The 71,826-nt window shown below is 44.5% G+C and overlaps 2 protein-coding genes and 1 long non-coding RNA gene across 15 annotated transcripts in view; 2 read left to right on the top strand and 1 right to left on the bottom strand.

The window, feature by feature from the left end:
• Reps1 (RALBP1 associated Eps domain containing 1) overlaps positions 1 to 1,177 on the bottom strand; it is a 75,151-nt gene extending 73,974 nt beyond the window's left edge. For 3 of the 12 annotated variants that reach the window (XM_076552705.1, XM_076552701.1, XM_076552700.1), the window contains exon 1: positions 654 to 1,176. In XM_076552705.1, coding sequence (XP_076408820.1) covers positions 654 to 845 — 192 coding nt within the window. In that variant the 5' untranslated portion in view covers positions 846 to 1,176. Of the gene's footprint in view, positions 1 to 653 lie in introns of all 12 variants that reach the window. The other 9 variants (XM_076552704.1, XM_042262248.2, XM_006986087.3 and 6 more) reach the window with 4 other exon arrangements.
• Positions 1,178 to 4,526: 3,349 nt separating this feature from the next.
• LOC121823205 (uncharacterized) lies at positions 4,527 to 13,192 on the top strand. The gene is made up of 3 exons (XR_006064585.2): positions 4,527 to 6,777; positions 7,312 to 7,424; positions 8,105 to 13,192. It is a non-coding gene; the product is annotated as an uncharacterized LOC121823205 (long non-coding RNA).
• Positions 13,193 to 33,900: 20,708 nt separating this feature from the next.
• On the top strand, positions 33,901 to 46,891 carry Abracl (ABRA C-terminal like). 2 transcript variants are annotated; one of them, XM_006986083.4, is made up of 3 exons: positions 33,901 to 34,106; positions 39,693 to 39,759; positions 46,331 to 46,891. In XM_006986083.4, exons 2-3 carry the CDS (start codon positions 39,699 to 39,701, stop codon positions 46,513 to 46,515), a joined length of 246 nt encoding a protein of 81 aa, XP_006986145.1. In that variant the 5' UTR covers positions 33,901 to 34,106; positions 39,693 to 39,698; the 3' UTR covers positions 46,516 to 46,891. The 2 variants fall into 2 exon arrangements, with proteins under 2 accessions (XP_006986145.1, XP_042118183.1); XM_042262249.2 differs by lacking the exon at positions 33,901 to 34,106 and adding an exon at positions 34,351 to 34,502.
• Positions 46,892 to 71,826: the final 24,935 nt, after the last annotated feature.

The raw sequence follows: 71,826 nt of genomic DNA on the forward strand, positions 1-71,826 counted from the left end.
ACACACACATACACACACAAAAATCAACCTGCTTCTTGGATACCTTTATGTCTTTAAAAAAAAACAAAAACAAAAACCACTCACTTCATCGGGTCTGTTCGGCTCACTCAAGAACCCAAATGGCATCTTGCCTGCCTAGACTCCCAACTTTACTATTGTGCAGGATCCGAAAAGCTGTGTGCATATGGGAATACATAACCAGGAGGAGCTCTCGGCGCCCCACACATTTACAACCCGAGAGCCTTGCTGGGAAGTTGCTCTACCCGTGCACGGGCTGACCACTGTGTGTGTGTGGTGGTGGTGGTGGTGGTGGTGGGGTGAGATGCAGGCTCAGGCTCCCGCAGACACCCCCCCCCCGCACCCCTACCCTCACCCCGATCGAGAGACCCCCCTCCCCCTCCAGGAGTCCCCGCGCTCCCGCTCGCACCCGCACCTGCGGCCTCGGCCCGCAGCGGGCGAGCCTCCCGGGGCAGGGGGTGGGTGGTGGTGGTGGTGGTGGTGGTGGTGGAGGAAACCTGCCCTTCTGGAAACATCGCCCGCTCTTGCTCCCGCTGCCCGAGGCCCGCGCCACCCGGGGGGGGGGAGGTTGGGGAAGGTTGGGGAGGGTGAAGGGGGGGTGGGGGGTGGTGGAGGAGGACGCGGCGCTAAGGTACCTGGAGGACCACGTCGTTGGGCAGCTGCGCGGCCCGGAACAGCTCGAGCACCCTCCCGTTGACCACCACCTTCTTGGTGCTCTCGATGTCGCAGTAGGAGAAGAGATCCGAGTAGTATTTCTGCTCGGCGTCGCTCAGCGTCAAGCCTTCCATCTTCGCCTCGGCCGGCCCGGCGACCGCCCCGCCCCGCATGCACCAACCACCCGGGGCGCCGGCCCCGCAACCCCGGGGCGCCCGGCGGGGGGGAAAGGGGTGGGGTGGAAGGGGTGGGGGAGAGACGGGCGACGACGACTTCGGGCGCGCGGCGCGGCGCGGCACGGCCTCCTCCTCCTCCTCCTCGGAGCAGCCGCGAGCTCGCGGGGCCCGGCCCCGGCCCCGGCCCGGAGGCCGGCGGGCGGCGCTCGGCGGCGGGTGCTCGGCGGCTGGGCTCGGCCGCAGGCTCGGCGTGGGGAAAGGAGGCGGCGGCGGCGGCTGCAGCGGCGGCGGCGGCCGCGGGGCTCGGCCGCGTCCCTCGGGCTTCCCGCCTCGGCTTCCCCTTCCGCCCACGCCCCCCTTCTTCTTCTTCTTTTTTTTTTTCTCCCCCCCTCCACCCACCCGGCCCTGCAGCGAAGTTGTGGGGCTTCGGAAGTCTTAAAGTTTCGGGAGCCCCGGGCTGCGCGTGGCCGCCGCTCCGCCTCCCTCGGCCGCCATTGACGGCGCCCCGGGCCCGGCACTGACAGCGGCGGCGGCCGCGCTCCAGACCCGGATGTGAGGCCCGGGAGGAGAGAGCGCGAGAGGGAGAGCGGAGAGCGAGCGAGCGAGCGAGCAAGAGAGAGAGAGAGAGGAGAGAGAGAGAGAAACACCCACCGGGCTGGCTCGGCCGCTCCCGGGAGAACGGGCCGCAGCGACCCCTGCTGGCCGGAGCCCCGCGGCGCGGGCGCGCTGAGGACGCTCCCCCCCCCCCCTCCACTCCCTTCGCCTAGGGGGCACCTGGGGACCCGCTTGGGCTTCCCTGCGGCAGGAGGATTCCCAGTGGGCGGATGCGGGCTCCTGGCAGCCCCCGAGCGAGCGTTTCCTACCCGTTTGCAACCTGGCTGGAGAAAGGGGAATGCATCGCTCTTCTGGCCGCCGGGTCTTTGGTGTGGACCGCCTGCTTACACCTGGCGGCTGGACTGACTCCCGCTCTGGCCCCAGGCTGTGTCTTCTCTGAACCCCAAGTTTGCAATGTCCACCCTCTCAGAGAACTGTTCCTCCAGCATCTGACGTATTCTTCTGTGCTCCTCTTAGCTGAATTCTTTTTCCTTGTTGCATTTTCTACCTGACATTCAAGGATGAATCTCTGTATGTATTTAAATAGTTGATAATTACTGACCAGTCATTTTTCTAAAAGTTTATACTAATGACCACGTTGATGACGACAACCCTATGAAATAAGCGTTAAAAGTATTTTTCTCCTTCAAAAATATTTAGGAAATTGAGACCAAAAAAAAAAAAAAATGGTTTTAGTAACGTCTAAGTTGCACTGATACTAGATGTCTGGATCTAGGATTGGAAACCTACTCAACTCTAAAATCGGTACCCATTTTTTAAGTCCCCTAAGCCGCTAGCTCTGTATTCAATAGAAAGTGTTTCTTCATCACCACGCTCCCTAGGCCAGTACCTCAGTCATGAGTGATCAAATGAAGTTCATCATTAATGCGATGAACGGCCAGTTCTCTAATCTCCTGCTTCCACATCCTTAACTTCTGTAACCTCCAGCTCCGTGCCTGGCTTACAACCCAAAGTAATTGCAAGATGGCTTCATGTGTAAGTGCTAGGTTCTGAAATGTCCTGTCTTTCTACCCTCCCCTGCCATGCCTCAACTAAGCCTGCTGCTTACAGCCTTCAGAGTCTCGAAGGTCCAACATAGTTAGTGTATTCAAAATTATACCTTGGAGAACCGGAGAGATGGCAGTTAAGAAGAGCATTTGCTGTGCTTGCAGAGGTCCCGGGTTCCATTCCCAGAACCTCTAGCCTCCACAGAAACCTACACTCTGATGCATGTATCCACACAGACATATACACACATACATGTAATTTAAAAATAAATCTAAAAATAAAAACAGTCCCAATACCATGAATTTCAAAGAGAAGCAACAAAGTTGGCCCCCTCTTTTTACTAAGAAGCATCTGAAAGCTTCACTTGCCCACAACTGTGGCCTTTGGCATGAAGACCCATCTCTAGGATGCAATGGACAACACTGATCTGTAAGGTATTGTTGTGGAATGTTAGTTGAAGATGTGCTACATTCGTTTATGCTGTGGAATATTTGTTTAATGATGCAAAGATGTGTTGTATTCTTTTATGTTATATTTGTTTAACTCTGTGAAGCTGTGTTACTGTGCCTGTCTAAAGCACCTGATTGGTCTAATAGCATGGGTCTGGCACACAGAGAGAATATATAGGAGAAATCAAGGCTTGAGAGAAGAACAGGGAGGAGGGAGAAAAGGAGGAGAAGGAGGAGAGGAGGACACCAGAGGTCAGCCACCCAGTCATATACCAACCATGGAGTAAGAAGGAAAGAAAGGTAAAAAAAAAAAAAAAAAAAAAAAAAAACCAGAGGCAAAATGTAGTTAAAGAGAAATGGGATAATTTAAGTTAGAAAAACTGGCAGAGGCAGGCGGATCTCTACAAGTTCGAGGCCAGCCTGGTCTACAGAGTGAGTTCCAGGAAAGGCACAAAGCTACACAGAGAAACCCTGTCTCGAAAAACCAAAAACAAACAAACAAACAAACAAAAAAACTGGCTAGAAACAAGCCAAGCTAAGGCCGGGCATTCATAAGTAGGAATAAGTCTCTGTGTATTTATTTGGGAGCTGGGTGGTGGGCCCCTCAAAGAAAAAACAAAAACAAAACAAAAATCTCAACCAACTACAAGGTCCACTGTGATGGAGTGAGAAGGGGTCCACAGGAGGATGAGGAAATCATCTTCAGGAAAACCTGCTTCTCCCCCTCCCCCTCCATGAATCCCCAGTGGGCTGGGTGATGGAAGGCTTAGCAGTTTCAGAACTAAGTGGGGGGTTTTCTCTGTACCCTTCACTTAAATGGTATTTCAAGGTGTGAAGAGAAAGAAATACAATTTATACAGTTTACCATGTGAGCCCTTTGAAGTCCAGTCCAGCTTTTTTCCCATGCATTTCTAGGCATATCAATTTTTAGTGACATCATCAGAAAGCTATTTTAAACAGATGGTCTATATTATGTCCAAACTGATTTTTAAATACTGGTTTTGGAGTAAGATCAAACAGTTGGTTCCTGCTAGAAAATGTTTAGCCTCTTTTTAAACTGGAAATCTCTAATCATTTTTTTTTTCTGGTATTCTTTTTCAATGAAATATCTGAGTAGGGTTGTGTACATTTACAAAGAATTTCCCAGTGGTGTTCGGAAACAGTAATATTATTTTGCATTCCCACTAAAAAAATGTATATAAAATTACAGTATTTTTCTTACATCCTTGTGACTAATTCTAAAGCCAGTCTAATGGGTGAATGGTGGTGTCTCACTGTGATTCAAACCTGTACTTTTCTAAGGATGCTAGGCAAATTCTCACATATTTGCTTACCACGAGGGTATTTATTTTGGCTATGGTGAAAGCCAATGTTTAAAAAGTTTCCATTTGTATGTTGAACTGTTTTATTTGTTTATGTTTATGTGTGTACAGTTGAGTGCAGGTGCCTATATGGAGACCAGAGGAGGGAATCTGATCTGATCCACTAAGCTGTTGTTACACGGAATTACAAGCTGCCAGTTGTAAGTACTGGGATCTGAACTCTGGTCCTTCGCAAGAGTAGTACACATTCTTTTTATTTGTTTAGTTTTTCTTTCTTTCTTTCTTTCTTTTGAGACAGGGTTTCTCTGTGTAGTCCTGGGCAAGAGTAGTGTGCACTCTTATCTGCTAAGCTATCTCTCCAGCCCCTTGAACTGGTTCTTAGTGTTGATTTTTGAAACTCTTTTATTCTTGATGTAAGTTCATCATCAAGCACACGATTCACAAGTTACAGTCCATGAATTGTGTTCTTTCCTCCTCCCACCTCCAGTGTGTGTGTGTGTGTGTGTGTGTGTGTGTGTGTGTGTGTGTATTGAAACAGCAGGGTCTCCTACAGTTGAAGATGACCTTCCCGCTCCTCCGGCCTCTGCCTCCAAGTGCTAGGGTTGTTCCAGATGGAGGCTACCAGGCCTGACATCTCATGGCTTGTCTTTTTACTCATTTAGGAATAGCCTTTGCAGAACAGAATTGTATTCATTACTTTCACAGTCCTGTGACCAAAGCCCTGACAAACAGTCTTGAGAGAATAATGGTGGATTTGGGCACCATTCAGGTGATACGGTCCTTCGTGGTTGGGAAGGGGTGCATGTGGTGGGCAGCTCCGGCAGTGGGAAGCGAACAGAGTGGCTTACTCACTTACCTCAGCAGCTGACCTCAGCAGAGATAGAAGGAAGAACTCGAAGTGAGGCTAGCTTTTGCCCTCAGGGCCTGCCTCTCTCTAACCCACTTCCTCCCTACCTAGAGATTTCATGACCTCCCCAAACAGCGCCCTGTGAGGGAAACTTACTACATTAAAATCGAAACAAGAATGAATTTTGAGTTAAGCCCCAATCAAGGGCAACCTTAAGGCATTTGATGACTGGAACTCTATTGGAGAAGAGTTCAGGCTCATGTACCTGGTCTTTTGCTTTGTGTGAGAGAAGTAGATTCAAGTTGATAATGAACATTAAACCCATGGGCAATGATGTCGGTCTGGTGGGGAGGCCGTGACCTTGGAAGGAGACCGTTTAAAAGATTGGGAAGAGGGAGGCTGTGGAAAGCACATGATGAAGCCTATGGGAAGGATTATTATGTGTGAATACCTACCAGGAAACACCCACTGTGAGTTAGGCACCAGATGATCAAATAAACAAAGGGACCCAGTCTGCTGATAGGAGAGACAGCATTCCAACCAGCAACCAGGGTGTGGTACCCTGCCTTAAGGAACCACGTGGCCATTGTGACTGTAATAGGCCCATACCATGTGCTTCCATTTAACAAGTCCAGCTCTCTAACCTGACAGCCACAGAAATTTGGGGTGAGCTCCTGCTGATAGAGCATCCGTCAGGCGCTGGGATAACGAAAGTGATTCATCTTACTACAACCAAACCTGTTATGGGTGGACATTTGCTTTCTTGCCCACAGAGCCTCAGCAGCATCAATATCTGAGGGCTCGTAGTCTCCAACCTGGAATAACCTCACTGCAGAAAAAGAGACTTGTCTTACTGGACCCCTCCGAAGCCACACCTCCAGAAGCTGTTGACTCGAGAGTAATAAGATGGCCTTGGAAAGAACAGACATGTATCAACTTGTACATGATATCTTGCACAGAATGGTCTCCACGTTGCAGAACGGGGGTTATACCCTAAGTTAATGACCAGATATGTTACCATGACTCCCCCATCCTATCCCACCCCCACACACAGCTGTAAAACCTACCCTATGAGAAGAAGAAGCAGCTCCGAATGGAAGCTTGGTCCTCACTCCCCCCCACCCCCCTGCCCCTCGCCAGCCTCCCACTTCTCGTCCCCAGTTATAGCAATGGGAGGTTATTTGAAAGGGGAGTGTGTTATTAGCCCCGCTGCATTTCCAGCTCTAAATGCTGTGCAAGTTACTTAGGGTTCCTTTTGCTGACAGGAGAACAAAAGAATCAGCATCCTGAAGGGGAACTGAACTTACTCACCAGGAGGAAATAGCACTTACTTTTCACAGCTGAGCAGGAAGCAATGGGTTCACCACCAAGCGTCTTTGAGGGCCCTGATAATGACTTTTCGCTTGGTCAAACTTGGTCCATCTCCTAATCCGTCCCCTAGAAAATCCAGTCTTTGCAAAGAGCTCTGCCAAGTCAATTTAGCAAGAACCCCCTTGCCTACAACATCTGGGTACTTTGCATCTCTGATGTAGTTCTTTTTCTTCCACTATCTTTTAGGTGATGTCTAATCTCTACCCACTGTTTTCAACGAGAATCCTGGTGGGTTGATCTAGCCATAAGAGCCCCACTAAGCCGAATGCTTTCTAAGTAATTCTTCCATCTACTAACCCTACCTGACTCCTATCAGTTCTCACTTGCCCATGATCTAGGTAGGAGTTGATGCCATCTAATGCTCCCTCTCTCTCTTCCTCTGTAAAATCCCTTTGCAGAAATCTCCTGTGGCCATCATGATAGTCCTGAATATAGTCTACCTTACTGTCTCCCAACAAGCATCACTGGGGAATATTTTCTTTAATGCCCTTGTTCCGTTATTTTGTCTGTCTGTTGAGAGAGGTTCTTGCTGGTATGCAGTTTATGCTCTTCCTTCCTCCCCCTGCCTAGTGTAGGGATGAGAGGCATGACCTGCCAAGCTCAGCCCATTATCGCTGGTAATGATAAAGCGACAGACATAACTACTCTGATCTGGAAGGAGAGGGTGACAACAGATCGCTGGGAGATGAGATTCTGGGCTGCCCTGAGATGTTAGCAACCTGGAGCACAGAGGTGTGGGTTGAGGACATGGGCAGTCTAAAGTCAGATAGATGCAAGGTGCCCTATCTGACTGAGACAGTGAGTGACAGAAATGGCCTTGAGATATGCTGTGATGCTGGCAATAAACGATCACTACCTTTCCTTTTGTCAAGTTTCCCAGGAACCGAACGAAGCCAGTCCGAATCCTAGGAGACTGTAGCTCAGTGGGGGAGCACTCGCCTGCTAAGCATGAAGCCCCAGGTTTCATCCTCAGCACTGGATGGAGGTAAGAGAGGAGGAGATTGGGATGGGTATCTCTAGCCAGGCATTGTGGCACATGGCAGTCATCCCAGCATTTGAGAGATGAAGTAGAAGGACTGAGTTGTTTAAGGGCGGCCTAGGACTGTGTAAGGAGACAGTACGACAAGAAGAAGGAAGAAGAGGAGGAAGAGGAGGAGGAGGGGGAACTGAAAGCTAGTGATAAGGAAAAAAAGAAAGATTAACGGAACCCAAGGAGTTGTCCTCATAGCAAATAAATGTATGGAACAAGTGACTCTGATTGACATAATCAAGTGTGTTATGACTGCTGGGACGTGGTACTCCTATTACCTGGTTCCCGGCAGTGATGGGGCAGCAGGCACCCCCATGCCTTCAGCTTCTGGGAGGACAAGGCTCAGCTCAGGGTTGACTTGTCCAGGAATTCTCCAGAAATTACCCTTGGCAGAAGGAAGTTGCCTCACTCATGTCACAAACCTGAGGATAGCTGACTTTAATAACCACTCAGAGGGTTCAGGAGCTTAACAGTCCCTGAATTTTCATGGGATGTTGGTGTTGATTGATCGATTGATTGAAATGGTTGATATTGATTGATGCAGGACGTCTCTAGGTAGCAATGGTTGAACTAGAACTTGTTCTGTAGACAAGACTCACCTCATATTCAAAGATCTGCCTGCCTCTGCCTCGCAGGTGCTGGGATTCAAGATGTGCGCCACTGGGACCATCACATTTAGGAATTTCTAAGTGCCATCTCGACTCCGGAGATTTCAGGATTGGTGGAGACATCTGCAGGTTCTGCATCACAGCTCTCCCCAGTCCAGTTCTGCTCTTTCTTGACTTCCTATGGCTGTCGTTCCTGATGATCCGGGAACTTCCCATGTCCAAGACGGCCATTTCAGGATTTGTTTCCTAGGAACCTGCCCTATGCCCTATGTTACCTAAACACTTCTGCTTTTCCGAGTTGAGTTCCCGCTACCAACCACTTAGACGTATTACTGTAATCATTATGACAGCATGGCAGAGCTGAATCTTACATAAACAATTTAATTAATCTGGCTCTGCTGGAGAGGCTGCTGCTACTGCTGCTGCTGCTGAGTCAGACTTAATGCTGGGTTATGGGTTTGCGCGCAAAGCAGCAGAACTGAGTCCAGCTGCTCAGGTGAAAGGGCAGGATCAGGTCAGGACAGTGAGTAGACAAGTGGATGACATGTCCAGAAGGGTAAACAGGATAGGCAGGTAGCGAGTAAACAGGCAACATCAACAGCAGACACTGAGCTAAAGTCACTGCGGCAGTTGGTCCCTACACACACACACACACACACACACACACACACACACACACACACACACACCAGATGGTATAGACAACGGGTTGGTGGGGCCATCACCATGATGGTGAGATAGGTAGGTGCATAAGCAGTTAGGCACAGGCCCCAGCAAGACCAAAAGCTCTTTGGACAACACTCATGATATTAGTTGATGCTCCACAGGTCGAAGGCCATCTGCCCCATGACCTTCAGGGAACTGCATGAACATGAGAGCGCTTCAGAGCTGGCGGGAAGAAATCAGTCCCCTTGTGCACCAGGAGGAACGAAGTTAGCCTTTCCCCGCCACGGTTCTCTTTGTGCCGTAGCCATTTATTATTTTTAAAATCACATTTATTGGGGGGGGGTGTCATATCACAGGGCATGTTGTGTGACACTGTTCCTGGGAAGAAACATCTTCTCTCCCTAGACGGGGAAATGACGGCCGAAGGAGGTAACAGTACTACCCCAATGCAACTAAGTGATCCGCTGAGTGTGATTGGGGTTCCTTACGGCACTGTGGGTGAGGGGGTTCCTTACGGGAACAGAAATGACTCAGCGATGGAAACCCTGGACACACCACACAGCTTGCAGGGAGCTCCATCGGTTGGAGACTGTCCTTTGGCTGGACAGCTCTGTTGGCCGGAGTCCGTTTTCAAGCAGCCTGGCTGGTTTCTGCTGCTTCTAGGTAGCTCAGCTTATCTGAGAGTCTGTCTCAGCTGTCTTTACTGCTTTATCCATGCTTGGGGGAGAGAAGGGCCTAGAGGAGGAGTTCTCAACCTATGGGTTGCAATCCCTTCACGGGTCAAACGACCCTTTCACAGGGGTCACCAGAGACCATCAGAAAACACAGGTATTTCCATTATGATTCACAACAGTAGCAACATTACAGTTATGAAGTTGCAATGAAGATAATTTTATGGTTGGAGGTCACCACAGCATGAGGAACTGCCTTAAAGGGTCTCAGCATTAGGAAGGTTGAGAACCACTGCCCTAGAGAATCTGGTCAGTTTCAGAAACTTCCTGAAACCAGGAGTTGCTTACCCCATGAGCTTAGCAAGTTTCCCTGTAAACATCCTGTGTGTTAGGGAGCTCCCCCTTAGAGCATCCTATTTTACCTCCTTTTAAAAATCTTGTCTTAATGCCTTTAATCCCAGCACTCAGGAGGCAGAGCCAGGCGGATCTCTGAGTTCGAGGCCAGCCTGGTCTACAGAGGGAGTTCCAGGATAGGCACCAAAACTACAAAGAGAAACCCTGTCTCGAATAAACAACAAAAATCCTGTCTTAAAATATCCTATTTTACACACACACACACACACACACACACACACACACACACACACACACACACACACACACATACACTGTCTTGACATCCCTCCAAGATGGAAGGTTTCTTTTGTTGTTGTTTTGTTTTTGTTTGTTTGCTTGCCTTTTAGATGGAAGGTTTCTATCTCAGGAGAAACTGCTATCTAATAGCGCATGTGGAGGTCAAAGAACAATGTGTAAGAGTCAGTTCCCTTTCTGCTACTCGGGTTTCAGGTGGTCAGGCTTGGTGGCGAGCACGTTCATTGGCTGAGCCATCTTGCTCACTCCTGTTATTAAAGGTGTACAGGCTTTGCTGCTTGGAAGGAATCTGGCTGAACTCTCTCTCTCTCTCTCTCTCTCTCTCTCTCTCTCTCTCTCTCTCTCTCTCTCTCTCTCTCTCTGGAGTCCGCAGGCTTCATCCCTCATTGTCCATTAGACATGCTATTGGGGTCACAAACTAGAACTATTACATTAGGGTGTCCACTGTTTGAGCAGGTGCAGGAGAGGGAGTCACATCCTATTCTCTGTCCAGTGTGTCTGGTACTGAGGCCCGGCTTTTTGTTTTTTCTTTTTTTCTGATACAAGTTTATGTGCTCCTATAGCCCCAATTTGCCCTAATAAATTTATAGGGACTAGTCATTTATCAGTCTGTGCCCCAGGAGTGGTGCCAGACCGATGGTGTGATCACAGGTCCACCCAGGTGCAGGGTCATCCTGCATCCTCAAAGGAGAGGCAAGAGCTGCTTGGGAAACAGTCTCTCAAGGCAAGGCACAGTGTGAAAAATGAGTTTCACATGATATGGAGTACCTTAGGGCAGGGCACAGCCTGATCTCAACAAGTTGCTGTTAACTTAGTCATGGGTTTATGAAGAGAGAGCAGGAGTTTGGAAAAATACCATGGTATCCATATATTGGGCACATAATATATTCAATGGATAGTTCCTGTTTGATGTAAAGTTTGAAATAGAATATAGTTGGCTGGTTGTTATACAGATGTGTGGTTTTTATTTTTGAAAAATTTTTTACAAAAATATACTCACTTATGAAAACTCAGAATGATTCAGACATGAATAAACAGAAAGAAATCAAGTTATCTAGAATCCTGCAATTTACAGACACCTTTTATTAACACTTCAGTGAATATTCTTGGCAAGATTTGCTTAAAGTACACAAAATATATTAAGCATATAATATCAGATAAGTAGCCGGGCGTGGTGGCGCACGCCTTTAATCCCAGCACTCGGGAGGCAGAGCCAGGCGGATCTTTGTGAGTTCGAGGCCAGCCTGGGCTACCAAGTGAGCTCCAGGAAAGGCGCAAAGCTACACAGAGAAACCCTGTCTCGAAAAAACAAAAAAAAAATAATAATAATAATAATATCAGATAAGTAAATCCATTATATCTGTATGGACTTATAGATGTACATATCACTATGTGTTACATAATCAGATCAAATAAATGGATGTATTATATATAACTAGATGGAGTAACGGAACAGAATATTACATAATGAATTCATTTATTTGATACATGCTTATTTCTTTCTAATCTCTTTTGTCTTATTTGATCAACTCTAGATTTTAAGTGTAAAGTCTGTTTTTAAACTTAATATGAATTTATTAATATGAAATCATTTATTTCCTTCTTTTTAAGCCATCCATATAAATGATATAATTAGAATAACAAAAACCTTGTATCCACCAGAAGATATGAGGTGGCCTTATACTGCCAATTGGATTTAATTTCAATTTACTTAACTGGGAATAATCATGAAATTATTATATCTTGGCTATTGCAGCTGTGAGTCTGTGAGATTAAAGCTGTCAGGTAAACTTAGGATCTCATATTCGCATTGGGTTCATCAGGAACAAAGGCACAGAAACCTCCACACAGTTATTAGCAGAAAAAAATAAATCAACTCTGTTGGAAACAGAACTCTAGTAAGGTTAACCAATTGTTTTTTTAATCCTTAAAAGACAAACTGACACACATCTATTGCTTGCCTACTCTGCACAAGGCAGTTTTTCAGTTTCTTTTGGGGGAAGTTTGAATTTTTGGCATGGAGAAAAGGTCATTTCTTTTCTCTGTCCTACAGAGAAAAAGTACCTTTTTGGTACTCAAGGGTGTTTTTGTGGAGCTTGTTTTCAGGCTTTACTCCTGTCAATATTGCCTTTTCTGTGGGTGCTCAGGGTTTGTTTCTGTGCAAGTTCAAGGACGAAATACACAGGAATTAAAAGGCGTATACATCTTTGTGTCTATAGCAACAGAAAACAGCAAGTCAAAATGAAAACACAACAATCTTCCTAGGAAGTCATCACCATCTGGACTTGAAGCTCAGTTCTGGGAGTTATTAACCAAGTAGTCCAGTGTAATTTTAGCCTCTCTCAGCCTCACTGTCGTCCATCATAAAATGGGATACTGCGTTTGGTCTAAGAATTAAAGCTGATGCATGCCACAGGTGGTTATATAAATGGTGTTTATATGGCAGCTTTATCAAAGACAAATATGATCAATTGTCTTCATACTTGCTTTTTGTTCAAATAATTCAAACAACCAGGAAAGAGATCCGTTATTAAAACACAAATAATAGTTTACAGTATGTCATCATCACCTATAATATCTATTTCTCCCACACCACTAAGTTATTGCTATTCTGTAAACCCACTGATTAAATAAAACTGGACCATATCTAGTAAATTGGAAACTATGCACTAGCATTCTAGCCAGGAAACATTCATTAATTAAAATCACCTATTTTAATATTATTATTGTTCCTATTGTTCTGATCTATTTGCATAATATAGTAGAATCCAATGTTTTATATCATCTATGTATTTATTTTTTATTTTTGATAAATGTTGAGGGGGGAGCAAGAGAGAGGTACATAGGTAGATGCAGCCACAGCACGTGTTTGGAATTAGAGTTGGTTCTGTCCTTGTACTATGTGGGCTCAGGGATTGAACTCAACATCAGGTTTGGATGCAAGTACTTCCACCCACTGAGTTGTCTTGCCAGCCCCCAATCAGACATTTTAATACTGTATGTAGCTTTGAGGTTTTCCCCTGGTGACTATTATTTTCTCAGTTGTAGCATAGGAGCTGAACTTCTTTTTTATCAGCCATGTCTCAAGAGCTTTCTGCTAAAGTGTAATTATTAAAGTCATTCAGTTTCTTGCATTATAGTCTCAGCCTTTCATATTTCTTCTTCTCTTCCTTGTTCATCCTGGCAACATGCGGGGCAAGAGTGGGCAGAAATGAGTTTATGTGATTTCTAAGGTATGAAGAAAAGGGACCTCAGATCCACAGGCAAGAAGAGTTCTTGTGCTGCCTCTGGCTCCAGGGCAGAGTGGCTGGTGTAACCTGTTTCCCAAGCTTATGGTGAAGTGGCCCAGAGTTGGCTGGTCCAATCTGGCTTTTGGGAACATCGTGTTGGCTGATATCAACAAAGGACTAGCAGACTGACCTCCAAATGAAGTCTGTACTGAGCAGCCTTTTTGATCTGCCAGCCTTACCATCGTTAGTTTGATTGGCCTGTGTAGGAACTTAGGAAGGTGATTTCTTCCAGTTAAGAGTGTCATCGAAGCAGGGCATCTGGTTAGCTATTGCTATATGGCAAATACCTCCAAATTCCAGAGCATAAACCACGATTCTTTGGGCCAGAGGCTTGAGAAGAGCTTGTCTCAGTAGTTATCCTTTGCAGTGTCTCCGTGTGGTTACCCCAAGGCTCATGTGGGGGAACATTAAGGATGGCTGGCTCCCACGAGTGGCAGCAGCTGATGTTGGCTGTGATCCCGGAGCTCACCTGGAGTGCCTCGTTCCTGTCCAAGTGCTTGGGCTTCTTAGAGCTTAGTTGGTGGGGTTTAAAGAGAAAGTTATCTGAAGATCAAGTTTCTAAGAGATCCAGGCAGGCTGCGGCCTCCATCTTGTCACATTCCATCCATTAGGTGAGTCATGAAGACCAGCCTAGATTTAATTAGAGGAAAATCATGTATCACTCTTAATGGGAGGGGCCACTGTTTTTATTGTGACGTGTATGTCAAGTAAGATAATTTGTCCTCCGAAGTCATTTATACCATAACTAACTCCCCACCTGATTACCCAGGTATGCACCTCCCACAAACTTTAGTGATCTAGAATGTCCATACACCCAAGAGAAAGGGGCACAGCTCTCAGCAGGGGAGAAGAGGAAGGACATTTGTAATGAGATGAACCAAAGATGTTAGCGTCAAACCTGTCTGGGCTGAGATAATAGCTGACCTCCCTATTACCTGCCTTCCCCAGAATCTTTTCATCTGTGCTTGCCACACATCTGAAGCCATCCACACCTCTTTAGTTCCCACAGCAAGATGTGTTGGCATTCTGGCCTGCCCCTGCATCCTGACATACAGCCCTTTTTCAGAGGAAAAAACCGTCCCCACCTCCTTCTTCCTCTTCCTCTTTCCTTCTCTCTTCTCCACGAGGCTGCGCACACCTCACCTCTGTTTCTCTCTGTCTCTGTCTGTCTCTCTCTCTTCCTGTATTCTCTCTCTCCCCCTCATAAAACTTTCCATGTGGATGCAGGACTGCATGGTGTGAGCGACTTTCCACCAAGCCACGCCGCTGCCTGCCGTCTGCATGGCATGCCTGTGGGCACTGTGGGGCACCTTGGTCCAAACCCGCCAAGGCCCCTCTGGAGCCGTATCATAACAAGACATCACATGATGTTCTTGAAACCTTCAGAAATGCCATTGCTGTCTCTCGTATTCGCCACTCTTCTACTGAGTTTCATTCTGCGTGTATTCTGCTTTTTTTTGGAATTTTCCCTTAGCACTGGATCCCTACTTAATGTTCTACCCTTCTTATCCTTTGAGGCTTGGCCATCCTGCCTGATGACTTCTGCTCCTGCAGCCTCAGTATCTCCTGCTCTATGTGAAGGTCCAGCCTAACTCCTGCCTCTGTGGGTAGCACTCTGATTAAGCTACCTTCCTGCACCAAAGGGAAGAGGGAGAGTCGGACTTCGTCTCTGAGTTTCAATACAAAGTCTATGTCTTCAGACTGTTTTTTTTTTTTTTTAAACTGCCTACTAACCAGTTCAGTCTAGTGTGGAGTCTACCTGTCAAGTCCCTTTAAGTCACCATGCAGATTAGTTTACTGAACCACACTAGTTTCCTGGAAACTTCAGAGAATAAGCAAGTTGATGTGCTCTCCTCTGAAGGCAGTGAACAGTCTCTGAGTAGGCACTGTGGCAGGGAACAGTGAGAGTTCAGAAGTATGGGTGTAAGACACACCCTTCCTTACCTGTTATCTTAAGCACCTAACATGGATTAGAAGAGTCTCCCTTTTACAGGTCCTGAGATGTCAGCCAATAGAAAACCCCGAGAACGTGTCTGTATATACCCACACAAAATCAACTTACATATTAATTATGATGTAGCAAAATCAGAAGTTCCTGGGACAGCATATATCTCCTCCTTGATCCCTACAAGATGCAAGTCATCACAAAGAGACACCACACCAACTTTGTTATCTTGGACATAGGTTGCAACACATCCATACTATCACTGATCTCAGAAGTGCTGGCCTGGCTTCACACTAGATGAAATGACTCCCAAGGCCTGGACATACAGCTCCATCATTTAGCCACAGAGTGCAGAATAATAATGGTTACTGTCCACTGAATATTGCTTTGAAGGGCTAGGTGTGTTTAAGCCTTACAATTAGTCTGTACAGAAGGTGGTGTTATTCTTACTTCATGTATGAGGCATCCAAGTCTTGGAGAAATTGAACCCAAGCACACACACACTAAGTGGTAAAACCAGGATTCTCTTCACTGCTTTTGGGGGGACCCAGTAATGAGATTTAACACTTCCACCAGTGTTGGGTAAGGGCAGCAACTTCATTGGACCCATTTTGCCAGTTAAAAAAGGACTTCTTGTAAGCAAAATTTTGGAAATAATAAACAAAATGAAACAAAACAATCAAACAACAACAAACTACCCTATACCAGCCTTCAAACTTGAAGGATTTAATTTACTTTATAGCAGGAACAGGCATGCAAATTTACTTATCTTAAAACAATCCTCTAATACCACAAACTGGCACTGTGAGTTATTATACTTAGAATGGTAAATGCTACTTCCGTAGTACAGTATTCCCTTGGAATATAGCTTCCCTGGGGAAGCCTATAATGAGTCAAACACTGCTGTTCAGCAAATTTGAAGTGTTTTGTTTTATGTCGCTTTGAATGGTCTGTAAGAAAATGATGGGCCCCCAATCAAACAGATACAAATACATAGCGATGCTGTCAATAACGATGTCATTAGCTAAATGTCATTAATCATAAACGTATGTTTAAATAATATACTTACATGTTTAGGATTACCCAAAAGCTGACTAATAGTAATGGAAAATAGCAACTATCACAGGATAATATTGATACCTATGTCATAACAGAATGGTCTTCCTGATGCGGCAGAATTCCAGCCCTGCCTGTGGAAATGCGTGTGGGTGCTTTGAATCCCAGCACTACTCTTAGTACAATGCCTTACTTCTTCCCAGTCTTGCCACAATGATGGCTGCTTACCATACTTGTATGGAAGTCCTCTCCGCCAGTCTGAGTTTCCTGTTGCTGTGATAAACCACTCTGATGAAAGCATCTTGGGAAAAGGGTGTAGCTAGAGTTTCCTAGTCCTGCCTCCACCAATGTCAGGACAAATCTCTCTCACCCGCCAGTCCCGCAGCTGCTCAGACCCAACCAAGTAAACACACAGAGACTGATATTAAACTCTTTGGCCTAATGGCTCAGGCGTCTTGCTAACTGTTCTTATATCTTAAATTAACCCATTTCTATTAATCTGTAAGTTGCCACATGGCTCGTGGCTTACCGGTATCTTAACATCTTCTCATGGCAGCTGCTGGCATTGTCTCTCTCCTCTGCCTTCCACTTCCCAGACTTCTCCTCTCTCCTTGTCCCGCCTATACTTCCTGCCTGGCTACTGGCCCATCAGTGTTTCATTTATTAACCAATCAGAGCAACACATGTAACATACAGAACATCCCACAGCAAGGGTTTATTTGGATTACCATTCCATGTCTCAGGCCATCACTGTGGATCAAACAGGCATGACCTTGAAGTAGCTCGCCCCCACAGTCAAGAGCAAAGAGACTGAAGCATGGCATGCTTGCCAACACTCAGCTGGCTCCCCCCATCTTTATTCAGCCTTGGGCCTCCTGCCTAGGGAATGGTGCCTCCCACTTTTAAACTGGGTCTTCCACATCGATTAATATAATTAAAACGATCACACAGACCCGCGGACACACATACCTGCAGGCCAACCTCATCCCGAGCTGACCTATAGCTCATCCTCACTACTCTCTTCTCCTCAGGCGATTCTAGATTTTTGTCAATGAAAATTTTTGTCAATGAAAATTAACCATTAAACTGCCCTGAAGTGGTCTGAAGATAAGCCGAGATTTAGCTGGCTATCAGAGGCCTGCTGCTTTTGGAGACAGAACAATAGTTACACAATGGGGCTTCCGAAAACCACCTTAAATGATTGAAAAGGGCCGTGTTAATTTCCTTTCTGTTGCTGTGATAAAAACATCATGACCAACGCAATTTACAGAAGGAGGAGTTAACTCTGGGCTTACAGTTCCAGAGTGCTAAGCCCTCGGTGGTGGCAGAGCACAGGTAGCATGCGGCAGGTGACTGGAGCAGCAGCTGAGAGGAAGCAGAGTGCGCACAGGAAGCAGCACATGGCTTTGGAAACCCCAAAGCCCACCCCCCAGTGACACACTTCCTCCAGCAAGGCCACACCTCCTAAGCCTCCCCAACAGGGCTACCAGCTTGCAACCAAGTAGTCACATCCTCCATACTTAGGAGGAACGCCTCCTTCAAACCATCCCAGAGACCGTCCTCGTTGGCTCTCTGCTGCTGTGATAAGACACTGACCAAAACAACTTGGGGAAAAGGAGTTTATTTTCACTTACAGGTTACGGTCCGTCATCAAGCAAAGCCAAGACAGAAACTCAAGGCAGGAACTGAAACGGAGACCGTGGAGGAATGCTATTTACTGACTTGCTTGGCTATGATTCTTATTCAGCCTTGCCCACTGGTCCAGTAGTGGCACTACGCACAGTGGACTAGGCTCTCCTACATTAATTGACCATCAAGAAAATGTCCCCACAAGGGTTCCGAAAGGGCAGGCTGATGGAGGCAGTTCCTCAGTTGAGATTGCTTCTTCCACTGGGTCAAAGCTAAGGTCCAGCTCTACTTGGTAGCTAATTCCCCAGCAGAGGGAACAACTCTGTAGTCCAGACTGTAAACCCCAGCTGGCTCTCCCCATCTTTATTCAGAAGAAGGAAAGGTAGAGCGTATGAAGTTCGTAGCGGGGAACCAGTAAATATTTGTTCCATAAGTACTAGTTTTATGGCTATGATTATGACTGATAAATACAATTATTTGAAATGACCAAGCAGTAGCATTAACTCTTGGCCTTATTCTAACAGCCTATTCATCTTCTTTCTCCTCTGGCATAAGTTTTGAGCCTTATTTATGTGCCAGCAGCTAGATCACTGCAAGGAAAATTGTACATCATTTTGTCTTGAGCTCCGTGATTGTTAAATCCACTTCTGTGAAACCAGCCCGATTTTACACATGCAGCAACGCTGTCTGTAAATCACAGGTGTGCCCACAAGGACAGCCCATCAAATTTTTCTTCTAGTTGAATTTCTTTTTTTCTTTCATTGACTTTTTTTTTGAAAAACTTTTTCTGACAGGATCTTTTGTGGCCCAGGCTGGCTGAAAACTAGGCTGACCTTGAACTCCTGATCCTCCTGACCCAACCTCCCAAATGCTGGGATTACAGGTGTGCTCCAGCTTCTTGCCGAGTTTACGGTTGTATTTTCGACTGTATACTGATACAGAGGCTTTAGAAACAATCTTCTACATGGTTGGTTAACATGACCCAGAATCATAGCTAAAAGAGCAGCCTGAAGCCACCTGACTTCTCAAAAGAGAAACCTACCTAGAAAGATCGGGAGGTTTGCATTTTAAAAACATCATTGAGTGCACAATATAGTAGGACGCTTATATTTTAAAACTCTAAATATTTCAGCGAAGCTAGGTGTGGTAGCACATGCTTATAATCCCAGCTATTCAGAAGGTTGAAGCAGGAGGACGGAGAATGTGAGGCTAGCCTGAGCTACATAGTGAGTTCAAAACCCGCCTAGGAAATTGAGTGATCTCTCTCAATACAAAAATTGCAAAAGGCTGCAGAAATATAGCTCAATGTAAAGTGCTTGCCTCGTGTTTGCAAGAACCCTGGAAACAATCTCCAGCACCACTTGAGAAGTCTCAGTGTTTAAACCTGCCAAATTCAACTGACTTCAGAACCCCAAGGAAGAGAGAGAACTATTTTAGGGTAAGTTTGGCAACAAAACCATGTTCTCTTTTTTTGTTTGTTTTTGTTTTTTCAAGAAAGGGTTTCTCTGTAACAGCCTTGGCTGTTCTGGAACTCACTCTGTAGACCAGGCTGCCCTCAAACTCACAGAGATCCCAAGTGCTGGGATTAAAGGCGGGTACCACCACCACCATCACTGCCAGGCCAAAACCATGTTCTTAAGAAACCAGTGAATGGATCTTAGGTAATCTCAGATCAGCGGAGGCTGGGACAGGATAATTGGGAATTCCAAACCATTCTGGGACATATAGCAAAGTTTTGGGACAACCTGAACTGAGTGAGACCTTCTCTAAAAATCAGAAACGGACAGCCAGGCAGTGGTAGCACAAGCCATTAATCCCAGCACTCAAGAGGCAGAGACAGTCAGATCTCTGTGAGTTTGAGGACAGCCTGATCTACAGAGCAAGTTCTAGGACAGTCAAGACTACACAAAGAAACCCTGTCTTGAAAAACTGTACTAAACCAACCAACCAAACAATAAAATTAGGGAATAGGCTGGGATTATTTCTGGAAGAAACAGTCTGGAATTCTTATGACTTGAACAATTTTAATCAACACTGCTAAGGCTAAGAGAAAAAATATGTCCGGGCTGTTTATCTGAGGCTTGAACTGTCTGTACAGCCCATCCTGGCCTTGGACTTCCTCACATATTTTTGTGTTTTCAGTCTTTAATCATAGGGGAGAAAATAGCTTTAAAGACTGTATTCACTGCCATGGATAGACCTTTAAAAATCTATATTAAGAAAAAAAAATATCAAGCTGTATTTTTGCCATTTCTTTTCTCTAAAGGTTCTCTCAGGAGAAGTGAAGAAGTTGATATGTATGTTTTATGAATACTTATTAATAACTGAGAGTTCAATGTCAAGTCTCTTGAAGAATTTCACATACAATTAATACTTAACATTCATGTCACATCGTAAATTATTATAGCAATGAAATTTTCATCGCCGTAAGTGCTTGCTACTTTAGCCCCTTAAAATACATTCAATTAATTTTTATATATTTAAGCAGATTATTTCAATTAAATATATTGTAGTGGCAGCAAGGGCAATGGTATTAGATGTTAATCTTACAATAAAAAGACAGTGGGAGTTAAATACAATGTTCAGTATTATGAAGAATTATAAATGCTCAGTGTGTACTGTATTAGGGTTCTTTAGAGCAGTGGTTCTCAGCCTGTGAGTCATGGACCTCTTTTGGGGGTTGAATGACCCTTTCACAGAGGTTGCATATCATATATCCTACATATCAGATATTTACATTATGAATCATAACAGTAGCAAAATTACAGTTATGAAGTAGCAATAAAAATAATCTTTTGCTCAGGAGTCACCACAACATGAAGAACTTTATTAAGGGTCACAGCATTAGGAAGACTGAGAACTATGGCTTTAGAGGAACAGAGCTTATATATTCATTCATTCATATATGTATATATGTGATTTATATATGGGGACTTATTAGAATGGCTTACAGGCTGTGGTTAGCTAGTCCAACAATGGCTTTCTTACCAATGGAAGGTCCAAGAATCTAGTAGCTCAGTCTACAATGTTAGATGTCTCAGCTGGTCTTCAGTAGACCAGGCTGGCCTTGAACTCACTTGCCTCTGTCTCTGAGTATAGGGTTTAAAGGTATGTACCACTGTGCCCCTTGTATACCAAAAATTTGAACATTGTCTCTTCCTTAGAAGCCTATTTAAATTTTACCAAGGACAAGATGACTCAGCAGGTCAATCATTTGCTGCCAATTCCTGGGGACCCACTTAGTAGAAGGAGAGGACCAACTTCTGCACACTACCCTGTGATCTTCTCATGCGGGCTGTGGCAGAGGCTCACGTGTGTGCACGAAACACACAAATACATGTAATTTAAAATATTTTTTTAAAGGAAACTTGTTTAAATTTTAGTGAAAATTTAGAAATATATTCTGTGTAAAATGATTATTATGCATCTGATTTTTCATTTTAAGAAACCTGGAGGAGGTAGTTCAAGAGGTTAGATAGCCAATCTTCGATCTGTTTAACTAAACTACTATTGAGCACTCATAGTGTGGTGTGGTGCCAAACTTTGGAAAGATTATTCAGATACTGTCTACTCTCAAACCTTTATAGTCTACTAAGGAGACATCGCCATGATAAAATTTCTAACACAAATCTAGTTAATGTGTTTTTTTAAAAAGAACAAATGGGCCAGGCGTGGTGACAGATGCCTAGAACCCAATCACCCAGACAGCAGAGGCAGAAGGATCCTGAGTTCACGGTTGGCACAGACTACGGCAGAGACTGTGTCTCAAAGAACAAAAACACGAACAGATGGTATGGACGTCTGTCCTCAAGAGGATCATCGCGGTTCGTATCCCTGAGAAGACAAGCTGCCATAAAGCCTACGTGACTAATGGTGTCAGTGGTGGCGAGAGACAAGGAAAAAGGAAGAAAAGAAATGTTTAAAGTTCAACCAGGTCCCCGCCCCCTGCCTTTTGTTGTTGTTTTTCAGGATGGGATTTCTCTGTGTCCTGGAACTCATTCTGTAGCACAGGATGGCCTCCAACTCAGACATCCCCCTGCTTCTGCCTCCTGGGTGCTGGAATTAAAGGGGTGTGCCACCACCACCACCAGCTGGCTTTAGGTTCCCCTTCTCGGCAGAGCATTCTAGAGATGTTTGGATTTTGGACTAAGAAGCTAAGCTAGTCTGTACCATAGAGGAAGGAACTGGCAGTCCTTGAAAATAGGCAGATAGGGAGGTATGGGGGTGGTGCCGGGGGGGCGGGCGGGGAGCAGGAGACCTCACTGGAAGGACGGGGAGGGGGGCCAGTAAGTGAGCTAAGAGACAGAGCAGTCGAAGGCACATTGGAGGAGAGCATTTCTTATTCCTTTATGTTTGTTCTGTTCAAATGTAAGTTGCCATTGTCCTTATTTATTTTGTGTGTGTGTCTGTGTATGTAAGTGTGTATGTGCTTATACTGTATACATGTATGTATGTGTGACTGTGTATGTGGAAACCAAAAGACAACCTTTGTGTCGTTCCTCAGAAACTATCCACCCTTTTCGAGACAAGGTTCTCACTGGCTCGGAGCCCACTAACCAGGTTAGATTGGGTGGGTGGCGTTGTCCACTGACCCATCAGATACTTCCATGGACTCAAGTGAAGCACTGGTGGTTTTGATAAGAGTGACCTTAAAAAAAAAAAAAAGTAATCCAGACAAATGTTATCTCCATACCCCACATGGGAGAGGTCTATCTACCAGAGAGCTAGTGGCAGACTAACCCTGTGTATCAATCACTCAGCTACATGACAGCCCAAATCAGTGATTTTAAAAGTCAACAAAGCATGAGCACAGCCAGAATTTTACTTACATTTTCTTTCAGTCCCAGGGACTTTTCCAAGAACATATATTATCAGGCCCGGAGGCAGCCTGAGTGTCTGGGTCACTTCTGCTTCACAGATGCACACGGAGCTGTATGCCAGAGCTGGCCCAAAGTTACCTTCGGATTTCAGGAGGTGAAGACCGAGTGGAAGGCAAGGACTTGTGAGGCAGAGGGAATCCTCTGAGCAAAGGCAAGAAAACATTAAATAGACATTTACAGAACAAAAGTGACCTCCACCCCATCCCATCACAAGAGTCTCTGGGCCAGATTCAAGGACAGAGTGATAGACAGTGGGACAGACAGGAGGCTCTCACAGATGGCACTGGAGGATGAAGGGTCTGGACAGGAGCGGGGGCCAAGCTGTGGAAGGTTTTAAAAAGCACAGTCTAGGTTGGGGATTTAGCTCTGTGGTAGAGCGCTTGCCTAGCAAGCACAAGGCCCTGGGTTCGGTCCTCAGCTCTGGCAAAAAAAAAAAAAAAAAACGAACAAAAAGCACACTCTACACATTCTTTAATAGAGATGAGATGCTGAAGACTTTGAGCAGGGGGTTTCACATGATAAAAACTGTGCTTCCAGTATGATACCATGGGCGTGTGGTGCAAGAAGGCACAGAGTATCTCAAACTGGATGGGACATGGATTCACTCTTTTCCTAGATCTGAAGTTGTGTATTGCAGACACAAGATCCCCATGCTCTCCTAGTGTGCTTTCCTTTGCTGTGATGAACACCACAACCAAAAAGCAACTTGGGGGAAAAAAGGGTTTTACTCCACCTCACACTCCAGTCCATTATGATGGGAAGTCAGGACCAGAACTCCAGGAAGGAACCTGGAGGCAGGAGCTGAAGCAGAGGCTGTGGAGGGCTGCTGCTCACTGGCTTGCTCCCCATGGCTTGTTCAGCCTGCTTTCTTTTCTTTTTTCTTTTTCTTTTTTTTTTTAAAAAGATTTACTTATTATGCATACAATGTTCTGCCTGCACGTATGCATGTCTGCAGGCCAGAAGAGGGCGCCAGATCTCATCACAAATGGTTGTGAGCCACCATGTGGTTGCTGGGAATTCAACTCAGGACCTCCAGAAGAGCAGTCAGTGCTCTTAACCGCTGAGCCATCTCTCCAGCCCCATCTTTTCTTTTTTCTTATAATTTTTTTTATTAAGAAATTTTTTTCATTCATTTTACACATCAATCCCCCTCTTCCCTCCACCTGCCCACCCCCAGCCTCCCCCTCCCAACCCAACACCCCCCCACCACTCCCACCAACAAGAAGGCAAGGCCTCCCATGGGGAGGCACATTCAGTAGAGGCAAGTCCAAGTCCTTCCCCTTGTTTTCTTACCCCACCTGGGACTATCTGCCCAGGAATAAAGCAACCCACAGCAGACTAGGCCCTCCTTCATCAATCATTAATAAAAAAAAAAAAAATGCCCCCACGGTCTTGCCCAAAGGCCACTCTGATGGAGGCATTTTCTCAATTGAGCTTCCTTCTTCCCAGACGACTCTAGTTTGTGTCAAGTTGAAAAACAACAACAACAAACTAACCAGCACACGTTTGTCAAGCCGGGGAGGGCTCAGGGGTCCTGATGTCTGCAGCTATGAGTTTCCTTTGTTTAGGGCCTCGGGAAAGGGCCAGCGAAGGCAAGGTGTTCGGGAAGGTAGAGTAATGGCATCCTACAGCATGGAGGTTGGTCTTGGTCCCTCAGCTCCACCTGCAGGACATCTTTAACCATCACAGACAGGAGCCCTGTGCATCCTCGCTATCACTCCTCAGTTCCCTGTCGGCTAGCAACGGCAAACCTACCTCTTTCTCCCGTGGGCTTGCCCTTCTGGACAGTTTATACAAATAGAACTATACAGAGTGTAGCCATTTGTTCCTAGCTTTTCTATCCCACTTAGCATAGTATATTCAGATTCTTCCGCACTATAGCATGATCAGTACTCATTCTTTTACATATGAACAAAGTCTACCGCATCAGTTGTACCATGCTGTGGTTATCTACTCACCAGCTGCATTGTTCCCAACTTTTGACTATTATGAGGAATGCTGTTATGAATATTTATATACCAATTTTTGTATATGTATATGTGGTGGTATTGTGTTCCCCAAAATATTGTGTACTCTAATAAATTTATCTGGGGTCAGAGGACAGCCACTAGATACAAAGGCTAGAAAATGGTGGCACTCACACCTTTAATCCTAGCATTCCAGAGATAGAAATCCCTCTGGATCTCTGTGAGTTCAAGGCCACATTGGAAAAAGCCAAGCATGGTGACACACCTTTAATCCCAGAAAGCCAGCCTTTAATCCCAGAGAGTGGTGGTAGAAAGCAGAAAGATATATAAGGTGGGAGGACAAGAAACTTGAAGCGTTTGGCTGGTTAAGCATGTTGCTGGTTAAGCTTCAGGTTTTCGAGCAGCAGTTCAGCTGAGACCCATTCTGGATGAGGACTCAAAGGCCTCCAGTCTGAGGAGACAAGACCAGCTGAGGATCCGGCAAGGTGAGATAGCTGTGGCTTGTTCTGTCTCTCTGATCTACCAGCATGGACCCCAATAACTCGCCTCGGGTTTGATTTTATTAATAAGAACTTTTAAGATTCCTGCTACATGTATATGCTTTTAATACTCTCAGATATACAGGAATATAATGTCAAAAGTGTATGTTTACTAAACTACTTATTTCTCACAAAAGCTGTACCTTTTTTATTGCTGATCTCTTATCAGTAATGTGTAAATGTCCAACTTCCCTACAACCCCACAAATACCTGTTATTTATTTATTGAAGTACTCCTACTGCCGGATATGAGGATCTATCTTATAGTTGGGTTTTGGTGGTAGTGTTTGACTCCATGGCTTTATGTATGCCACCTTGATACACTTCTAGCCTTCTGCAATATGTGTGTGTGTGTGTGTGTGTGTGTGTGTGTGTGTGTGTGTGTGTGTGAGAGAGAGAGAGAGAGAGAGAGAGAGAGAGAGAGAGAGAGAGAGAGAGAGAGAGAACTTCATGTGACTCAGGCTGATTTCCAAATCCCTATGTAAGCGAGGATGACCTTGAACATCGAATCCTCCTGACTCCAATTCCTATGAGCTAGGGTTAGAGGCTTGCACTACCACACCGGGTGAGAGTCCCTCTTCCCAAATGACTGTAAGCTGTGCCAAGCTGACAAAAAACTAGACAGTCCAGTGGCCGATTACCAAAAGCAATTTGCAGACTCAATGCAATCTTTATCAAAATGAGATTCTGTAGGGGTTGAGGTACCTGCCCCTAACCCCTACCCAGGGTTCCATAAGAGAAATGCTTCTCAGGAGTGAGGGAAAAGTGAAAGATTTCTATAATTATTTCATACACACAGGCAAATGCTCTTAATTCTAATTCGCTCTTTATTGTTGTGTTCTTTGTTTCTTCCATCTTTATTCTTTTCTGCATCTTTATTCTACATCTTTATTCTATTACCCATTACAGATTCCCAAGCATATCTATCTATCTATCTATCTATCTATCTATCTATCTATCTATCTATCTATCTATCTATCTATCAACATTCATTAGCAACTTGTTAGTAAAAACTACAAAGTAAACTCTCAGGGACAAGCCTTCTGATAGGAGTCACACTTGGCAAAGCCTTGGACAGCTTAATTGGTGATTGTAAACACCAAACAGCTGAAGTTTGTAAAATGTGCTGGCTCAGCTCTTAATGGGGTAGCTATAAGGGCACAAGGGAAGAAATTAAACCAATGAGAGATTTAAGGAAAAGGCAAAGAATATGTGTACTATTTGATGTGATTAATAATATCTGGACGTGGTTAGTCAAGTTAACAGCATTTTTCTGTTAATCACCTGAATCTCAGGACCTATACATAGTTAGTCTATTGAGCCTAAAATCTTGCATTAAAAATGGGTGTAGAAATAAATACAAAGTATCAATTGTTATTTGAATCAGAGTGGGGAGGTGCCGGTGGAGGAAGCTTAGGGCAACATAGGTGCTATTGATCTCTTGAAGGACTAAGATACACCCAGGCCAGACACCTGCACTATCACTTCCGGTTCACTATAATTCTTCTGAAGGGTTTTGATCCAACAAGGCCAGGCACCTGAAATTTCTCTCTGTGAAAGTTTCATGAGGACACTTCCTTGGGCCAATTTGCCTTGCCAACATGGCTAAGGATGGAAAAGAAGACCTCTAAGTGTCTACAGTCCACATGGAACAATAGACCTAGTTATGAAGCATATTTTGGTATGTTTCTATTCATAAAAATTGTACAGTTAAATAAGAAACCATCTTCTTGACCATCCACACTTATGTGTGCCCATAAGATTGAGATGTAATCATGAGATTACATGTACACATTACATGGAAATGCACAGTACATGGGAAGATATCCTAGCTGTTCTTCAGGAAGGAATGCAGTTCTTAGGGAAGAAATGAAGTGGGCACATGAGAGGAACACAGACAAGGAGCAACTGGTTGTTTATAGTCAGGAACCTCATGGCCTTGCCAAGTGGAGCTTCCCGTCAAAGAGCCATTCATTTGGTGGGTTGACATATGAACACCAGTTATCACTTGCTGTATACTCTCATGGCCCTTGACAAGATTCATCTTAAAATTATAAAGAAAAAACAGTCCTAAAATTCATATGGAAGCACAAAGACTGAATAGCCAAAGAATTCCTAAGTAGTAAGAGAAATGCTCTGGGTTATCGGGGACTAGGGGGGTCCAGCCCCTCGATAGTCCCCTTCCAGGGTCTGGGAAGAATCTACAACCAGCTGATAATTAAACTTTGATGAAAACAAATGAATCTATGTACATGAAACTCCTTCGACCATAGACTTTATTATTCTGTGTCAGTTACAAGCTTCTATTCTTCTATTCTGCTCTCATATTTAGCTCCTTACTTGCCTGATTTCTCTCTACACTTATCTGTGGGCCCCTCTAGATTTTATCTTAATTTCTTCATCTTAGTTCTGCCCTTTCTAGGTTCTCATCCATCTTGTTCTTTCCCATATCATCTCCTCTCCCATCTCCTTCTCTCGAATCTGTTTCTTCCTCATCTTCCATCTCGTTCCTCTAGTACTCTCTTCTAGCCCTTCAATCTAGTTGTTCCCCATCTCAGTTTGTTCCTCTCAAGTTCTTACCCATCTAGTTCTTCCACTCTCTTTTCTCTTCTCCGTCCCCCTGTGCCGTGGGAGTCCCGATATATATACACTTACAAGCAGTAATCCCTTAGTAGTGTAAAGCCAGGCTTCCTGGGTCAAACGGAGGGGTGATAAGAATCACATAGAGAGGCAGTAATTGTTCATTATCATTTGCAACCCAAAAAGGAAGTGACTAATGGGGAAATGAATTAACTAAAGGCTAAACTCGGGTAGCTAAGAAGAGGGATCTTATGTGTTCCACTATAGTCTTAACCGTGATTGGTAGAAAATGTTGAGACTCTATTTGTTGTTAGGTCAATGGGAGAAAATAAAACTGTCTTCTTTTTTCCTGTGACTCATATCTGTCCAAGCTATCTGCTGTTTTTCTGCAGGGTGGGGGAAAGTGTGTTCAGTCGATAGGCAACCTGTGTACAGCTAGATGCCTCTGGTGATAGTTAAAGGGAGATCTGGAACTAGAGGTAAGGTTTGGGAAAGGAGGAAGTAAGGCTTAATTGGCACATCCGCCAGGCCTTCTCAAACAGGTAGCCTGGATGCTTACATCTGTTCTTAGAGAGTACAGAGGTATCTCTGATAAGGTACTTTTCTCCAACTGGGGATGGACCTGGCCAGATGCTGCCAATGATGATAATTACGGGGGGGGCTTGAACTGGGGTTCTGGCTGAGCATAGCTGTTAGCACACAGGTTATCTAACTATTCCTAGAAGTGGTTAGGTAAGGAGTTAGAGGTCTGTAAAGTTAGTAAAGCTGTAAGAAAGGAGGGTCTGAGCTGAATTGTGTAAAGCTATTACTTAACGTCCACCTGACCTAGGCAGTGTCTCCTTGTGGAATTTACCTTAAATCAGGAGACTTGCGTGTGGACTGTTATTACTGCTAGTCCTTGAAAGTGGCTAAGGGAGATATCTGATTCCAGAGGAAGCTTTTCCTGAGGCTGTTCTCCAAATACCTTGAATGTGTATGTCCAGAGAGTGATCAGTCCACACTGTTAGCCCTTCTTAGGGAAAAATCAATTGGGAAAACTATGAAGGCACACCTAATTTTTATAACAGAACACAGCTGATATGTAACAAGCCAAATAACACCAAAAGCTCCTTGAAATTTGGCTTCCTCTGGAGGAATTCCTTGATCCCTCCAGGTAGTGACTTTGCCATAACCATCTGAGTTCTTATGATATATTCCTGCAGCCGCAGCACTGGGTACATGATTTCAAATTATAATAGAGAATCATATCATAGTAAAAACAAAAGATAATCAAACAGCCCAGCATGACACAGACACAAAGCAGACATATAGACCAATGGAGTAGAATGGAAGACCCATAAGTAAATTCACAAAGTAAAAAAGTATTAAAAACACATGCTTGCTGTGGGATAATCCTTTTGTACACTATAAAGATTTGTCACTTGAATTGGCTTAATAAAACGCTGATTGGCCAGTAGCTGGGCAGGAAGTATAGGCAGGGTGACCAAACTAAGGATGATGGGAAGAGTAGAGTCAAGAGAGATGCCAATCAGCTGCTGAGCAAGTAGAACATGTAGAAAATGTGGTAACAAGTCATGAGCCACATCGCAAAGCATAAAAAGAAACATGGGTCAACTTAAGTGTAAGAGTTAGGTAATAACAAGTCTGAGCTATTGGCTGAGCATTTATAATTTATATTAAGCCTCTGAGTGATTAATTGAAAGCAGCTGTGGGACACAGGAAAACTTCTGTTTACACACACTGGAGAAAAAGACAGACTCTTTAACAAACGGTGCTGGAAAAATGACATTCCCACAGGCAGAAAGGTAAAATTAGACTTGTGCTTCTTAACCTGCTTAAAATCAGCTCAAGGGATTGGAGAGATGGCTCAGCAGTTAAAAGCACTGGCTGCCCTTTCAGAGGACCCAGGTTCAATTCCCAGCCCCTCCCCACATGGCAGCTTACAACTGTCTGTAACTCCTGTTCCTGGGGATCTGACACCTTCACACCAATGCACATAAAGTTAAACTACATGATGTTTAAAAATCAACTCAAAATGGATCAAAGACCTTACTGTAAGACCCCAAACTCTAAACTGTTAGAGGGAGGACCACAGGCAGGAACCTTTCAGGTCATGAACATTGGCAAGGGCTTCTGAGAAGAAGGACTCCGACGGCTCAGGAAAGAAGAAGAAGAATTGACAAATGGGGTGGCATGGAAGCAGAAAGCTTCTGCCCAGCCAAGGAAAACAGCAGAGAAAAGAGCCGGCCCAAGAACAGAAGACAAATCTTCCCAGCGATATATTTGACAGCGCATTAAGACCTAAAAACATACAAAGAACTCCAAAAAGTAAACACCCCAACCCCCAAACATCCCATCATCAATGGGCAAATTAATTGAACAAAAAGCTCCCAGAACAAAGAAGAACAATCAAAAATACACATGAAAAAAAGACTCCAAGTCTTTCCCTACAGGGAAATGCAAACCAAAACTATATGGAGCTTTTTTTTTTTTTTTTTCCTCAGTTCAAGAGGTTATCTGGAAGGAGACCTCTGACTGCAAAGGCTGGGGAGGACTCGGGGAGGGAGGAAGATTTACACACTACTGGTGAGAATTTAAACTAATGCAGCTGTTGTGTAAGTATAGTGTGGTGGGCTATTCAAAAAGCTAAAACCAGAACTACAGTATGAACCAGCTCCCGAGGATCTACCTAAAGGAATCGAAGTCATCATTCCACAGAGACACTCACCCATTCACATTTACAGCACCCCATGGACAACAGCCAAGCTTTAGAGTTGGTTTAGATGACCCTCAACAGATGTATGGATAAAGGAAATATGGAACAGACTAGGGTCTGTAATGAAGAATGCAATCACTTTATCTGCAGAGACATAGCCTGGGCTGGAGACCATCACGTTTAGCAAAATAAGGCAGGCCCAGAAAGAAAATGATCATACCTTTTCTCATATGCAAAAATCTAGACAAAAAACATACACGGCATGTGTCTTAGCTATGGGTTTGTACTTCTGCAGTGAAACACGATAACCAAAAAGCAAGTTGGGGAGCAAAGGACTTATTCTGCTTACACTTCCACATCACAGTTCTCTTTCACAGGAAATCAAGATAGGAATTCAAGCAGGGCAGGAACCTGGATGCAGGACTGATGCAGAGCCTATGGAGGGGTGCTGCTCACTGGCTTGCTCCTCATGGCTTACTCAGCCTGCTTTCTTATAGAACCCAGGACCACCTACCCAGGAATGGCACCACCCACAATGAGCTGGGCCCTCCCCCAATCAATTGCTAGTTAAGAAAATGCCCCGCAGGCTTGCCTACAGCCAGATCTAATGGAAACGGTTTTTTTTTTTTTTTTTTTTCCTTAATTGAGGTTCCCTCCTCTCAGATGACTCTAGCTTGTGCCGAGTTGACGTAAAACTAGCCAGGGCAACATGGAAGGAGAAGAGGACCATGCTAGGAGAAGCAGCAGTCCAAAAGCAGATGAAAAAGAATGAGAGAGGGTAATGGTTGACAGAAAGACAAAATGCCACCGTTTTCTTTCACATGTGGAGTCTTCTGCACGTGTGTGTGTGCATATGCAAGCAGAAGAACTATTTGGGAAGTGTAAAGGGACCAATAGAAGAAGAGGGTAGTGGTAATTATGAGCGAAGTACAATAATACACATGTATGAAAGTGGCAAAATTAAACCCATTATTTTACACACTAAAAAAAAAATCTATGAAACTATCCATTACAGGCCAAACGGACAGTAGTTTGCATAGACTGAATTAAGTAAGCCAATTATTAAAGTTAAGTTTACGTGTTTGTTTTTTAATTTGGCTATAGAAAAATATAAATTTATATATATATATAAATATAATAAAAATATTACATATATAGATCACAATTCTATTTTTATTGAATAGTATTTGTCTGTACTCTGCAATTAAGTAAATAAATAAAGCTTTCTTAGTATTTTATATGAACATTATTACTGTACAGTTGCTTTTTTTTTAAGTCAACATCATATCACTTTGTAGCGTTCCAGATTGGCACACTATTGCCAGCTGTCCTTGATAATTAATAAACACTTCTGGACTATTTGCTAAAGCTTCATTATTTGTCTTTCAGGTTGAAGTTCCCTATTGTTTACATCGTACATGACAATATTTCTATAAGAAAACAACAAAAGTTTGAATGAAAACTGAAAGTATATGATTTGAATGTAAAAAAAATACTTTTTCATGATTTCTTTCATCAGACTTCTCTTTTAATCTGGGGATAGTGGCATGCTTCTTGAACCCCAGCACTCTGAAGGCAGAAGCAGATGGATCTCTATGAGTTCAAGGCTAGCCAGGTCTACACGGCAAGTGCCAGGCCAGCCAGGCCTACATGGTGAGATCTTATCTAAAACAAAACAAAAACCACAAAGTACTCTTTTGAATTACAATTTCTATATTCAGTAGGTTAATATAATGTTTATTATTCCTTCTGTAGACTCACTGGAGCAGATGTACAGATGGCATATTTTTAGAAGAGTAAATTATTATTATTATTATTATTATTATTATTATTATTATTATTATTTAAGGTATCACATAGCCCAGACTGTCTTCCATTGTTTTGTGTTTGAGATTGACCTTGGATTCCCGATTCTCCTGTCTCTACCTGCCCAGGGCTGGGCTTACATGCACACCACCATGCCGGGCCGAGAGTAAATTAAGTATCAAAAGAACAATTTTTACTAACTTAGTTAAAATAATCTATTTTACTTTTTTCCCCTTGCTCACAGAGTATGGGGAAATTGCTTCATCAGAACAGAAGTGGTTCTACAGTGTAGGCGGCCTTGCTTGAGGAATTGATAAAAATGGCATTTTTCTTCAACGATAGTTTTTTTTTTTTTTGCATTACATTATGTATACTTTGAAAGACATAAATGACAGATTTTCAGCTTCTATCTGAGAGGACAAAAACAGGCCGAGGAATCTTGGAGTTACCTTAATCTTATTCCCACCCCCTTCTAGTCCCCCCCCCCCCCCCCACACACACATGCCGCGCCCGTTCCAGCATGATCAAGTTTCTTGCTTAATGAAAATCCATTTTGGTCCTCTGTCTGGACCTGATGGCCTCAATCCAGATGGCTCATTCTCCACGGTTACCACTTTAAATTTCCAAGGGAGAGTGTGGTTGGTCCTAAAGATCGTAGCCTTTCCCCAGAGTTGTCGGATAACTGCTAATCTTACTGCTTGATGAGACCTGGTAGATCCTTGTTCCTCGAGAGCCCGTGTGTGGGTTGGCGAAGACTTGGCTGTTTGAGACAGATTCTGTCTACATAGCTCTGGCTGTCCTGAAACTCACTGTGTCCATCAGGCTGGCCTCAGAGACCAGCCTGCCTCTGTAGAGTGCTGGGATCAAAGGCGTAGGCAACTAAAAACGCTGGTGACCTGGACAATTAATTAGGGTTGGGGAGAGAACTTTCCCTCATAGTTACAATTGAAACTACTGTAAAAATAATTTGGTTGACTTTCTTTTTTCTTTTTTTTAAAAACTCTGGGTAGGGCAAGTGTCTTACACAATACGATGGAAATAAAGATGATTTGAATAATTTGAATTATGAAGTTAAATGCAGGAAACAATGGAGAGAAACAAATCTGCTCTGACCCAAGATCAAGAACCAGGTGTGTCCAATTCAGACAGTATCATCTTTTTTTGTTGTTTTTTGTTTTGTTTCCTGGCATACAGAACCCATGTGAGTCACGGTTTTCCGAGGAGACCTCAGGATTCAGCACGGTGGGGCGCTTTCTCTCTTGTCGGGTGAGATATCCCGGCAGGAAATCAATGCCTAGTGTCAGAAGCGGGTCCTGACTGCGTAGGATGGAGAGAGGTGATGGCACTTTGGATCCGCATTCCTAGAAGCCTGCCTGCCTCCTGCTCCGGCGTCTGCTCTGGTCGCCTCCTCCTAGGCGTGTCCCGGGAGAGTGGGCGGCCCCTTTCCAGAGAGCACTTAGTCTCACTTGCCCCCCACGCCTCTCCTTCTCCCCTCCCTCTTCCACCGCAGCCTTTCTCTTCGCCCCGGCCACTTCCTTCTTCAGCCTGTTCCTCCCCGGGGCGCGGAAGCAAGAGGACCCGGTCCAGACCCACGCGGCATCAGCTCTTCCGCGAAGAAGGAAGCGATCCGAGAGGTAGGTGAGCGAGTCCGGGGAGGAAAGGCTGGACCCGACGTCTTGGGGGTCGGCTTAGCCCCGGGTGGAGGGCGGGGACCCCGAGTTGGCTGAGGTGTGGCTGGAGGGACCGTGGGCACGCGCCCCACCCCACCCCACCCCGTGCCCCACTCGCGGGCACCCCACTCGGCCGGCACACTTCCGCACTGGGCTCACGTGACGACGTTTCCCCGGGCGGGGCGGACCGGGAAAGGTGCTGCAGCCCGAACCGATGTTTGCCGCGGTGCAATGTGTGGGTGGGTTTTGTGCACTTGGCGTCGGTTTTGTGGTGCGGTTCTGCAGAGCTGGGTGAGGAAGGGCTAGGCAGGGGGAGTAAAGTGGCATCGGGACAGTGCCCCTCTGCAGTGCAGAAGGCGGGTGAGTGAGTGAGGACACGCGGGACTCCTGGAGATCCCCAGGAAGTGCCCTCGGGTGGGGTGGGGGTGGGGGGGCTCTGGCCGTGGGGAACCAAGGGCGAGTGAGTGGCGGAGACAAAGCCCTTCCTGGGGTCCTGGGCTCCGCAGCCCTGTGCCACCAGTTAAGGGGTGAGCGAGTGGGTACCCGTAGGCCCCAGGATTTGGGGACCCTTATTTGGCAAGACCTCAAACTTGTAGGAGGGATGACCAAATATGGAGTGTGCTCGATCTAGCGAATGAGGAGAAAGGCACCCGGTTAGCCTTTGACCCGCGCCAGCTGTTAGCGATAGAAGTGAGACTGGAAGAGCGCCGAGAGACTGTGAAGTTGGCTGCCGCTTCCCAGGGGAGGCGACTCCAGTAGGCTTTATTTCCTTGACCTATATTGATTGCCTTTGGAGTTTTAGAACATAACTAGAGGACGCTCCCGACCTCCCTTTCCAAATGTGTATTGATGGGGCTTCCCAGCCTTTGCCACAGCCCTGCTCTTTGTGAGCCCCACTCAGACAGCCTAATTAGAGACTGTGACAGTTAGGCGGCCCGGCTCACATCTGCCGCTGCCATTCTGCTGGCCTCTCACAGACAGGCTCTTTTTCCTAGGCTTGCTCTGCTTGTGACCTCTCATTGTTCTTGATCTGGCTCTCTCCAGTCGAAGGTTTCTGCCCCGCTTTTAGACTGCCGTGGGTCTCCCAAGGATTGTATAATGTGAAGGTTTTCCTCTTTGTCCCCTCCCGTAATAAATGACTAAAACATGCCAAGTTGTGTGTGTGTGTGTGTGTGTGTTAACAGTAGTAGACCTATTATTTCCCCATGCATAGGAGCCTTGTCTTGCTTTGTAAACGATCTGCCTTAATAAGTACTCAGCATATGATATTACATAAGAACACACTATTACATTAGATTCATTTGCATAATAGCAAAAGAAGAAGAGGCAAAGGGATGTGTTAGGAACCACGCTTTGTGGCGTTAACCATTGTGAACTTGTTTCATTCTCAATAAAATGGGATAAGTAATAAGTGCTCTGTAGGGTTCTTAGAATTTCATGAATTAGGCTAGCTGGATGAATGGATCCGTGCATAAAGACACTTGCTGCCAAGCCTGAGAACCAGATTTTGATCCCTGGGATCCACATGGGAAACTCACAAGTTGTGTCTCATCTCCACATTCACACCCTTGCAAAATAAGTAAATGAAAAAAAGCTATTTTAAAAAAAAATAGAAGAATGACATGAATGAACTCAGATAAGGAGCCTGGTGTGTGATTAATTATAAAGAAATGCCCTCTGTCTTCCTTCCTTAAAACTGGATGAGTGCCCATTTTAATGGAAGGGGTTATGCCTAGGGCACATGACAGAGGGTCTTCCTTTGTTTCTCGTTGTTAGATGAGATATAAATCTCCCTGGTGTGAGAAGTAGAGTGGGACAGAATGGTGCTGAAGAGAGAAATGTACAGGCAGCAGACTTAGCAGTCTCTAATCATTCTCCTTCAGTCCAGGTTGGCTCCTTTTTTTTATCTTCATTCTCACAAATCCTTACTTCCTGAAACAGGGCAGTATTGTAGAGAATTTTTATATGACTCCCAAATCTTGTGTCTAGTGTCATTCCCCCTACCCCTACCTACATGTGTGGGCATGCCTCTGCGTGTGTGTGTGTGTGTGTGTGTGTGTGTGTGTTTAAATAACAATTAGTTAAGCTAACTTTTTGGATCAATATTCTTTAGCATGCAAGTAATAGACATTCATATAAACTGCCACACATTATAAACGGGGTAAATGCCATTGGTTCATATAACCAAGATAGCCATGATCTCAAGGGTAGGCTGAATCATTTTTATGCCTAGATTTTCCTTCTGCTGGATTTCCTAGCTGGGTCTTCCCATAGCGTAACCATTAACACCAGGGTTGTAAACCCACATCTTAGAGCCAGTGGAAATTACTTACTAATAGTCTGGCAAGATCTTGGGGTTGAACTTGACTGTTTTGAGTGAGAGTACTTGTCCTCAGACCTCAACATACGTGTGCTCCCCCAAATAAATAAATGTTTTTTTTTTTAAAGCTTAAAAAATAAAAGAATTATATGAATTAACTCAGATGAGGAACCTGGTGCCTCTAACCAATCCCACTGACTCTGGGCCACTTCTGGAGCTGAGGATAATGCTCTGTCCACATACATGGCTCTGGAGTAATGGGGGAAGTATTATCCCCAAACAACACTTAGACGGTTTGTTCCGGAGTGGGGAAACATTACTGGCCCCACAAAACAGCGACTGACCACCGACAGAGGTTCACTTCCACCATCATTCTATGTCCTCTGAGGACATTTTAGCTTCTTAGTATCATCACTTTTAAATTGTGTCTTGAATTACATAATTATGTTTTCACCAGCACAAAAGTCCCCAAGACAGTTGGACAGTATACATTTTTTTTATTTTTTGGTTTTTTTTTTTTTTTTTTGAGACAGGGTCTCTGTGTAGCCCTGTCTTTCCTGGAACTCACTTTGTAGACCAGGCTAGCCTTGACCTCACAAAGATCCACCTGCCTCTGCCTCCTGAGTGCTGGGATTAAAGGTGTGTGCCACCACGCCAGGCGTGGACAGTATAATTATTAATAGTAAGTCTTAGAGAGATGCATTTAATTGAAGAGTTTGCATTTTACTGCGATCAGCCCCTTCAATTCCAGTGTTCATGCAAATAACAGCAGATGGCAGTGGCACATTTGATTATTAGCTGGAAGAAAATCTGGTGTCCCCAATCAGTGTCATTTAAGCAGGTGGTATCCAGTTGCAGATGACACCCTTATTTTAGAAGTTCCCAGGGATTAGTAATAATCCATCTGGATGAAGTTGTTTCTTTGAAGCCTTCACCTTATTGAAAACAGTAACACAGCTCCACCTTTTACTCAGCCTGGAGAACTTCTCTCATGAAAGCAGATTGAATCGACACCCCTCCTGCCCAGTCGCTCACACTTGCGGGTCTCCGCACGTGCGTGGAGTTCTGTCCTGGCATCCCTTTGCTTGTTCATGTTAGTTCATGAAACGGGTTTTGTTTAACCTCTCCCCTTGGTGCCAGGCATGGTAACAAGGAATATTTAAGTCAGATCCCTGTGGAGAGGAATTTCCCTTCTAGTGAGGAAAGCTCAGAAACCAGTCTTTCCAACTGAGTGCAAGAAAAGAGGCATGCAGCGCTGCGGAACAGCCAGTAGGGGCGCTCTCCTCAGATGAGGGATGCTTTCTGGGGGATGTTCCCTTCAAGTTGGGACTGATTCCTGAGCCTAGGAAAGGGAATAGCCTGGGCAGAAGAAAGAAGACAGAGGAGGTTGGCAGCCTTGCCAGGGGTATTTGAGGAATAGAAAGACTCCCGGAGCTGCAGCTTAGCGCTCAAGTGGACAGTGGAGGAGGCTGGAACAGAGGCCAGAATGCAGCCTGTGGAAGACTTAGCAAGCCACGGCAGGACTTAGCAGGACTTAACAGGCTCAGCTCTCATTAAGGTGACTCTTCGTGATGGGAAGTGAATGGGCTTCAGTACACGTGGTGCAATGCGGGCAGTTTTCATGGGCGGAATCCAGAGGAAGGTGTGATGTTCCTGTATGTGAACCGGAAGTTATCACTGCGCTGACCTGAAGGTGTTCACGTGGCCTTGGGATGGGTCTGTATCACCTCTAGACCCCAGACTCCCTAAGAGCAAGGAGCATGTCGTTTATCTTGGCATCTCCATCGTGGGAGGCCAGCCCCCACCTTTTAAAGGGTTCCTATGAAGAGGAGAGAGGAATAAGAAGCTTTTAAATAGAAAGATAGAGGAAACAGACAGAAACACAAGATAGCTTCAGGAGGACCTGGATCAAAATCCACTGGCCCCTTCTGTCTCTTCAAAATGGCTTAAAAAATTTTTTTTTAAAGTGAGCTTTTTATAACAATGCCAAGGGGCGGGGCAAAAGGCCTTCCCCTTGCTAGATCAAATCATACCACACAGCCAAGTGCAGACCCTTCGAACACTTAGTAACCATGCCCGTGGTCAAATCATTGCCCTCTGCAGCCCTGCTGGGTAAAGCAAGCTCAGCTCTCACCAGGAAACCTCTGTGGGTCTCCACACTCCATCTACTAGTTCAGGACCTGCCTCAGCTGTGTCTTGTGTTTTCTCCTTTGTCTCCATAATTTTCCATCTACGTTTACCTTTGTATAGCATGTTCCTTCCCAAGTGTCCACTTGGCCCACCTTCCCTGTCCTCTCCTGCTGTAGCTGGAGAATTTCTCTCCAGCTCCCGCCAAGCCCCGACAGTCCCGCAGCCCACTTATAAAATAAACACACAGACTCTTATATTATTTAAACTGTCTGGCCTAATGGCTCAGGCTTCTAGCTATCTAGTTCTTACATCTTAAATTAACCCATTTCTATAAATCTATACCTTGCCACATGGCTCGTGGCTTACCAGTATCTTACATGTTGGTACTCATGGCGGTGGCTGGCAGCATCTCCTGACTCAGCCTTCCTGTTCCCAGAATTCTCTTCTCTGTTTGTCCTGCCTATACTTCCTGCCTGGCTACTGGCCAATCAGCATTTTATTTTTATACAGAGCGATATCCACAGCAGCCTGCCTATAATGCCTTGCACCCAGCACCCAGAGAGTGCGTGTCACGTTGCTATTCATTGGGGGCCTTTCTCTGCCTTGAGCATGGATCCTGTGACCTTGTGCAGTCTGGGTGCTTAGTAGCACTCTGTGACAAGATGTACAAGGAGTAATACTGTCGTGAGGAGAGAGGCCATCTTCTCCCTAGTAGCCGGCAGTCACGGGAGTGGGGCAACGGAGAGGCAAGTTTTATAGGTAGAGGGAAAGCAGAGCTATTTTAGTGCCCTGTACTTCATACAAGTAGAAAAGGGGCGTGGTCAATAATAGTGACAGATGCTGCATGAAGAAGAAAAAGGGCCCTTGGATTGCTGGGTGCCTGATGGAGTATAGAAATGGCCATAACGCCGGGCGGTGGTGGCACACGCCTTTAATCCCAGCCCTCGGGAGGCAGAGCCAGGCGGATCTCTGTGAGTTCGAGGCCAGCCTGGTCTCCAGTGCAAGTTCCAGGAAAGGTGCAAAGCTACACAGAGAAACCCTGTCTCAAAGGAAGAAGAAAAAAAGAAATGGCTGTAATGTAAACTTCCTTTCTCTTTCAGCCAGCAATGAATGTGGATCATGAGGTTAACCTCCTAGTGGAGGAAATTCAGCGCCTGGGCTCTAAAAGTAAGTATTCTAATGCGGGGTGTGTCTTCAGTATACCCCAAGGCATTCTGGAGAAGCTGAGCAGGACTTAGGACACAGCGACACACTCTGCCCACACCCTGAGGTGCCAATGCTCTTAGTCTTCAAGGGGTGTTTGAGACACAGGGCTCTTGGGGTGTCGGGTTTCTGAGGCAGAGAATAGTGGAGATGCTTTATTATTTTTTGAATTGAAAAATCACCGAGCTTCTTTTGTTTGTATTAAAGTCTAGCGTTTGAGTTAGGTTGATATTTATTTTTTTTGCTGTTAAAATTCTTGTTTTCTGCTTTATATTTTATAAATTTGTAAGTGACCAGAGATTGAGACTGAAATTACACTAAATTATTGTATTAGTCAGGCCCTTGTAGAGGAACAGAACTTACAGAACTAATCTATATATGTGTAGAAAAAGGATTTATTAGAATGCCTTCAGATTGTGGTCCAGCTAGTCCAACAATGGCTGTCTACTAATGGAAGATCCAAGAATCTAGTAGTTGTTTAGTCCGTGAGGATGGATGTCTCAGCTGGTCTTCAGAATATGCCAGAATCCCAAAGAAGTAGGCTCTAATGTCAGTGAAGGAATGGACTTGTCAGTGAGTAAAAGCAGGCAAAGAGAGCAAGCTTCCTTCTCCCATGCCCTTTATATTGGTATTGGCTGCCACCATCTGGTGTGGTCCAGATTAAAGGTGGCTCTTCCCACCTCAAAAGATCTGGGTTAAAAGTGGGTCTTCCCACTTCAAATGATTTAAATAAGAAAAAAGTCGCTCATAGGTGTACCCAGCCACTTACATTTTATTTGAGTTAATTCTAGGTGTCATCAAGTTGACAACCAAGAATAGCCATCATAATTGTCTTTATTTTCTCTGAGTTCTTGGGATTTTTTTTTACCCGAGGCAGGGTTTCTCTGTGTAGTTTTGGTGCCTGTCCTGGATCTCGCTCTGTAGACCAGGCTGGCCTCGAACTCACAGAGATCCGCCTGCCTCTGCCTCCTGAGTGCTGGGATTAAAGGCGTGCGCCACCACTGCCCGGCGAGTTCTTGGGATTTGTACAGTTCCAAACATAATAGTAAAATAAACCAACTTTTAGATCTTTTTTTGGTGTCTTTGTCTTCAGTAGCCAAGCAGCTATAGTGAGGATACCAAAAATGTAAAATTGGGGTATTGGTATCTTTCTCCTAAGTTGTACTGAAATGGTTGTACTCGTAGCATGAGGTACATTTGCTACATCTGAGATGTACAAGGATTGGAGAGCATATGGAATAATGGACGTATTCAGCATCAACTAGAATAGTGGAATTCAAAGTTGTAAAATTATTAGATAAAGGAAAACTGATGTTTCAGAGCATCTCATAAACAAACATTGCACCTTTGTACTTTCAGCACTTGGGAGGCAGAGGCAGGAGGATCACAAGTTGAAGGCCACCTTGGCCTGTACAATGAAACCCTGTCTCAAAAGAAAAGAAAAGAAAAGAGAAGAAGAAAAGAAAAGCTATGTCCTCATAGCTTGCTTTCTTCTTAGAACTGTTGGCTTATGAATTACAAATCCTTTAGTATAGTAGGATAGACGCACTTGAAACGGATTCCATTAAGCTGTTAATTCCTACTGTCCCGTGTATTAGTTGTCTTCCCCTTCTGTGTGCGTGTGCATGGCTGTGTACAGGCACGTAGAGGTCAAAGGTTAATCTCACGAATCTTAAAAGGTCTTATGTATAAAAAAAACCCAGAGCCAGGTACGGGGGTGAACTCGGAAAGATCAGAAAAGCAGCCCAAGCCACAGCTAACCTCACCTTGCCTCACCTCACCTTGGGACTCCTCTTGAGTTGTTTTGAGGTCTCTCATTGGGACTTGGGGCTCACCAAATAGACTAAGCTGGCTGGCCAGTGAGCCCCAGAATCCCTCTGTCTTTACCTCCTCAGTGTGCGTCCCCCATTTTTTTTTTTGTGGTCATTGAATTCAAGCCCCCACGCTCACACAGCTCTCTCCCCAGCCCCCCTGTGCTTGCTTTCTGTTCCTGCTGTAGCCACTTACCACAGACCTAGCAATGGTAAAGCAAGATGTTTAACAGCAGGACACATTTCCTATTTTGTGTAGTTCGGGAGTCTGATGCGTGTCTTTCCAGGCTCAGATCCAGGTGCTGGCTGGCTTCAGTCCTTTCCGGAGGGTGTTGAGGGGACTGTATGCAGTTCCTTGCTTTCACTAGCTTCTGGGGCTGCCTGCATTCCTACATGGCTCCCTTTCCCTGTCTTCAAAACCAGCAACAGTGTGGGGAGTTGGGGGTCCTCACACCTCATGACTCTGCCTCCCTCTTCCATTCTTAAGAACTCTTAGGATTCCATGAATTGGATCCAGATAATCCAGAACGGTGCCCCATGTTCGAGCCCTTATTTAATCACATTTGAAAGCTTCCTTCTGCCCTGAAAGGGAAGGTCTTCACGGGTTCTACAGATCAGAGCGTGGGCTATCTTTGGGTGGCATTGTTCTCCCTGCCCGCTCTGGCAGTCCTGGTATAGAGTTCACGCTCTCAGACATGCTGAGCAGGCAGGTGCTCCACCACCGAGCCAGTCCCAACTTTGTCGCACGAATCTTAAAAGGTCTTATGTATAAAAAAAACCCAGAGCCAGGTACGGGGGTGAACTCGGAAAGATCAGAAAAGCAGCCCAAGCCACAGCTAACCTCACCTTGCCAGCTTCTCAGCTGATCCTGTTTCCTCAGACTGGAAGCCTCTGTGTCTTCATCCGAATGGATCTCAGCTGAACTGCTGCTAAAAGCTAAAAGCTTCCAGGCTCTAGTTCCTGGTTTTCATGCCTTATATACCTTTCTGCTTTCTGCCATTATTTCCTGGGATTAAAGGCATGTGTCACCATGCCTAGCTGTTTCCAGGGTGGCTTTGAACTCACAGAGATCCAGACGGATCTCTGCCTCCTGAATGCTAGGATTAAAGGCGTGTGCTACCACTGCCTAAACCTGTGTTTAATATAGTGGCTGTTCTGTTCTCTGACCCCCATATAAGTTTATTGGGGTGCACAATATATCAACCACACAGCTTCCTCCTCCTTGAGTCTACTGTAGTCATTTTACTTTGACACCGTAACTGAAATGTCAAGTAGAGACATATGGAAGTATTGTGGAGGTCACAGTCACATGTGTTTATCATTTTGTCACTGGCTGACATTGCTCTCCCAGATGTACCAAGCCCTGTCTAAGTACGAGTGACATAGGCATGTTCCTTTTCTTCAAGCATCTTATCACTTAATTGATGAAAATAGCTGCCAGGCAGTGGTGGCACATGCCTTTAATCCCAGCACGCGGGGAGGCAGGGGCAGGTGCATCTCTGTGAGTTGGAGACCAGCCTGGGCTACAGAGTGAGTTCAAGGAAAGGCACCAAAGCTACACAGAGATATCCTGTCTCGAAAAACCACACAGACACAAAGGAAGGAAGGAAGGAAGGAAGGAAGGAAGGAAGGAAGGAAGGAAGGAAGGAAGGAAGGAAAAAAGAAAAAAGAAAGAAAAGAAAAGAAAATAGCTAAAAATTGATGAGGCAATTATCAAGAAAAAAAATGGCTTGCTAGACTGTGAAGTGCTGGTATTCACTTCAGTATGGTTTTTGTGCAATAGATCATTGGTAACTGTAGAGTTGGAGCACTTACTTGGTTAAGCCTTGAATAGGTGGGACTTGGACATGTAGACGTGTAGGGATGTTAGTTGAGGAGGGGACACGTGAGGTAAACTTGGAATGGGAATGAATTATGTTTCTGTAGAACACTGAGAAGAAACTAGAGAGTGTAACTTATTAACATTTAGGTCTCCAGTCAAACAAGTCTTTCCTAACTCCATGTTGTTCTTACCCTTCACTACACCCACTTGATGCAAGTCTAGGGAGGTCTCATTTCCACCAGTACCCATCTCCTGGGTTGCTCTAGCTCCATTCGGATCACATTACTTGGAATTAGTATGTTTGGATCGTTAGGAGCATATTTCCAAGACTTTGTACACCGTTCCTGTTCATGTCAACCTGGTATTCATGGTCAGGTTCAGCTAGCTTTAAAATTCCAACCTTTGCACTCCTGAAAAGAGTGTCTGTGTTCTCCTGGGGCGAGATCTGAAGTTCCACCTCAAAATGAGCAGCTTTACAAATTAGAAGACAAGCTAATTATCATAACATGCATATGCATGAAAGTACTTTAAAATTCACAGCCTTACCAGAACACCTTGACTTCATTGTTGGCAAAAGATGACTGATTGAGTTGGGAAGCATATATGGTACTATGTCATCTTCTGACATGTTATGGCTTTTTTCAGTTGAGCCTGGAGTGATTTTGACTAATCTGCTTATGATGTATGAGCTCCTACTAGAAATTGATGAAGGAAATCTTATCTGTCTCTTTGAAAGTCTGAATCTTTAAAGTCTCCTTTTTCATCCAGTTAGAAAAGATGAAGTGGAGAATATGATTACTTGGAGATCGAAATTCTTTCATCCAACAAGGATTCATGAATACTTTCTTGGGGCCCAAGTATAGAGGATATAGAATTGAAAAAAATTCTATTTGAGTCCTTGAAGGTGTTCTTTGGGCATCTGGAGATGGGCAGACTGGAAGTGCACTTGGAGGAGGTTAAGAGCATGGGCTTAGCTAGTTGTGATGATACTTGCCCGTGATCCCAGCTCTTGATAGGTCAAGGCCACCCTGGACCACTGAGACCTTGTCTAAAAGTTTTTTAAAAGAAGGTCAAACCGGAATATGGACTCCTGCCAGACTCTAGGACTGACTGCTGTTCCTCTCGTACTTGCTGGGTGATCTTGTGCACTCTATCACATGTTTCTGTGTCTTGGTTTCCTTTTTAATAAAATAATAATGTTTCAATAATTCAGACACTTTGCATTTTAAAGTCTCTAAAATAGAATATATCTTTTTGTTTTTGTTTTTGTTTTTCTGAGACAGGGTTTCTCTGTGTAACAGCCTTGGCTGTCCTGGAACTAATGCTGTAGACCAGGCTGTCCTCCAACTCACAGAGATTCACCTGCCTCTGCCTCTCGAGTGCTGGGATTAAAGGTGTGCACTACCACTGCCTGGCTTAGAATGGATCTTAATATTGCTTTGCTTTATTTAACCTGGAATTGGATATAAAACAATGGTGCTTCTTGAAGCCAATGGTGTCTTTTCTTATAGGAAATGAGGATTGAGTGCATTTTAATGGCTATAAAGTTCATTTAACAGTTCTAGGAACATAGCAATAAACATCGGCTATTGTTACTAAAGTTGATGGTGTGTGCTTTGACAGACGCACACTCAGTTTAGTAAGAAGAGATAACCAGTGCAATTGAGAATTGTGAAGGAGGTCTCAGGGAAGGTTACAGTTGACTCTGTTCTTGAATCAAGGTAGAGAAGAGGGTCTGGGATGCTGGACTGATGACTCAATATGGGATACAGTTACAAAAGCCAGATCTCTTACAGCACCTTGGGCAAGAGCAGACAGTTCATTAAGACTAGATCCAGCCAGGTGGTGGTGGTGGTGGTGGTGGTGGTGGTGGTGGTGGTGGTGGTGGTGGTGCACGCCTTTAATCCCAGCGCTCCAGAGGCAGAGCTAGGAGGATCTCTGTGAGTTTGAGGCCAGCCTGGGCTACAGAGCGAGTTCCAGGAAAGGCACAAAACTACACAGAGAAACCCTGTCTCGAAAAACGGAAAAAAAGAAAAAAAGAAAAAAAAAGACTAGATCGAAACATGAAGTGAAGTCATAGAAGACCAGGCATTCACTGGATGCTTAGCCACAGAACATATTAAAACAGGGCATATTCTTCTGTGTATCATGACCACTGAACATGCTCTTGCCCTTCTACTTATTGTCTCTATTAATCTGGCAGCTAACATAATTTTACTTTTATTTGTTTTTCAAAAGGATCTATTATTTTATTTTATTTTTAAATAAAGTTTGTAAATTTGTGTGGGTGTTTTGCCCACACGCGAGCACATGTGCCATGGAGGTCAGGAGAGGGCATCGGAGCCCCTAGAACTGGAGTTGCATATAGTTAGGAGTTGACATGTGGGTGCTGGGAAATGAACCCTGGGCCCTCGGGAAGAACAGCCAGTGTTGTTCACTGCTGAGCCATCTCTCTGATCCCCCAAAACAATTTTGAATATCAAAACTGAGAAAAATTTATCTACAGCCTTCCTACCATATAGCACATTTATTTTTATTTTTATATTTTTAACTTTGAGACAGGGTCTCACAATGTAGCCCTGGCTGGCTTGAAACTTGCTGTGTAGACCAGCCTGGCTATGAACTCACAGACTTCTGCCTGCTTCTGCCTCTTGAGTGCTGAGATTAAAGGTGTGTATCACCACGACTGACCCCATTCACCTCTCATAAACGCTGCTTTCTGTCCCCTTCAGTCTTTGTCTGCAAAGTGTACCATGTTTATTCTGCTCCTTGAGTGTAGGAAGAGGCGTAGTGTTATGTTTTAATTGTGGTTCCCCCCTGGTGAGAGGTTTCCCCAAGATGTTCCAAGGTTGTCGTCCATGGAGGCAAGACACATTTACTCACACTGTGTTTCTGCAATTAGATGCTGATGGGAAGTTAAGCGTGAAGTTTGGGGTCCTCTTCCGGGACGACAGATGTGCCAACCTCTTCGAAGCATTGGTAGGAACTCTGAAAGCTGCAAAACGAAGGAAGATCGTCACATACACAGGGGAACTGCTTCTGCAGGGTGTTCACGACGACGTTGACATTGTGTTGTTGCAAGATTAATGCGGTTTGCATATCTCGGTATCTCTGGTAAACTGGAATGATCACGTCAAAAGACAAACTTAAGCTTCCTTATGTATTTTTATAGAACTTTGTAAACAAGGGGGACTCATTGAGAGGCCCTGTTTTTATACCTTGAAAGAAAACATTACTCTGTAAAGTAAACAAAACCTATTATTTTTTTCTTAAGAATGTGATTGGGAAATGTAGGCACCGAAACATATTTTGGAGGTGTGAGCGGGTTCTTTTGTTTTCTTAAATCCTCCTTGGAGAATTTCTACAGGCACTTGACATTCTGTCAAAGCAAGAAGCAAACTGAAGATCAGTTGCCATGAGGAATGTTATGTTTATGTAATAAAAACACGTAACTGCCTTTAAATTGCCTGATGGCTGTGTTTTGTCATTTAAGTATGAATGTGCCTCTGACAATTGAAGTTTTTGTATCAAAATTAGGTCACTGTAGCGAAAATGAACTTAATTTGGAAAAAAAAAATCTTAAAAACCACGGAATTAATCAAATAAGAATTATTGTTTGATGTAGATGTAAACTTAGCCCCGAGTTAGGGGACATGGCAAAAAAACTAACCTTTTTAACCTTGCGGTTAGATTCAAACAATAGGAGGCCATCTGTGATTGCGTGCTGCAGCCACGGTCCAATGGAGACCATCAAGCAGGGTAAAACCAGTGAAGGCCACAGTGTCCAGAGTGCTCATCCCAGAGGAGGCAGGGTGTGCATTGAGGAGCGATAGGAACTGGTTCTTTAGTGGGAGGAAGATGGGACGTAGAAGGTTGATGGCTATAGCAAAGGCCGGAGCATGGACTAGCAGGGCAGGATCTTGCGAAAGGGAAGCCATGAGCTTGGCCAGGAAGGATGTGTTAGGCGGAGGTGATTCAGAACAGACAGTCTCCTTGGGTACTCAGAAGCCAGAGAGACAGAAATCAACCAGAAACCAGGCATGGTGGCATACGTCCGCAAAGCTCAGCAACTCAAGAGTTGAGCTAGGAGGATCGGAAACTGGAGGCCAGCCTGGGGTATGTAAGGAGACTCTGTCTCGAATGAGTACACAAGTTGGAACACAGGTTTCTCATGGTGAATGTGCTGTTTTTGTGACGTGATGGTGTCAGTAGGTGCCCTGGTCCGGATGGTTAAGTTCATGATGGGTGAAGAAGGAGGTGGACCAGCAAAGAAGAATTACCCAAAAGTCCAAGGGAGAAGTGATTAGCAGAAGGCAAAGGAGAGATGTCTTCTAAGCATGTTTTTAAGAAAAATACAACTCTGAAGTGGTTTTCTGCTGTGACAGGATTGCAACTCAGACTCGTCATGGCTGCTGTTTTAAGAAAGTTGGCTGGCCAGGCGGTGGTGGCGCACGCCTTTAAGCCCAACACTCCAGAGGCAGAGGCAGGCGGATCTCTGTGAGTTCGAGGCCAGCCTGGGCTACAGAGCGAGTTCCAGGACAGGCACCAAAACTACACAGAGAAACCCTGTCTTGAAAAAAACTAAACAAACAAACAAAAAAGAAAGTTGACTGACTAGCGTTCTATTCCCACAATGCAGTTTTCCATATTTCCCTTGAGGGTCCAGGTGGTCATTTTTTTTTGTAACAACTTTATATATGGATCTTATTTGGATCACTTATTAGTTATTTATTGCATTTATTTTTAGTCAAATTTACCGTGAAATTTCTCTCTCTTGGCCACAGACTGGGTTCCAGTTCATTGTCTTAGTAATATGCTCAGCTTGCTTTGCTACACAACCCAGGAGCACCTGCCCAGGGTGGCACCACTCACGGTGGACTGGGCCTTCCCACATCAATCGCTGATCAAGAAAATGCCCCATAGATAAGCCTACAGACGACCTGGTCAATCTGATGGTAGTCATCAGATGGAGGCCCCTCTTCTCAGGTGACTCTAGTTTCCGTTAAGTTGGCCAAACTAAGCAACACCAAAAGATTTTAGATGTGGTGTCATTCTACAGAAAGGCACAGGAATCATGGAGCTTGGAGAAAGAGTCAGTCCAAGATTTTCACTGCAAAGGAAGCCTGGAACATTATTTTGAATTCTTAGGATATAACAATTCTAGGTTTAGGTCTTAACAATGGATCGTAAAGAACTGCAGGAAACAACTTGATTAGCACTACTAATTATCCAGTAACCTTCTCGAGTTCTACGATAGCCTATCCTCATGTATTGAAATTATATGGCAATCTAATAATAGCTTGTTGTCTGTTAAGCGAATAGTGACAAAGGACACATGTGACTTTTGCATATGCAAATTTATTTTTGATCCCATCATAGAAGATCCAAGCACACCTTGCTGTTCTGGAGTCATAATTTAAAAATAAGCTAAAAAAAAAAAAAGTTGATTCGAGGGATTTAATTGAACTGCTAACATCCAGCTTTCGCTGATGTCTGGGCTATGCCCATGACTCCAGACAATACAGTGGTGAAAGTCCCAGAGCTGACAGACAAATCAGAGCATATGATGGCACAGGAACAAGCCGGATTCCCTGTGTGGCCTGAGTTAATTGTGTTCATCATAGTCCTCTGTGTCTAAAAAAAGCTAAGAGAAATGTGCAATCTTTAATTTATAAATAGGCAAACAGTCTTGGGGTTTCCTCTTGCTTAAAAAAAAAAGATTATAAATAATTCTTCAAAGAAAACTATCTCCTCAGGAGGCTTTGGTGGTGAGAAATCAGAAAGAAATCTGCTTTTCTGGAAGAAGACTCAGTGTGAAAACCTCAGAGTCCTCATCTCCGGCAACCTCAACAAAATTCCCTTTAAAAAGTATTTTACTTATACCTCCCCTTTGAATTACTTTGTTTGTTTGTTTGTTTGGTTTGGTTTGGTATGGACACTTTTATTTAGATGGAATAGAAATCCACTTAGCAAGCCGGGCGGTGGTGGCACATGCCTTTAATCCCAGCACTTGGGAGACAGAGGCAAGTGGATATCTGAGAGTTTGAGGCCAGCCTGGGCTACAGAGTGAGTTCCAGGAAAGGCGCAAAGCTACACAGCGAAACCCTGTCTCAGAAAAAGAAAGAAAGAAAGAAAGAAATCCACTTAGCTAAGTTTTAGGGTGGACACGAGACATTTGGGAGTACAGTAGACGTCATGAAATCCATAAGGGAGCCAGCTGGAGATGAGGACTCCTTTCCAGTGGGGATCTGAATGACTTGTAGCTTTTCTTCACCCCCCCAACCCCCCCCCATTTCGTAGCTTTTCAACGCCTGAAAACCCCGGAAATTTGATCTGTAGGTCTAGATGTGGCCCAAGCACTTCCACGGGTGTTCGAGTCTGCATTCACTGCCCTGGGGCTGTCATGTTGACACCACCCCGCTATTTTCACAGATCCAGTCTTTCTCTTAGCTTCCCCCTGTCTCATCTTTTCTCTAACCCAGCTTCTACTTTATCTTGATATCCTGGTCTGTTAGTCCTTGTGGAGGACTGTCTCACAAAATGTACGTCTCTACATCTGAGTTCAAACGCCTGAGAAAAGGACCGGCCAACAGATACAATGTTGCCATTAGATGGTAAAGGTCATTTCCAGTGTTTCTGCTGTAAGGTGGGTGACTACTTGGAACTGTATCCTATTAAGTACTTGAGAATAATGAGAAGAGAGGATTTTTTTAAAAAATGTTCTCACCCACCAAGAAATGAGAAGTGGTTAAAGTCCTAATCATCTTGATTTAATAATTACACAAAGCATGTATTAAAATATCACAGTGTACCCTATAAACATGCACTATTATCATCTGTTAATTAATGCCAAACAAAAACAGATGCTGAACGGAAGCCCAAGAGGCCCAGTTTGTCCATAGCTGACACCTTTCTGTGCCAAGCCGCCTCGTGGGTCAGGGCCAGCCAAAGACTGATTGGGCCAGTTGGCTACCCCCGTTCTAATAGTTATGACTGTAGATGTGGTGATGTAGGCGTGCAGTGCAGGGTGGTGGCGGGGTAGGCATAACACACTGTGCAGCCAGAGTTACTGGAGGGCTAGAGTGTCTGCACAGGGTCTGAGTGTCGAGATAGTTTAAAAGCCTGTAGATTTGGGCAGGCAAACTGCATTCCAACAAGCCTTCCCTTAGAGAGTCTGAGTGGTGACAGTAACTTCTAATTTAGAGGATATGGTCATGCCTGTTAAGGAAAAAAAAAATTGCTCCCAAATGTCTGCGATATTTTCTGTACCTCTATGATTAAGACACTATAAATATATAGAATGTAAAACTTCAACACCTAGCTTCAGCAGAGATTTCAAATGAAGTTTACATATTATTAGTCACAAAGTCTGCTATATTTTCTGTACCTATGATTAAGACACTATAAATATATAGAATGTAAAACTTCAACACCTAGCTTCAGCAGAGATTTCAAATGAAGTTGATTAGTCACAAAGGCAGAATTTCTGTTTTGAAGATAGAAGTGTGTTATGCATAAAAGGCATGTATTTCTTCAGTCTATAGAAAACGCTGCATCCACACAGTTTCCTAGCTCCCTTGAAGTGTCCCTTCACTGCACTGTGGCTCCTCATGGCTGCTCAGCCTAGCAATAGCACATTCCTGGGTGGGGAAGCCCACATTTGGGTCTGAGGATTTGCTCAATAGTAAAAAATTACTTCTCGGAGCTGTTCTAACATAGCTTCTTTTTGAATCTGGGCAAGTGTACTGGCTAGTTTTATGTCAATTTGACACAAACTAGAGTTACCTAGATGCTGTGGAATGGTCTGTATGTTAAATTGCTCTGATTGATCAATAAATAAAACACTGATTGGCCCGTGGCCAGGGAGGAAGTATAGGCAGGACTAACAGAGAGGAGAAAAGAAAGAACAGGAAGGCAGAAGGAGTCACTGTCTGTCGCCGCCAGGACAAGCAGCATGTGAAGATGCCGGCAAGCCACGAGCCACGTGGCAAGGTATAGATTTATAGAAATGGATTAATTTAAGCTACAAGAACAGTTAGCAAGAAGCCTGCCATGGCCATACAATTTATAAGCAATATAAGTCTCTGTGTTTACTTGGTTGGGTCTGAGTGGCTGTGGGACTGGCAGGTGACAAAGATTTGTCCTGACTGTGGGCAAGGCAGGAAAACTCTAGCTACACCTGGAAGGAAGGAACCTCAATTAAGAAAATGTCTCTGGCTGTAAGGCATTTTCTTAATTAGTGATTGATGGGGCAGGGAGGGTGCAGGCCATTGTGGATAGGGCCATCTATGGGTTGGTAGGCTTAGGTTCTAGAAGAAAGCAGGCCAAGCAAGCCATGGGGAGCAAGCTGGTAAGCAGCACTCCTCCATGATCTCTGCATCATCAGCTCCTGCCTCCAGGTTCCTGCCCTGTTTGAGTTCCTGTCCTGACTTCCTTTGATGATGATCAGTGATATGGAAATGTAAGCCAAATAAACCCTTTCGTCCTCTACTTGCTTTTTAGTCATGGTGATTCGTTGCAGCAATAGAAACCCTAAGACAGCAGGCTTAAACTATTTCAAAAGAAAAGGCTAGAATGTTTAGCGGTTTCTGAGGCTAATTCATAAATGGCTATGGGGTAGCTATGAGGCACATGGAATGGAATGTGGAAAGGGGGGCGGGGCTTAGGGATGGTTTGGTAAGGAAATCATGGCTTCAACTCCTGGCTTTGTCCCTTTCTCCTCTTCCTTCTGTTCCTCATTGGTTTGCTGTTTGTTCGAGACAGGCTTCGCTCTGTATTCAAGTCCTGCCTCACTCTCGTAACGACCCTTCCGTTGTAACCTTCTAAGTGCCGCACGCTCCACCCAGCCCAGCTTCTCCTTCATTCCACCTTCTGCAATGGCAGGTTTTTTTTTTTTATTTCTAAGTCTGATTTTCTTCCTTGTCAAAAAATTGCTGCCAACAACATTTAGGGTGATCTGGCTCTTTCCCTGAAAATGGAGGAGAGGGAAAAGTAAAGAGAGAGGGGGGGGAGAGGGAGAGGGAAATGGAGGGAGAGGGGGAGGGGGAGAGGGGGAGGGGGAGAGGGATGGAGGGAGGATGGAGGGGAAAGGGATGGAGGGGGGGATGGAGGGGGAGAGGGATGGAGGGGGGATGGAGGGGGAGAGGGATGGAGGGGGGATGGAGGGGGGAGGGATGGAGGGGGGAGGGATGGAGGGAGGGAGAGAAAGAGAGAGAGGATCTGCATACATGCTTATGTGCATACACATGAATGTGCATGTACACACGAGTGTGAGTGATTATGGAAGCCAGAAGTCAATATCAGGTGTGCTACTCACTTGCCGTCCGCCTTGTTTTTTTGAGACAGGGTCTCTCGTTGACCCTGGAGCTTCCGTGATTAGGCCAGCCTGGCTCGCCAGCCAGCTCTGCCGATTCACCTGTCTTGGTTTCCTTAGTGGCTGGCGTCGTGGACATGCACTGCCACCCTCGGTGCTTTTTGTGTGGGTGCTGGGGATTTGAACCCTGGTCCTCACGCTTGTGCGGCAAGCACTTGACCAACCCAGCCACCTCTCCAACCCCTGGAGTTTTAATATAAGGTAATCAGATCGTAGGTAAGTTTTCATTGTGGAAATCCCAAATATCAAAATTATAGTTCTACACCTCCCCACACCCCCACCCCTACCCCCACTGCCCACGCTACTCTGTAGCCATTCAATTTCTCCTGGGAAGAATCCAGCCATTATTGACTTTATCTGGTGTGCTGAGATTCTGGAAGCACTTACAGAAGTGACTGGGGGCCTGCTTCAGTCAGTCAGTAGACTTTCTTTTCCTGTGTTCAGCTCTGTGCTTCACAATTGTCTGACATGCTTGGGAGTCGCTGGTGAGGACCTACTTCCTCTCCAGGGATTCAGAGACCTCGGTTGTGTGTGTCTAGTGCAGCGGAGAAGTCCTTGTCTAGCTCTATCATCAGCTCAGTGGACAGATGACTAAACCACCCCCTTATTTCCATCACACACTCTTGCTCTCCTACAGGGACAGCCATGTTCTGCTGAGCCTCTCCCGGCCCCTGTAGTCAGGATGGCTGAACTCCTGCTGGTGTTCTTAGGCACAGTGCAGGGCCAGCTTTCTCAGCTGTTACTTCTCTGCTATCTGCTTGCCAGTCTCTACAGGGTGAGCCACACTGCTTCTCTGCTATCGTCTCTTTGCCTACTCTCTTTGTCCTTGTGAATCTGTGATTTTATTTACTGCAGTTGAGCATGGGTTCAGGAATTAGAATATATTAAAAGTTGTTGGTTTCTCCATATGTGACTGGGAAACCTCCCTCTTTCTTTATCATATATATGATAAATATATATTGTACACATACATTATATAATACACACGTATTGTATTGTATTGTATTGTATTGTATTGTATTGTATTGTATTGTATTGTATTGTATATAATATGCATATATTATATTATATATAATATACATTATATATTATACATATACATTATGTAATATACATATATGTATATTATATACATATATATTATACATGTATAATATGTATATATGCTCTATTTGTTTTTTCTCTAAGACTCTCAAATTGCAGGTGCAGGAAGCCCAGAGCTCACTCTCAACCCTACTTCGCCATCACCTGTGGAGGTCACTGTCCATTGACTCTCCAGGTTTGCCTGACTTGTGTTGTCTTCAATGTTCAGCCTCCCAGAAGAGACGATGATCAGGGAAGATGGGTTGGTCCACTAGGAAAGGCCCAGAAAGATCTAGGCCCTGAGGAATATGGGACTCAGGCCATGAAAACCTCAATCTAGGCTCATAATTTATTTTACTTGGGTTCTGAAGAAACTGAAGTATAAGAAGCCAAGGGGAAAAAATAGCACACCAGCAGGAAATGATAGATCTTGAAGAAAAAAAAAACCCACCACAACACCACAGAAAACAGTGTGGGGGCTGATTACAGATTTATTGGTACAACTTTATCTAATTGCTAGGCAATTCAGCATTAATTATGTGCCATCTTAAATAGGTATCAAATTAACTTTGCGAAATGCACTCTTTGATTAGAATAGTAAACAGTCTGCACGTGTATTCAATATTTGTCTGTTGATGTTCTAATCAGAGAAAGGTGCTTACTAATAATTGGCTACAAGAGGAGAAGAGAGCATTCATAAAGCACTCACAATAAAGGAAAGGTGCTTTGGATCTGGGTTCAACCACAAATCTGCATGGCTACAATAGTAACAACACACTAATAGGTGCTTAATAACTAATTGTTGGATGGGTGGATGCCTGGGTGGATGGGTGGATGGGTGGATGGGTGGATGGGTGGATGGGTGGATGGGTGGATGGATGGAGGGATGGAGGGATGGATGGATGGATGGATGGATGGGTGGGTGGGTGGATGGCTGGGTGGATGGGTAGCTTGATGAATGGGTAGGTGGATGGAAAGAGAGGTGGATTCATGGGTGAGTAGGTGGGATGGATGGATGGATGGATGAATGGATGAATGGGTGGATGAATTTAATAGAGCTTTGTTAATGCTATTAACACTAAAATCTCATATACACTGATTACTTACATCTTAAAATAATAAAGGAGTATAGGTTAGTAACTATATCTGATTGGGGAACGAGTTACAGGATTTTAAAAAAAATAAGTATTTTGGCAGCTTTTATTATACAGTGTTTGGATGACAAATGAGTACTTATTTACAGAGATGTAATATACAATTCCTATATCTTATGAAACAATGAACAGTTATGTCTCAATTTTTAGATTATGTTTTATATTTGGAGACCAAATGAACCTTTGCAAGGTTGTACTGAAAGTGGAAAATTATGGATAAAGCCAGTGTGATCTAGTCTCAGGTGGTGTGTAACAGGGCACCTTACAGGAAGTGTGTTACGAGAGAGAGGGCAGCAGCTATATCCAGAGGGGTCTACCATGGCACAGACCTGCCTGGGGAGGTTTGCTATTGGGTGGAATGTCCCCATGTACTTAGAGAGTAATAGCAAGGGAGGCAGATTTGGAGAAAGGTACATTCTTGGAGAGGGAGTTGAGAGGCAGGGAATGACAGAGGACCAGAAAGTAGAATTCAGAATGGGAGAGTGGGCTGGGGGCAGAGAGAACAATAAAGGGGGAGGAAGGCTGCACACGGCCCAATCTAGCAATTTGTCTGACTCTTCTAGACCTCTGTCATGGTTTTCAAAATGAGGTCTATGGCTATTTTCTCCTTGGGATTCCAAAACTGATCTAAGAAGCAAGGTGTTGATAATAAGAGTGAGAATAAGACCACTTACCGTAATTTTTGAGCCAAATTTGAAGCACGCTTTATTAAATACTGTCCAGGATAATGAACACAGGCCAGGTCCATATCTGGGATTCCCAGAGAATGGCCATGAATTACATTAGTCAGAGGATTATAAAGGCAAAACCCACAAGGCTACATACTTCCTGTCTTTGTCAAATTGGGGACAAGCATACATCCTGATGTACTTCTTGCCTACATAACTCCCACCTACATGAGATCAAGTATATCCTGTGCAGTTGGGACAACCAAGCTTGTTTACAAAAGTGAAAACACGTGGCTTGTTATCTTACATGAACAACAGCCCCCAGCATTCTAGGAAGTTATCTGTCCTTAGGCAAGTGGGGCTTAAAGGTTAGAGACATTTTTGTTTTAGAGATCTCTCAAGCACACTCATTAAAATTTAAAGCATAACTTTAACGCTCACATTGTTTATTATTTTTGAGTGTGTATGGTAGGGTGTGTGTGTGCATGCACTACAGTGCATGTGCTTGAAGAAGTCAGAAGAGAACATCGGGCATCCTGCTTTACTGTTCGTCACATCTTTCCTTGGACACAGGGTCTCTCACTGAGCCTACATCATTTGTTGTTGGACACTGGGTCTCTCACGGAGCCTGCAACATTTGTTGTTGTTAGACTGGCAGCCAGAAAGTCTCATCCATCCACCTGTCTCTGCCCCCATAGCACTGGGGCTAAAAATGGGTGAGGCCACCCAAGCCTTTTACATTTAGTGCTGGATATTTGAATACAGTTCTTCATCTGCAAACTGATGTGCACTACACTCTTTTTTTTTAAAAAAATTGTTTATTTATATTTTTTTGCTTATTTATTTACTGTGCCAGAGCCTCACATGGTTCCACAGATACTCACAGCTCTTGGGCCTAAGTAATTCCCCCACTTCTGCCTCCCAAGTGCTGGGACAACAGGCTTGCACAACCACACTTACACTTACATTTTTAATATATATTAAGAACTTGTGTAAATTTTTTAAAATTTAGATTTATTTATTTTATGTTTATGTAAAAAAATGTCTACATGTATACCCTCACATGCCTGTTGCTCACAGAGGTTAGGAGAGGGTGTCAGATCCCCTGGAACTGGAGTTGCAGATGGTTGTGAGCGGCCATGTGGGTGCTGGGAATCAAAACCGAGTCCTGGGTAAGAGCAGCAGGTGCTCTGAACCACCGACCAACCGACCCACTTTTCCAGCCCCGCCGTTCACAAGTTTAAACACATGCACTGTCTAATCAGGTTTTACTTGCCAAGGAGATGAGACCAACAGCAGTTTTACTTCCTAAAGAAGCAGGTGGTATATGCATAGGCTTCATGTGGTGTCTTAGTTGGGGCTTCTATTGCTATGGAGACACCATGACCACAGCAAGTCTTATAAAGGAAAACATGCCATTGGGGCTGGCTTACAGCTTCAAAGGTTCAGTCCATTATCATCATGGTGGCAGGCAGGCAGATGTGGTGCTGGAGAGGGAGCTGAGAGTTCTACATCTTGATCCACAGGCAGCAGAAGCAACTGTGACACTGGGCAAAGCTTGAGCATCGGAGACCTCAAAGCCCACCCCCACAGTGACACACTTCCTCCAACAAGGCCACACCTCCCAATAGTGCCCCTCCCTATGGCACTATTCCACGTGCAGGAAACTCTCACACAGGAGGGACTGGAGCACCTTTGGAGTTTGGTCTTGGGAAGAGTCCCGGGGATGTTTTTTTAGTGTGATTGTGATGGCGTCTCCACTCAGGGGCACGCTAGACCATTGACATAACTAAGGTGGGCGTACATACCAACACGAAGCGTGTTAATAAAGATGTCTGTACACGTGCACGTCCATACAGAAGGGAGGTCGTTTGCAAAGAGTGCAAAATCAGTAGCAGGAAGCATTTATTGGCCCAGTGGTCCTCACTTGCTCCTTGTCAGGGTTTTGGGATAAATACATGTATTTATATTGCTTCTCTTCCCTCGTGGCTCTTATGATTTGGCAGCCTGATTGTAGAGCAAGGGTCAGGATGTAGGCGGAGAGGAGCTGTCTGAACACAGTGATTCATAGCTGGACGGCCTGTCTGCTGACTGCCCAAGAGATACCAGCTTCAGTTTACAGGGCACTCCAGGCATATGCTCCTTCTGGTTTTACTTAAGTCAAATTTCCATAATTCAGTCATTTCTTCTGTAGAGCTCCATTAAGTAGGCAAGGTCTAATTATGAATAAAAGTAAAAATAATGTGCAATGCCTTGTGTCACAAAGAATGAACTTGAATTTTTGGGACAGTTTGTAGACTATTAGAAAAATCATAAGCGTGCTGTTCTAGAATCACAACTTTTTTTTTTCTCTTGAGACAAGGTCTCATGTGGCCCAGATTGGTCTAAAACTCTCTGTGGAGCTGAGGATGACTCTGAACTACTGGCCCTTCCCTCCACCTCGTATGTTGCTGGGGTTCACAGGTGTGTGCCACTACTCCTCATCTTTATGTGGTGCTGGGGATCGAACCCAGGGCTTTATGCATGCAAGGCAGGCACTCTATCAGCTGAGCCATAACCCAGTCCCAGAATCACCCATCTTTCTCTGTTGTATGTGTGATGGGAAATCCGGATAGGTCTTTTTCTTCCCTCTTTCGCTGTTGATCATCCACATCCATCTCAGGTTCTAAACTCACGAGACAGCCATGTCTCAGACCTTTGCCGTTGTCCTTTTTCCCTCCTGGGCTTGAGGAAGCTCCTCCTGAGTCTTTGAGCACATGTAGGTTGATCTCTCTCCAAAGCAAGGAGGGGCCGGACCCTCTCACATATGAAGACATTTCTCAAAGCCCAGTGTCGGGGGGTGTTGGCAGCAAAATTAGAAGGTCTCAGTTCAAGGCCAGACTGGCCCACGTAACCCTTGCCACGTGGCTCGTGGCTTACCGGCATCTTCACATACTGCTTGTCCTGGCGGTGGCTGACAGTGACCTGCAAACACTCTTATTCACTGATGTCAGATCTCCATTTACACGGGCTAAGAAGGGCTTGACCAGCAACCTACCAGAAAGCTGAGGGTTGCCAGGCTTTACATATAAACTAAATTCAACAGACAATTACAGTTGATGAAAAACCTAGTTCATCTGACACATGAGGTTGATTCTTAACATACTACTTGTATGTTGTAGAGCTGGCGTTACAAAGCACAGGGTGATGGTTGAATTCCCACACGTATTTTTGAAGGAATTCTTGTGAACAGTATATCATCAGTGTCTATGAATGGTCCATGATTTTTAGTTGCTGCAATTCTGGTTATTTAATAACCATACATTTAGCTTCATTAGTCAAAATTTATAGATTGTATAATTAGAATATTTGCAAGGGGTGTTACACATCTGCAGCAACGGCATTTATAATCTGTAGTTTGATCAAGCTAAACTTTGAAACATAAATAATTCATCCATTGCTAACGAATTACACATAAAATGCATAGCATTTATCCGGGCAAGGTGGTATACACCTATTATTGCAGCACCCTGAAGGCTGCAACAAGAGGATTGCAAGTTTTAGGCAAGCCTAGGCTGGATAGTAAGTTCTAGGTCAGCCTGGACTACAGGGCCAAACAGTCTCAAGAAACCCAACCAACCAACCAACCAACCAACCAACCAACCAATCAACCAACCAACCAACCAATCAACCAACCAACCAACCAACCAATCAACCAACCAACCAACCAACCAATCAACCAACCAACCAACCAACCAACTGAAACCAAAAAACTCCCCAGTCGTTTAAGGAGCTATAGTTTATATTTTAGTTCTTTCTCCTACTGGGAAATAAAATATGGTAATATTCTGTGTGTGTGTGTGTGTGTGTGTGTGTGTGTGATATTTTCCATATTTAAGTGGACAATGGTCCAAAAAGTTTAAGTTACAATATTCAAGCAAGCGCTTGTTAAATACAAAGAGCAATGATATCTTGTATTTGGGTGACATTAAGGAAAATGTCCTAGAAAGCCAAAATTCACTTGAATTGTTAGGTTATGGCAAGGATATTAACTTCTGTTCTAAAACCAAACACTTGAACACAGAGGTATTAGGAAATGGTTGCATGTGTTGGCAGACCCCGGGTGGTGATGGTAGTAGTTGCAGAAGGATATGGAAAGGGTGGGGACACAAACAATGAATTCATAAGCCTGGCGCTTGATAACTACACAGTTCTGTTACTCCGGGTTTCTCTGACATCAGGATAGCCAAATGGGATGGAAAATCCAAGTTGGCCTAATCAGTACAATTCATAAGTTGACACTGAGAACATTAATCCAGATTCCGATATTGGTGAAATTATGAAATTATTATGGCCACTCCACGTAGTTAAAAGGAAGATTTATTTAGTGGGTGACTTACAAAAAAGGTTAAGGTAGGTTGTGGGGTCTGGGGAAGGTGTATCGAAGTCCAGCAGTGTTCTCTGGAGCTCTGCTCGGTCAACCTCCACCGTCTAGGGTCCCGGAACATAGAGAGCGCTCGCCCATCCAGATCTCGGGTTTCCAGGTCCCTCCCCTGGCCCTGCCTCGTAGGCGTGACAGTTGCCAGAGTCTCAATGGGGCTTGGAACTTCCAGAACCAAGCTGGAATGGCTACCCACTTCATTCCTACATCTTGAACCAGGCAAAAGCACAGATGGTCCAAGATTATTTATATTCCAGGTCTGACTGCTCCCCTCAGTGTTAGCATGTCTTTAGGGCTCCCCCACCCCAAATCTGAAAGGGACAGCGTTAGAAGAGATAGACAAGTGGTCTGGGCATGGAGGTCTAAAGCTGGGAGTTATTTCTAAGTGGGGCTGGATGCTTGGAGTGTGGTTTTGTTTTGGTGTTGGTTTTTCAAGATAGGGGTGCTCTGCGTAGCCCTAGCTATCCTGGAACTCACTATGTAGACCAGGCTGGCCTCCAAATGAGAGATTTGCCTGACTGTTGGATTAAGGATGAGTGCCACTCACTGCCTGGCTGTGTGTTTTTTTAAATTAACTATTTATTTATTTTTTAATTTTTATGAAGACTCATTCACTCATGGGAGGAGAAAAGAAAAGATTAGAAAAAGACACTCTTCACCTAAACAACTTCTACCCTGTTTTAGAGGGTTGGCCAAAATCCAATATGATTTGAATCTTAAATTTGGGCTAGACTCTCGGCTGATTCCCAGTATAATAAGACAGATTCTGAATGACATAAAGAGAGAAGAACTGTTAAGGGGCTCCTCTCTTTTTATTGTTTATCAAGTTAAATGCCAAATATTCACACATCAGTCACATGGATTTCCACCCACTGACTATAGTGGACGACACTGCCAGGTTTGTGCCCGAGGGGAGGTGCAGCTCATTAGAAAATGGGTGAACACAGTAGTTTTCCGACCTCTGGCTGAGACAGAAGGATTATGATCTTTATCATTGTCTCCTCGGAACAGAGATCAGTGGCTCACGTGACATCACCTCTGTGTTGTTTTTTTTTTTTTAATTTGAGATAAAAACAACAATAACAAATGGAGATGTTTCTTCCCTATTATTTATAGAATCACAAATACCAAAAGAACAAGGATTTCTTTAAAGATTTTTTAAGCATGAACTATGCAGGTGCTCCATGTTCCCTCCCGTCACTGCAGCCTCGTTCCAGAGAGGGTGTGAAAAGACCTCGGCACACTTCTCTCACTGGTGTGGTCATAGCCCATCCGAGAGGAAAAACTCAGAGAGCCATACTGTCAGCTACCTCGGAAGCAGTCAAGTTCTCCCAGGACTCCCACCTTCTTCCCTGTGTGTGTGTGTGTGGGGGGGGGTCTGTCTGAGCTCTCTCTTCCTTTATGATCCTACAGGATCCTAGGAAAAGAATCAATCTCCTCTAGGAAGATAGAGCAGGCATGTATGAAACAGTGTCACGGCTGTCTGTATCAGAGCTTTGTCTTTTATTCAGAGTACAGGGACCACCCAAGAGTCTCGTTAAAATGCAGATTCTGGAGTGAGCCACAAGACATGCCAGGGGTAATAAACCTATGGATGATATCATTATGCTTGGCCCCAGATCATGCCTATAGATAGACTAGCCTACCTTTTCTTTCCCCTGGCCCCAGACCACGCCCAGAGAAAGAATGGCTTGTCTTCTCTTCCCCCTGCCTCATGCTAAGCACAGCTTTTGTTAGAGACTGCTAAAGCATCCCAGCATCTATCCTTGTCATGAGCAAGAAAGTAGGTACTTGTAGTTGGTATTACAGAAATTATATTTTATTGTACTGAGGGTCCTCATACAAGTTTCACACTCTAGATTCCTAACAACAGTTCTAAGCCCATCTCCCCGAGGCTGCTCACCTTTGCAGCACACCTCAGCTGGAGGTTGGCTTCCTCTCACAGTTGCCTCCAGCTCCAGGGTCAGGATCTAGGGGGAGAATCTCAAGATGCAGGGCAGGTCAAGGTGGCACCTCTCCAGATGTGCAGAGCAGAACGTCGCTCTTGCTCTCTGCTTATATGCTGTCCAGTGGGCGCTGTGGCGTTCTAGTTGCGTGTCTGTCATCTTGAGAGAGTGATGTCACTGGATTCTGGTTATCAGGTGCAGCCTTGGGTGTGATGGGGATCCTGACTAGGCTGTTTTTTACATGTCTAAAAAGGCATTTTTTTTTCTTTTGCTATGCTCATCACATCTTCTGCTTCTTGTGAGGCAGCTCCCACTTCCCTGGCCTTTACAATCCATGGAACCTAGAGTGAGATATTTTTGTGGGATGCTAAGGGTCAAAGCTGGGACCTTATATATGTTTTATAGGATCTCTGCCACTAGGCTGTACCCCAAGCCCCATAATAGTTACTTTTAATTTAGGATTTTTATTAAAGTGGGTTTTTTTGTTGTTGTTGTTTGGTTGGGTTTTTTTTTGTTTGTTTGTTTGTTTTGGTTTGTTTGTTTTTTTTTTTTTGGTTTTTTGAGACAGGGTTTCTCTGTGTAGCTTTGCGCCTTTCCTGGAACTCGCTTTGTAGACCAAGCTGGCCTCGAACTCACAGAGATCCGCCTGCCTCTGCCTCCCGAGTGCTGGGATTAAAGGTGTGTGCCACCACCGCCCAGCTAAAGTGGTTCATTTTAAAAGAATGGAAATACATTTATTTTAAATATTATTGATTTTTCTCAAATGTATATTTCAAACTCCATAAATTCTCCCATCGGCATATGCATGCACACATTTGCATACAACCACCCACACACATATCTACTCTGCATAGCAAGACATAAAACAATGTTGCTGAGCGGGGTGTGGTGGAGCATGCATGTGATCTCAGCTCTTAGGAGGAAGAGCCAGGAGTTTGAGGTCAGCCTGGGCAACATAGCAAAACCTCATCTGGAGAATTTCTTTTTCCCTGGCCACAGAAAGTTTCCTCATGCTCTTTACCAGTAAATATCACTCCCCCAAGCCACCACCATGCTGATACCTATCACCCACATTTTAGTTTTGCCTCTTCTTAAAATTCCTAAAAATGGAACCATGTATCATGTATTCCTTTGCATCTATCATATTTACTTGTCACAAATGCCTGAGACATTTATCCACAATGTTGATAATGGCAGCAGTAATCTGTAATTTTTTTATTAGCATGTGGAAGTCCATTCTATTAATATTATGCAACTTATTTATGCATTGTATGGCTGATCAAAATTTAGGATGGTCACAATTTAATAATTGTTACTAAAACTTGTACTTATGATTGCTATGTGGTGAGTATTTACCTAGAAGCATGTTGCTGGATCATATGGTAGTTGTGTTTAGCTTTGGAACTATGTTATTATAAGGACTTAGTTTTATATAAAACTATGTTATTATAAAGGAACTTCTATGGTGGACTTTTAATATGCTAGTTATTTTTCCTAATACATGTAGAAAAAAACATTAATCTTCACCATTGTATGACCTAAACATTTTCACATCCACTTCAGACATAATTGGTATAGCTAGAAAAGACTTGGGATTTGGCATGTGACTGTGCTGCGGGCCGCAGGAATATATCATAAGAACTCAGCTGGTTATGGCAAAGTCACTACCTGGAGGGATCAGGGAATTCCTCCAGAGGAAGCCAAATCCCAAGGAGTTTTTGGTGTTACTTGGCTTGTTATATATCAGCTGTATTCTGTTATGAAAATCATGTGTGCCTTCATAGTTCTCTCAGTTGATTTTTCCCTAAGAAGGGCTAACAGTGTGGACTGATCACTCTCTAGACGTACACATTCCAGGAATTTGGAGAACAGCCTCAGGAAAGGCTTTCTCTGGAACCAGTTATCTCCCTTAGCCACTGCCAAGGACTAACAATGATAACAGCCCACCTGAAAGTCTCCTGACTTAAATTCCACAAGGAGACACCACCCAGGGGGGCGCCCAACTTCTAAGGACTAACAAGTGATAGCAGCCCACGTACAAGTCTCCTGACTTACAGTAAATTCACTAGAGGACGCCGCCTAGGCCAGGTGGACACTAAGTAATAGTTTTACGCAATTTAGCTTAGGCCCTCCTTTCTTACAGCCTTACTAACTTTATAGACCTCTAACTACTTACCTAACCACTTCTAGGAATATTTAGATTTTTAACATTCTTTACCAAACACATTTTAGAGTGCACATAAGATCCCTCTTAGATATTACCCCAATTTAACCTTTAGTCAGTTCACTAGTCACTCCCCTTTGAGTTGCAAATGGTAATTAACAACTATTGCCCCTCATCGTAATTCTTATTGCCCCTCCATTTGATCCTGATAATGGACAATCACTGCCTGAGGAAGTTCAGGCTGGGTCTCCTGGGTGGAGGGGAGGATGGTGATTTTGGGGGGATATATAACTGTAAAGCAAGGGAAACAGGGAGAAGAAGAATAAAGAAAAAGTGAATGGACTAAGAGCTCGGTGTGCTGAGATTCAATTTACAGAAAATAGTCCTCGCCGTCAGTAGTTCTCTCTCCTGAGCCCCTGGGATGTATAATATTGAGGCTGGTTCCTCTAATATTATACAAGATGACTGATTTAAATGCTATGACTGATTTAAATGCTATGTTTGAGATCTCTGAGTCTCAGATTCATGAACTACAATTTTTTTTTTTCCGAGACAGGGTTTCTCTGTGTTGTTTTTGGTGCCTGTACTGGATCTCTCTCTATAGACCAGGCTGGCCTCGAACTCACAGAGATCCGCTTGGTTCTGCCTCCCGAGTGCTGTGATTAAAGGCATGTGCCACCACCGCCCAGCTGAACTGCAATTTGATGTTAACAACATAGTGAATCTTACAAAGATAAAGGTTGAGGGGGAAAGGTGAATTCTAGGGCACATGTTGTACAATTCCTTTGCTGCTGAATGGTCAGGATTATAGTTAACCTTCCCCAAAGGTAGCAAATCTATGGTCACGTTACCCTGAGCACACTCAATCTCAGTACACTGGACTAGCTAGACTTGGGAGAATCTTCTGGGATGCTGGAAATATTTATATTTCACGCATGTATCTGTATAGCACACACATACAATTATGTGCCACATTATGATATTTCTATGAAGAGGGACTGCATGAGCCGGGCGGTGGTGGCACATGACTTTAATCCCAGCACTCAGGAGGCAGAGCCAGGCAGATCCCTGTGAGTTCAAGGCCAGCCTGGGCCATAGAGTGAGTTCCAGGAAAGGTGAAAAGCTACACAAAGAAACCCTGTCTCAAAAGACCAAAAAAAAAAAAAAAAGGGACTGCATGTATAACCACAAATATTTAAGATGTTGCTGTCTAGTAACATCATAGCTTAGTTTGCATATATCTATGTTTATACAATGATGAAGTCATGATAATGACATGGTTCTTCTTGCTAAGCAGCACTTGTCTGCACTTATATATACATACATATACTCATGCATATTTATGTATATAATCACAGCATAATACTTGGGGATCATTTTTTAGGGTGTTTATCATGTTTCTTGACTCTGGAGCTGATTACACAAATGTGCCTGGACTGTAAAATTTCATCATGCTGTATGAACATGATAGATGCACTATAAATGTGTGTTTTTATAAAAATGGATATGATAATAAACATAATGCCTGCTTCCAAGTTTGTTGCATGAAGTACAGAAAGGGTTATTACTACAAGAATTTCTCTGTGGGGGACACAATGTCTATGCCTCTTCATAAGGTCCCAGTGACAATCTAAATTATGATTCCACCAAAGTTCACCCTGGGGAACCAATCAGCATTGGGCTTACTTGTAGGTGAGGGGTTATGGTGGGAGAGTGGGTGCTCTCAAAACAGCCATACTGGAAAGTCTTCACCAGCATGGGTAATGGCTTCCTACAGCCACACAGACTGAGCCTGTCAGTTAACCTTCCCTAGTCTAGGTAAGCTAGCACCTCCAGACATCTCCAGGAAGCCACATGCAATTAGGGCAGAACTGAGTACAAATGGTTGGGAGGAGCGGCTGGAATCCTAGGTGAGGATCCAGTGATGCTTCCCATACTTGTCCTCTGAGGGAACATCAACAGTCAACAGGCCTACTCTTGATGACCTCTCGTGGGGTAGCCTCAGCTATTCTGATGAAGATGGTGTCTATTTTGCTCAGAGGACCATGGTCCATAGCAGTCATCAAATCCTAGTTCCATGAGATACAAGCCATAGTAGACTTAGAACTTGCCATATGAAATTAGCCACTGTATGAGGTATTGGCTTATTCACGTTCACATGCTCTGAACTAGGTGGGAAAGACCTGCTGACTGGAAGAGTACTTTCCAGACTTGTATGTATCCTGTTTGTGTTTATGTTGTATGTGTATGTTGTTTGCATCTATGCGCGTACACTCTACCCAAGACCAGAGGACATCGGTATACTGCTCTGTCATTCTCTGTCTTGTTCCTTTCAGACAGTCTCTCACTAAACCTGGATAGGCTGGTGGCCAGCAAGCCCCAGCAATCTTGTCTACCCTGTCCCACAGCACCAGGGATAGAGCTGCACACAGGATTGAATTCAAGTCTTTGTGCTTTTACAGCAAGTACTCTTATCCGTGACTCATCTCCTCAACCATTTTTTTTTTTTAAATACGGCAAATGTGCCAACCAGAAATTCAGGCAGAATTCTAACAGTCTTGAGGCAAATTTTTTTCCTCATTTCTCAAGCTTAAGACCTTCAGTGATTGGATGAGACCCACACACATTATGAAAGGTAATCTTTACTTAAAGCTGGATGAATGTGTTAGTCACATCGAATCACCTTCATAGCTGCCTCTAAACTAATGTTTGATGCTAGAGCCTAATCAAGTTGATGCATAAATTAGACACGATCATGTTTAAAGCGAGACTTATGCTTGGCTAAAATAGCCTTGATTACATATTCATCAAGAGCCTATTCATCTTTGAAAGGTATTTTTATTGTGTTTCAAGTGATGTATGATCTCGGGGGTTAGTGTCACATGGGCCACGTTGGTGCTACTAATCTTGGCTGAAGAATCTTAGTTATAAAGGAGATTAGATATCTAGGTTGTATCAGGAGAGTCAGCTAGCTAAGTCTTTGGGAAGCCTCCAAATCTCATTAAATCATATCTCAAAGAAAAGTCTCTTGTAGCTAGAGTTTTTCCTACCTGGCCCACAGTCAGGACAAATCTCTGTCACCCGCCAGTCCCACAGCCGCTCAGACCCAACCAAGTAAACACAGAGACTTATATTGCTTACAAACTATATGGCTCGTGGCTTACCGGCATCTTCACATGCGGCTTGTCATGGTGGCAGCTGGCAGTGTCTCCCTCACTCAGCCTTCCACTTCCCAGAATTCTCTTCTCTCCTTGTCCTGCCTATACTTCCTGCCTGTCCACTGGCCAATCAGTGTTTTATTTATACAGAACGATATCCACAGCAGTTTCTCGTATCAAAACAGCAGCTAAGATAGTGTGTGTCAATCAATGAGGGGTTGAATGTTGTTATTGAAGCTTGTAATGTATTTTCTCCAAATAATGTCATAAATAGCAGGTTCCCAGAAACCCTAGATATTATCTGTATTTGTACATTTTAACTATTTCATTAGATGATTTCAAAATTATGGCCTGATTGCCTCTTCTACTTCCCTATACTTCCCAAAAACATTAGAAATGAGTGATCTGGTCTTTTTGTCATAGTTAAGTAGGAATGTCCAATGAATTAAAAAAAAAAATTAACTGGAAGATGGACCCGTGGATTACATCTGACTCACTGAAGTATTTCATTTTGATCTATGGGTTTAAAAACAGTATTAATGTTGACATGCAGAAAGCAGATGATTTCCTTTCAAAATATAGGAGTATGTCTTTCCTTCCTTGTGTGCTGTGGTGGGTGTCCCTGGGAAGAAGTTCCTCTCTTTCCCTCTCTCCTTCTGACTTTCTGCACCCCTGGTCCTCATCATCCCTGGCTGGCCCCAGCATCCTTCCTTTTTCAGAGTTTCCTGGTCTGGAGTTCAGCACCATTTCCTTGTCTTACTTAGAGTTTCTATGGCTGCAAAGAGACACCATGACCATGGCAACTCTTATGAAGGAAGGCATTTAATTGGGGCCAGCTCACAGTTTCAGAGGTTTAGTTCATTATCATCATGGTAGGAAGTATGGTGGCATGGAGGCAGACATGATGCTGGAGAGGTAGCTGAGAGTTTGTTCTACATCCAGATTGGCAGGCAGCAGGAAGAGAGAGTGACACCAGGCTTGGCTTGAGCACTTGAAGCCGCAAAGCCCACCCCCAGGGACACACTTCCTCCAACAGGGCCACACCCACTTCAACAAGGCCACACCTCCTAATTGTGCCACTCCCTATGAGCCTGTGGGGACCATTTTCATTCAAACCACCACAGGATCCGTTCCTGTTTCCCCAGCCCAAGTTTGTGTCATATGCCCAAGACCATGAGTGCTTACCCTTTGTCCTCTGCCCAGTGTAAGGACATAGCCACATTCGATGACATCTTCTTGGCCTCCTTCGTTGCCTCCAGGTTCCCATTCTCCCTCTGTGGGCCCAGCCTGCTAGTCTGTGCCTTGCTATGGGGGAAGAGGTCCTCTGCCACCGTCCCCCCAACACCTGCATTTAAAGGTGCCCAAGGTGCCTGTCACTTCCTCACTAAAATTCTGTGTTCCTCTTTGGTTCCCAGTCGGGTTTTGCCCCCTCACAGCCTCAGAGTGGCAGGAAGGATCCAATCCACACGGTTTGACTTGTGCCGCCTGGGCCTATGCTGGCGCAATCTGCCAGAGTTCTGGGACCCTCTGCTGCTCGCCCGTCACTTCACAGGCTTCTTCTGTGTGGGCTTCATTTTGTTTTCACGGTTTCTGAAGCAATTCAGATTCGTAGTTTACTTTCATAAAATAAAAAAATCGAAGTTACAAGACCTTTAGCAAAGGGGTTTCTGGATTTTCTTAAATTACAAACCAACCAGAGATCTGGCAATACTAGGGCAGGATTATGCATGATAAGCACTGAGAGGAGGAAAGGAATGGTGGTCCTCAGCGGGTGTTTCCCAGGTCACAGGAGCCACCACCCTGGCTGGCTTCCCTGTTATGTCACCAGCACTGTCCTATAAGCTAATTATAATCTCTGACATAGCTTTCATCTGTCATCTGGCCAGGGCTGTGATCCGGTGTCTGCCGCTTGGGCTTGAAGGTCCTTCTTTCTGTCATCCCGAGAGCCATGAAGATGCAGGTTAAACAGCACTGTATGGCCCCTGCTCCAGAGGACTCAGGCTGCCAAGTCCATGAGTGGAGTTCCCCAACCATTTCCACAGGGTTTGGAGGAGAGAGACTCCATTCCCACGGGGGATCAGCAGTCCTCTTTCCCTCTCTTCTCCATCAGTTTACCCCTTCCTTCCTTCCTTCCTTCCTTCCTTCCTTCCTTCCTTCCTTCCTTCCTTCCTTCCTTCCTTCCTTCCTTCCTTCCTCCTGTTTCCACTTTCCTCTCCTTCTTCCTTCTTTTCTTTTGCTGTCCCCTCCTGTTCCCTTCTCTTTTCTCCTTTCCTCCTCTTCCTCCTTTTCTCCATTTCCTCCTCCTTCCCATCACCCCGACTTCAGGTTTGTCTCATCAGCAAGGCAGAGAGAGCAAGCCTTCCTGGCCGGCCTCCCCACTCCTAGAAGAGGCTGATGCTGATGTGGAGCTGGGCTGGGACAGTGATGTCACGCCTGGAAGATGGGGTGGAAGGAGGGGAACAGAAGCCACCCCCCTCCTTTTCTAGCACCCCCATTCTTCCAGATCCCCTCTTTTCACAGAGAAGGTGGACAAGGAGGAACACTTGGCATGAGGGTGACCCTCTCTTCTCTCCTTGCTCCCTCCAGCTTCCTAGAGCAGTTCACTCCCCTTCTTCCTGCCTGTTGTCCCCTGCTTTCCAGGAATCTTGTGGTTCTTGTTCCCAGACAGGAGCTTGCAGGGATTGGAGGCAGGGGCTGTGCTGAGTCGGGGGAGTGTGCCCCCAGAGAGCTCTGGAAGGCAGGAGGGTAAGAAAGTTCCACCAGGCCCTGGGAGAGACAGTCCTTTCTGAGCCAACCCGACCGGACGAAGGTTGGAACTATTTGTGCTGAGTGTGAAGGCAAATGCTTTCAGTTTCTTTCTGTACTTCCTGCCGCGTTCCTGGCGCAGTGCCCATTTCCGCAGGTTCTTCCTAATAAAGTAGCTTATATGCTAGTTAAACAGTGCTCAACCAAGTTAAGGAAGGAGGTTCTCAAGATCACTTTCCTATAAATTAGCACACCATTTCAGGGTTTTTAGAAATCGAAGAAAGGACCTTTAAATCGATACCAGGGTTGGCAAATGGCTTAGCGGGTAAAGACACTTGCCCCTAGGCTGGACAACCTGAATTAGATCCAAGGACCCACATGGTGGAAGGAGAAGCCCAATTCCTGAAAGTTGTCAACTGACCTTCATGTGTGAGCTGCAGGATATGTACACACACACACACACACACACACACACACACACGCACACGCACACGCACACGCACACGCACACGCACACACACACATTCACATGCACACACACGTGCACACACATACAATGTGCACACACACATGTGCACATACACACAATGTGCACACACACATGTGCACACACACAATGTGCACACACACATGTGCATACACACACAACACACACACACACACTCACAAGTAAAAATTTAAATAGTACCAACCATTATTGTATATGAATGATAGATAGAGCAGAAAAGACTGAACAGATGTTTCAGTGTTAATATCAAGCCCAACAAAAATCTGGGCATCATCATGTCTCCTCAATGCTAAGTACATAATCAACACATAAAACTGGACAGTGTTTGTATCATGATGGCTAAATTTTTATTAAATGCTGACACAGTGAAGGAACTGTGATTCACTACTACATAGTGCAAACCAACCAGAGCACTATCCAGGCGGCATTCACTCTATAAAACCAACAGCAATGCTAAGACAGACCAAAGAATGGCACTAATACTGTTGTGAGGTATATCCATCCATCCATCCATCCATCCACCAGAGAAGACCGCTTGGACACGGGTTCAAGCCAATAGAAAGTCTTTATTAGCTGGCCTGTGACAGCACTGGGACACAAGTGTAATCCCAAACCTTTCTCAGGCTGAGCTTTTAAGCACAAAAAGCACATCCTGGGTTACCACACTTCAGTTAGCAAGACCAGCCGGAAGCAGAACTACAGAAGTCAAAAGGCAAGGTTGATGTATTTAGGGACATTCCCAGAACTATGGGCTTTGGTGGACTACTAAGTCTTTGCTCTTGTTTAGGCAGGTATTGAAGTCTACATACTGGGCTCTTAGGCCAGAACAGTGCCTCGGTGCCTCTAACATGGCATCAGTTATGCTAAGATCTGGGGACTTGTCACAATTTAGGAGGCATGTTTTAGAAATTACTGGTTTTTACCAGTAGGTTCTCTGAAAATGTTAATTTCAGTTGCTAAGAAAGAGAAAAAAAATCTAGGCCTGGTGGCCTAGATACATGGGAGGTTCAGACAGAAGGATTCCAAGCCCAAGGCTTGCCTGGGCTACAGAGTAAGTTCAAGACCAGCCTGAGCAACTTCCTGAGTTCCTATAGCAAAATAAAAAGTGAAAAAGAAGGCTGGAGACGTAGCTCAGTGGTAGACAATAACCTATCGAGTACCCTAAGACACTCAGTTCAA

Source organism: Peromyscus maniculatus, chromosome 16 (genome assembly GCF_049852395.1).
Source record: "Peromyscus maniculatus bairdii isolate BWxNUB_F1_BW_parent chromosome 16, HU_Pman_BW_mat_3.1, whole genome shotgun sequence".
Taxonomy (NCBI): Eukaryota; Metazoa; Chordata; class Mammalia; order Rodentia; family Cricetidae; genus Peromyscus; species Peromyscus maniculatus.

Excerpts from the sequence above, each read along its gene's own strand:
- Abracl (XM_006986083.4), top strand. The coding sequence starts at position 39,699 with ATGAATGTGGATCATGAGGTTAACCTCCTAGTGGAGGAAATTCAGCGC. Across the intron at positions 39,760-46,330 it reads TCAGCGCCTGGGCTCTAAAA|ATGCTGATGGGAAGTTAAGC; the intron begins GTAAGTATTCTA and ends TTCTGCAATTAG.